The sequence below is a fragment of the Cupressus sempervirens genome, chromosome 1 (genome assembly GCF_028749045.1).
Source record: "Cupressus sempervirens isolate cs-2001-9-10 chromosome 1, ASM2874904v1, whole genome shotgun sequence".
Lineage (NCBI taxonomy): Eukaryota > Viridiplantae > Streptophyta > Pinopsida > Cupressales > Cupressaceae > Cupressus > Cupressus sempervirens.
In genome coordinates this window covers 323502033-323574121 of record NC_143118.1, presented here as the reverse complement: position 1 = coordinate 323574121, position 72089 = coordinate 323502033, and the positions used below count along the sequence as shown (strand labels likewise).

Genomic DNA, 72089 nt, shown 5'->3' with positions numbered 1-72089 from the left:
TGGATTGTTTTGCTAAACAGATTTGAACCATGATAAACTATGTATATGTCAACTATGTATAGATAAAAGCCATGATTGCCATTGATCTTCCATGTATCCATACATAGTTTATGAGTTGACTGCGTTTAATGGTATTGCATTGATCTGTACATAGTTTATGACATCATAAGTATGTTGAATGATTTTACATGGATCTATACATACTTGATATATCCATAGTTTAGTTGTTCATTTCATTGGCATGATTCACTTTGATTAATGGTATTGCATTGATCTCTCACAACACTATACTGGAAGTCATTAGTGAGCATATATTTACTATTTTGTTAAACAGATTCTAAACAAACTGTTACAGCATATATTGGACTGTTTTGCTAAATAGATTTGAACCATGATAAACTATTTATAGGTCAACTATGTATAGATAAAAGCATAATTGCCATGTTTTGCTATTATGATTGGCATTATGATATATACAAGTAATCACGTGAGCACATACTGGAATTCATTATTGAGTACATATTGACTATTTTGCTAAACATATTTGACAGAAACAGCCAGACACTGTTACAAAGTTTAATTGTTCATTTCACTGGTATTGATCTCTCATAGCACCATACTAGAATTTATTAGTGAGCACATATTGACTATTTTGCTAAATAGATTTGAAACAAATAGTTACCACATCTATTGACTATGCTAAGCAAATAGCAGATAGAAATAGAACCATGATAAACTATGTATAGGTCAGCTATTTATAGATAAAAGCTAGTAATATACTTGTAAATTTCATTATTGAGCACATATTGAGCACATATTGATTATGTCTAGATAAAAGCCATGATTGCCATTGATCTATACATAGCTTATGAATTGGCTCTATTTATATGGTATTGCATTCATCTCTCACAGCACTATACTAGAACTCATTACTGGCAAGAAACTGTTACAAAGTTTAGTTGTCCATTTCAGTGGTATTGATCTGTCACAGCACTATATTGGAATTCATTAGTGAGCACATATTGACTATTTTGCTAAACAGATTTGAAACAAACAATATGTATGTACACACATGTATGTATGTACGTACGTATGTATGTATTATGTGCATATGTATGTACACACATGTATGTACGCATGTATACATACTTGATCTATGCATTGCATTGATCTCTCACAACACTATACTGGAACTCATTACTGAGCACATTTTTACTATTTTGCTAAGCATGTATGTATGTATATGTGTATGTATGTATGTACACACATGTATGTATGTGCATATGTATGTACACACATGTATGTACGTATGTATACAAACTTGATCTATGCATAGTTTAGTCATCCATTTTATTGACATGATTGGCATTTGTCAATACGCAGGATAGTTGTTCATTTCATTGGCATTCGCACGATTGGCATGTGAAGTCATTCCAGATGGTTAATTGGCTTTGTGTAATGGTATTGCATTGATTTGTTACAACACTATATTGGAAATCATTACTGAGCACTTTTTTTCTATTTTGCTAAGCATGTATGTATGTATGTGTGTATGTATGTGCGTATGTATGTATGTAGGTGCGTATGTATGTACACATGTATGTACATGTGTATGTATGTATGTATGTGCGTATATATGTATGTCTGTGCATATGTATGTTCACGCATGTATGTACGTATGTATACATACTTGATATGTGCATAGTTTAGTCATTCATTTCATTGACATGATTGGCATTGGTCAGTACATAGTTTAGTTATTCATTTCATTGGCATTCACACGATTGGCATGTGAAATAATTCCAGAGGGTTAGTTGGCTTTGTTTAATGGTATTGCATTGATCTCTCACAACACGTAGTTTATGATCTCGTAAACGTTTGGTATAGTTGTTCATTGCATTGTTAATTAGAGTTATATTTGAACCATACATACGTGGAATACACAAGGAGTGGCAAATGATGAATGCTCAATTGTAGAACTTGAAAGCATATAGAAATGTGATTTTCTAGATGATTGTATAGTTCATGATTCTGTCCTATGTTATATCTATAGTCCTAATTTTCTTGCATATGTTTTTATTTTTTTGTCTTTTTGTCCCTATTTGATTTCCTATGTATGTTTTCGTTGACAAGATTATCAAAAGTATTGAGGATTTTTGGTAGATGATTGTACAGTCATGATTATGTCCCATGTTATATGTATATTCCTAATTTGCTTGGATATTTTTTAAATTTCTTTTTTCTTTTTCCACAGTTTGGTTTCCTATGTACGTGCTTCTTGACAAGATTGTCAATGGTATTGATAAAGTGTCTTTCTCTTGTATTTTTTTATTGCTCTTGATTTGCTAATATTGCAAGACCACACATGCTGATAAAAAATGAGCTATCGGATGATTGTTTATTGTGCTTGTAAACGATCAATATTTCTAATGCCACTCCTTGGTGTATTCCATTAAAAAAAAATCAGGTTTTAATTTTTCAAGCATGTTTAGTTCATATATGCAGGATTGACCATCTAACAACACAAATAGTAATGGGAAGATTGAGCAGCATGAGAGGGTTGCCGTCGAATGTGGGGCATAAGGGCATACATCGTGGATTTCTCAGTGTTTTCATATGTAACGGTGTGTCGTCGAATGTGGGGCATAAAGGCATACATCGTGGATTTCTCAGTGTTTTTGTGTTTAACGGTGTGTTTTCACACCACCATCAAATCATGGATATTGTTCTATCAAGTTAGCAAGTTTTCATATTGTAGTAATTATGTGAAATTCATTATTAGAATTTCATGATGTTAAAATATGATTTATATGATTAATGATTTTCATGATCTTTTTTTTAAAATTGCATGTAAAATCTATGTTGCCAAAATTCCACATTTTTTAAGAGCAATTATTAACAAAGCATCATTTTTCTTGTTAAAGTTATCATCAAATGTTTAATGTATGTGAATGTAAAATGGTATATTTTTTCCTATATAATATTTCACGTAAAATTTAGTTGCATATTTTGTTGAATAATTAACTAACTTAATAAATTTATTAAAAGGGAGAGATACATAGAGGGGCAGAGAGTGCAGGATAAGAAGGGGGGACGGAGGGACAGAGGGAGAGAGTGAGAGAGAGAGAGAGGAGCTTGTGTGTTCCTGCATCTGTAGAAAGGTGTCTGTTGATGTGTGTTTTATGACTCACCAAACAGTAGAACAAAATACTGAAATATCTTATCCTCTCTTGAATATATATCTGTCTATGACCTCATCAAGATCTTCAAATGTCTCCTCCCCAATTGAAAGTATTTTCCAAGTCGAAGATAGCTAGCAAAATCCTTTTGGTCTTTTCCTCCCTCCACAATATCCTTGTGTGCATAAACTCCATTGAAAATGTTCAGTGTTAGAATCAAGTGAGTAGGCCCTTTCAAGCATGGACGGATAATACTCTCCCCTGGCTCTTTATTTGTTAGGAACTTAATGGTTTTATTCTCTTGTTCACTTCGTGAAATGGAATCCTCTTCCGCAAAATATGGATCCTTAACCTCCTTATCCTTATCCTATGCACCCTGATAGTTATCATTCTTTAGTGAACTCTCTTTGCAAGTTAACTCAACTATGTACTTCACTTTTGTCATAGTTTTCACCCAACAGGTAAGGATGCTGCCTTCTGCAATTTTTTCTAAAGGATCTATATCTAGATCATCAAAAAGCTCCTCTTTCAATATTATTCATGTCAAGCTTGATTCCAGATCACAAATTATACGATGATTTTGGACTCTACGAGGACAATTTTTTCCATTAACAGGGTCTCTTCATTTTCTCCAGTCAGCAGATAAAATTCCTCATCCTGGGATGGCTCTTTATATGGTGATCTCAAATCCTGAAATCCATGTAACAATTCACTCTTTATGTCAGCAAGGGTTTCCTGCTTTTTATTGGATGTCCATTGCTCCACACTTCTAGCATATTCATCAATATCAAGGGCATTTAACATATCAGGATATTTTTGACATGCTCAACAACCATTTCTTGTGTTTCCTCATCCATATCATCTATATCATGTCCAGCTTCTTCACAATATATGTCCTTAGCCATTTTCTTGGCAAATTCATATGACTTTGGATGAATTCTAGTATCATCCAATGGATCCATAACATGGTTTTCGGATGCTTCTTGTCCATTCCCTCTAACCCTTAAAAAAACCAATAGCATTTATAAAGACAAGTGGCTTCATAGCCTCTACAGTTGGTTGTTGTAACTATTACCTGCTCAACAGCTTCATACTTTTCATCTGGAGTAAGGAAATGTTCTAGTGAATGAAGCTTCAATGATAATATTTCTTTGCCAAGACTATATAATGTTGCAACCATGGCCAATGGATTCTGAAGATACCGACCAAGAGCCACAACACGCCTCACAATCCCTCTCTGTGTCGGCAACTAGTCTTAAGAGATGCGAGAATTCTCATATAGTGTAGGCAATAATTCATCTGCATAAACAACATTTATTGTGTCCAATCCTTCTGCCAAATCATGTGGATGAACACAAACACAGGGAGGGATAGAGAGAGGACACAAACACACATATTTAGCGGCTAAGTCACAAGGTTCAAGTTTCAATTCAAGTTCGACAATTATGAAGTTCGGATGAACTTGACAATAAATTCAATTCGACGATAAATTTGTCTTACACAATTTTTCAAAAATATATAATATATATGATCACAATTTCCAACAATGGGACAAAAAATAACTTCGTACAAATGATTGCATGTATGATTATTTTTTACTTTTCTTTGCTAATAAATAGAATTAAAATAAAAAATAATAATCATTTTATTTATTATTGACTAACAAAATAAAACTGTGAATATTCAAGAATAATAAATAATAATAATGTAGTCTAATTATAAATAAATTAAATCATAAGTATTAATACTTTACTCATTCTAATCCTTGTGTTTCACTAATTAAATAAGATTAAAAATTTTTACATCAAATTCCAATTCCAATTAGAAAATGAACAACCAAACGCAACAAAAAGATATTCCTAGTCATATTCTGTTCCAATTCCAATTTCTAAATTGGCAACCAAATGCAGAATATGGATTTGAAAATTCATCTTCCGTGTCAACCAAACGGTCCAACTATCTTCCTAAAATACATAACCAGGTTTTCGAAAACCTGGTTATCAAATAACTTGGTTATGAGGAAAATTCATCTTCCCCAACCAAACGGGGCCTTAGTACATTATGCTGTTGCTTTTGTACATTGTGATGTTGCTTTCAATTATTTCCCTTCATTGCTATGTTAGATGGTTAGATGTAGATCCATCTAGTAGCTATTGTTTTCGAGTGCCTATGCCTCAAAATGTGGATCTGGTACTCCTTGTTGTGGAGGAAATTTATTTCCTAGCTTTTTACCTTTATATATTTTGGCTTGTTGATTTGTATCCTCGTGCAAAATTCTACTTTGTCACGCGATAATGCAAATGTTCGTGTGGTGTGTTGGGTTTCCTCACGTGGCCTGTGGTGAATCCCCGTATGAAACCCCACACCAGTTTGGGCATTTTGGCTACTAGGCCAAGCATGTCCTCATGCAAGATGGTGTTTCCTCATGTGGCTTAATGTACTTTTTCATGCGAAGAGGTACTTCCTCATGCGAGACTATCAGTTGTTATTCTCTCATATGAAAAATGGGGGGCCTCTCCGCTATTTTTTGGAGAATGTAATTTGTATTTTTGAGTACCCTTTTGGATTACTTGTGGTTCCATAATTCAACAAATTAGAGATTATGTGTTTTGATATCATCTTTGGCTTTTGTTCTTCAGTTTGGTCGTGTCAATTAGGTTGTGGCATTTGGAGATCTATTGGTTGTTGGGATTGTTGGTGAAGTCTTCCGTTGCAATCTTTGTGATCCTAGTATGATGTTTTCATGTGCATTCATACTTCTATATATATATATATATATATATATATATCTTGGCTTGTATTAAATCCTTGTTCCAAGGATTTCTCAGTGGGGCATTACAAACCATCCATAGATATTCACATAATGTCATCTTGATTTCTATTGTGTGCATGGTAATCCATAAATTGTGCCAAGATAGTGCACCCGAATAATCATTCAAGACATGGAATAATGAGAATGTATTAAAGAACCTTGTGAGGCACCTCTTTTGTTATTTGATATGACTGATATCTACTAATATGACAATTAGGGCATTCTGTTGCAAATTCATGTTTTTAATGATATAGAATGTGGTCATTGGGACATGCATGTATTGTTTGATACTTCATTCCAATTTGATTCATAATAGTAGATAATTCTCAGTATGAACGAGGCAGAATGTTTGATGGCGGCAACAAAAACTCACCTATCAACTTACAACAACAAATATGTTTTTTTTAATATAATGAATGGTAATGGTATGCTAACATTGAAGATGACAAAAATGGCATACTGTAGCATACATGAGATTGCTACATTGGATAAACCATTCATAAAATTCAAGTTAACCAACAACACTATAGTGGAGAGAAGAGTTGTTTGGGAGACTTGGTATAGGGGTTCATATGCCTTCTCAAGAATAGGCATATCAAGACTATCTTCATCATCATTATCAGATGTGCTAGATTCATCATCATGATCATCTTGATTAAATATGCCAAATACCATCTTGTTAAATCATGTCCTCTAGCACATTATCAACTATGCCAATACCATCATCTTCAGTTGTGTTATCTGTCACAAGATCATCTTCTTCCATGGAAGCGTTATCCTTGGCTTGGATATTCACACTTCCATGTTCCTCCAACTGGAAATCCACATTCATCAATCGATGAAAATTGTGCCCCCCTTCAACATGACTATGTTACCTACAATGACTTTAGGCTATTGTGATTAGAATTCTTTGATTCTTTAAGCCCTTACACTTTTCTAAGGACAATTATATTTATCAACTTTTCTTCAGAACTAAGACCACAATCTAGCAGAAGTCTCGTTATTTTGTTTCGAGTTCATATTGCCAAGTGCGATCTTTCTTCACAAGAAAATATTCAGGCTATAAATATGCAAAATGTAAACATACAAGCATTAGAAGTATCTTGTATATAATAAAAAATAATTAAATATTACAAGATTATACAAGATTTACAAATACACACACAAATCATGCTCACAAGATTAGGCCAACCAATTTGCACATTTCTTCCCAAATCATTTTTCCTAATATTTTTCCTCCACCATAATTTGGACTTAGTATTTTAATATGATTAAGGTTTTTAAGTTCATAATTGGTCAAAATGCGAAGTTGCATAAAGTTTCTCAAGCAACTTTACATTTTGCAAAAGTTACACTTGACAACTTTGACAACTTTTTGCAAAATCGAACCACCTTGCATTTTTTGGGGTTGGGTTTGAATTTGTTTTGGGTTCATCCATACAAGATTTTAAAAAAATATATATGTATATGTATATGTATGTGTATGTGTGTGTGTGTGTGTGTGTGTGTGTGTGTGTGTGTGTGTGTGTGTGTGTGTGTGTGTGTACATATATGCATCAAAAAATAATCTCATACACCACTATGTTAATATTAAGGAAACATAGTAAAATACACCACCACATCAATGTTTTAGTTCAAAAACAATAATGTCAACATTAATAATCAACAACCATTGACTATTATACTGGATGATTCAAAGAAAGGAACTTTGAATCAGACTAGATTGTCTTTGATGGAAAAAGTTCCACTGTTGGGTTTGTCTAAGGATTGTGACCAGTTTGATTTAGGATGTCAAAAGCTTTCTTTCTTGGATTTAAACACAATAAGATAGCATTGAGGAATACCATTATTACAAAGATTTAGAACATATCAGTCATAGAAATAGATTCCTTGATCTTTGAATGGGCTAGTTGGAACTACACAAGTTTCATCATCTTAGCATGAGCCAGTGCAGCCATTGATAAGCCTATTAGAAAAGGAACCACCATTTAGGCATGTCTCAAGCCAGCTTGAATATATTATTGTCTCTCAGGAGGATTTGAAAGATAGTCCTTCCTCTTCTAGAACATGCATCAATAGAAAGAAAGTCAAATGGTGAACTAGATTATCGAGTGTCTACATTTGCAGAGAATGGTAGAAATAATGGAACTATTGAGTCAAGTACAAAATTGTCACCAAAATCAAACAAAAAGAATGGGCCACCAATGTGTAGAAATCATACAGTTGTTGGGGAGGGAATCACATCTATGTTTGGGCCTGCTTCACATACAACATCATGTATTCTCTCTGGGTTTGGAGTTCTGAATCATCAAGCATACTTTCCCATATGGTACCAATACTTGATGTCAAAGTTGCAAGAGAATACTTGGTGAAAGTACCAAACCTAGCATTAGAGTTTTCTTGAGAAGATACATTAGTCAAGCTTAGTATTTTCATCTCAATTTTGCTAGTTTTCCTTTTCTAGATGCTCAATAAGTTTGAGCATCTTATTCTTTTAAATATTTTGAAATGCATCTATCAGTTATCAACTAATCTAACTTGTTTAGACTATCTTCAATGAGAAGATGTAATGAAGCATCTTATCCCTCACCTTCAGTGTCCTGATGGACATCTTGTTTCTCAAATATATAGTGAAGCACTCAATGCATTACATAGCCTTTGTAAGAAAAACAAGAGAAGACAAGAATAACAATAAGAAAATGTCATCATTCCACATTTAATGCACTTCATTATTACAGATTCTCACTTAAAGAAGACTGGTTTTCATTCACTCCATGATATGGCTTATACTTCTCAATATACCAGGGAGAAACTATGAATGCATAATGGGTTGGATGTTTATTTGAGTTTATTGGATAATGAGGTTTGGGCAATAACTATGCTAGAACCACTTGCATTTTTTTCTAGCTAATGATAATGATCATGGGAAAGTTGAGAAAGCTTTGATCAAGAAGGAAGCCATATAGAAGTTGGTCACTTTATTTAAGTGTTGTAGTGTACAATATTTTTCCCATATACTTGATCCATTCCTTAAGATAATAACAAAATCTACTTGCATAAATACAACACTTGTTGTTAATGGACTAACTCCATTACTTTTAGGCAGGTTTGATCATCAAGATTTAAGTGCTCAACTCAATCTACTCAAGTTGATAAAGGATATCTATGAGGATTATCCTAAGCCCAAGCAACATGTAGTTGATAATTCTTTGCCCATTAAGCTACAAAGCCTTATTGAAGAACATAGGGATGGAGAGTGGCCTGGTGGTCAGGTACTTGTTAAACAAATGGTAGCTTCCTTGCTAAAGGCTCTCCACATTAATGTTGTTCTGTAACAAAGTTATGGATGTCTCATATGATACTTGAGGGAAAGTTGTGTAGACTTGTATTATGTATCCTTATTTTCTTCAACTACTTTATGACTCGTTATAATGTTTTTTTTTTCTAGCTATGGAATTAGATAGGAGCTGATTCACCATCTTTGTTGTAGAAAGCCCTTATAAAATGAAATTGTCATGCATATACCTAAAAGGTATGTGTATAATTGGAAATATAGGTATATTTATTGATGTAATATAACAAGTTGTTCTCAAGTTCTTTCAGGTTGATGGAAGCTTATTACCTTTGTTAAGTGAGGCAAATAAGGGTCCTTTTTTCTAGATTTAGCCTTCCCCCACTTACTGGGTTTTTAACGAAACATCGATACTAACCTTAGAGATATGCCATCTCTGACATAAACAATAAAAAATGTCTGCTTGATCATATCAAAAACCAATGTTTACAATTTTTCTGGATTAAAAAAAAAATTGAAACTGGCGATAAAATCTTCCTTTCATTACCAAACTACTTATAGGATATCATTGTCAAACTATTTACAGGATGAACTTTACCATGTGCAAGCACTTCTTAGTCCCACCAGGCCATTTTTTGCCATTGTTACTAGTGCCAAGTATAAAATTAAGAATGGTCCATTGAACCATATATACAAGAAAGTTTATAATTTAGTGCTAGAAGGCTTATTTATAACACATATCTATGTGGAAAATATGGAGTAAAAATTGTTGGTATAGAGGTATCCCAATATCTTCAATTGCTATGAGACATGTCTCTATAGATTTGGCTTGGAGGTTTACTGACTCATATTATCTCATATCAATCTTTATTTGTAAGAGTTTGATATGAACTTACAAAAGAGCTAGTTGAATAGAATAAAAGAAAGAAAGAAATTGTTGAGGTCCAATGGCTAGTAGAAACTGATACATTGGAGGGTAGATTTAAAGGGAATTAGAGGAAAATCAATGTTAAGGTAAATAATATAATTTTTTTTAGATGGACTCCTAAGTTTGTGAGAGTTTGGAACTTAAATATTTAAGTTTCTACTATGGTATGGTCATATATACTTATCTTTTGTGATATATTGTAAGACTTTGCTCTAGGCTAGACCTACAATTATGTAGTTGGTGTTGATCCTACTTATTTTGATGAGGTTGCACAAGCAATGAACTAAGCTAAGGCAATTTTTGTAAATGATGTGATGGGACTCATGCCCCATTTATGGCATGCTACAAGCAAATGGACAAGGTCATTGATGAAAATTGGTTGGTACAAAAGTTCTATTGGTGATAGATTATGATGCATCACATAGTTGTGAATGTCACCATCTTTTTTTCATGATCAAACACAATACCCCTCAATAAAAAAAAAATGCACACCAACAAGACTACAGAGTTTGAAACAAATGTAATGCCAAGTCAGGATGGGCAATCACTCATGCTGACTGAAGAAAGATGAGAATAATAGGCTTCTATCATTCATCTAGGAACAATTCTTTTTTTGACTTCCTTGTAATTTCTCTTGCTAGATCAATCTATATTTTATCATAAATTCATAAAAGAAGATATTACACTTCTTTATCATATGTTGTATTCATTGAATAATTTCCTCCTTTTAGGTTATTTCTTTATTGGAAATAAATTTATGTATGTTGATTATTGATGTGGTATTTGTATCTTTATTTCACTATTTGATCATATTATGTTTTTCCCTTTATCACTTATGATCGAACAATGTGTATATGTCTTCCCATCCATTGTTCATATAATTTGCAGAGTATATTTTTTGTTACATTAGTCACTGCCTGATTGGGATTCTTCATTTTTGGTACTCATTTAGGAAAACCTTCGTCATTTTATGTGCTTACTTGTATCCTATTCCCCCCCATGATCCTAGACACCAATGTACATATGTTGATTTTCATGAATACATGGGTTCAACAAAACCTTCAAATACAACTTTAATTTCATTTGCATTTCCCAAGTTGTAATTGGTCATAAGACAACTCTTGTAAGAGGTTGAAAGTGCCTCTAATTTCTTGCAGCCCACATGGAATCTTCATGAAGCATCCTACATATTTGTGATTCAAATATGTTGTACATCATTTGCATTCAGACCTGTATCTATTATGCATCTAGTTATTGCTTTATAGGTTGTGTGCAACATATCTGCCAGTGCTATAATATTAATTTTGTTCGATATGTATCTATATTCAAGCATAATGGAGATGCATCTTTGTCACAAATATAATTGCCTAAATTTTTGAAGCAAAAGAAACAAAACCTCATAAAACAATCTATGAATTGAGGAGGTCAAACTATAAGTCGTGCCCTTGAAAAATACTAATAACATTAGCAGAAATATAATGGTAACAATGAATTGAGTGATTAAGTATATGAAGTAAACCCGCATACAGCGCCTATCTAAGAATTCACAATTGAAAGATATTTTAGTACCAACAAATGCACAATAGCTGCTTGAATCTGTACTTACAAACAATTGCAAATGTAGAAGGTACTCCCAATTCTTGAAATTAGAGAACCCTCTCTAGTCTGAATGAATTACCCCTTTTTAATAGCAAACAAATCAACTATATTTAAAAATAAAGAATTACAAATTAATATGAAACCATCTGATGAAAAAAAAAGAGCTATACGACATGGATACCTTGCTTTTATCGGCATGCAATCGTTGAAAACTCTATCAATAGATGGTGATCTGCCAGTGCTAGAGGACATTCATTTGGGTGAAGACAAATTCAAGAGGAATGAAATGGGAGAACATTCATTTTAGTAAACCAAGAGGGGATCTAGATGCTCATGCAAAATGCCATGGGAGGCCACTCGTAGATGACGTACCTCTTTTCCTCCTTTCCTCCTATGTTGCTTCTCGTGCTTTCCAACAATCCTCCTTTACACAATGCGTGCAAACAACCCTTCTTCTACTTGCACACACACAAAATCCGTCCAAGTGTCAAAATGAAATGAGTTTCATTTAAAAATAAATAAATTTGGCATTGGTTGAACTTTTGATGATAAACTTTAGTTTGGTCAAACTTTCGATGATAAACTTTAGTTTGGTTGAAATTTTGACCTTTTTGGGAATAAAAACAAACAAAAAATGAAATTAACAGGCAAAAATGGCCTTTGGTCAAAAAAATTAATCAAAAATAGATGTCCAATGTTCTAGTGTTGTGAGGTTCAGCTGGGGGCTAGCCGAGTGACACTATTTGAGGAGGTCTTGGATACTATCAAAGAAGGGTATCAAATGGATCCTTAGGCTGCACAACTGTTCAAGCAAGCATCAGAGGGTAGGACTCACAAGTTTAGTATCAAGGATGGGTTATTGGTCTTCAACCAAGATCAAGTCTACCTTCCTAAGTGGAAGAATGTGAAGAAGGAGGTCCTAAATGAATGTCATGATAGTCCTTGGGCAAGGCTTGCAGGGTAGAAGAGTACCCTTGCATTATTGGAAAGAGGGTTCTACTGGCAGAATATGAGGAAGGATATATATGAGTATGTTAGGAGTTGTCTCATTTGTCAACAGGACAAGGTGGTAACAAAGTCTCTAGGAGGCTTGTTGCAGCCGTTACCTATGCCAGTAAGACCATGGACAAGTGTAAGTATGGACTTTATCACTGATTTGCCTGATGTGGACAAGTATACAAGTATCATGGTTGTGGTTGATAGATTCTCCAAATATGCCACATTTGTACTATGCAAGGCACCATGCAACGCTGAGGATGTTGCTGACTACTTTTTCAAGAATGTGGTGAAGTATTGAGGTGTTCCATTGAGTATCATAAGTGACTGGGACACTTGCTTAACCAACAATTTTTGGAAAGAGTTGTTCAAACCGATTGGGACAAGGTTGCTTATGTCGACGAGTCATCACTTGGAGACAGATGGAAAGACTGAAAGGATCAATGGAATTCTAGAAGACTATTGGAGGCACCTTGTTTGGTTAGACCAATCCAAATGACCAAGGCTATTTGACTCAACCTAGTTTAGCTACAACATGCAAAAGAGTGCATCGAGTCAGTTCTCATCATTTGAGTTGGCAACATGACAACAATCACTGACTCCTCATACAATGTTGAGTGGATATATGAGAGAATGTCTGTAATGCCTACCCCTACTTGACTTTTTCTAATTGTATTGTTAGATCCTTTTAGGCCATTTTTCTAATTTGTTTTATGATTATCAGTACTTGGTTACTGGATTAGATTAAATGTATTTCATATTTAGTTGATATGTGTATTGAGTTAGTAGTTATTCTAGTGATTTCATGTTGCCTCAATAATGATATATATGTTTATGTAGTGACTTTTAGTTATCTCATGATGGTTAGATAGATGAATTATTTATATGTGTTTTCTATGGATACTTACCCCATACTTGCATGTGTATGGTGTGCGCATATGTTTTCTTTATGCTTGACATTTTTGATGTGGTTAAGGAAGTCAGTCGTAGTCACCTGCTAGTCGAGATCTACATGATGCACCACTTCCTACCATTTCTTGTTTAGTTTAGAATATTGTGTTTGTACATGTGTGGCTTTTATGTAGATTGCAGGTACCGGGTATTGACTTTCCTAAATTGCTAGGATGGGCGTACCCTATCGCAGTATTTCAATGGTATAAGTGGGGAGATAACTCTTGAGTCCAAATCTTAAACCATGAGCCAATTGTCCTAGAAAGTAGAACAAGTATCTGAGTTAGTTTACCCATCTGAATTCGTCAAGTGACGTGAATTTGTGATTTTAACGTTGGAATTTGATTTTTGTCCTATGTCTTTAGTTGAGCTGTCATTTTTAGTTTTGTGGGTATGTGGTGATTTTTTAGTTATAATCAAATCAAATTAAAAGATAATTTAATGATTTAATTTAATAGAAATTTTATAAAGAAATTTGACATTTCATTATATTTAATTAATTGAGAAATTAATTAAATAAAAGAATTAAATTTAAAGATTTTATTAAAGTTTTTTTTTTTTTGACTTATTTATGTTTATTTAATTTAATGATAATTATTTAGGAGTTTTATTTTAATAATAAACTCTAAATAATGTTATTAATTAAATTAATAAATATATTATTAAAAATGTCTTGTGAATTACTTAAATAAAAGAATAAAATTTAAAGATAAAGTTATAGTTCTCATTTTGACATATTTATAATTATTTAATTTAATAATAATTTATTTAGGAGTTTTATTTTAATTAATAAACTCTAAATAATATTATTAGTTAAATTAATAAATATGATATTAAAAATGTCTCATGATTATTAAAGTGAGAAAGAAAATTAATTTAATAAAGATATTTTAATTTAAATTGTTTAAAGTTGTTGCATGAAAATTGTATATAGAAATTTCAATATTTAATTATATTTAATTAATTGATAAATTAATAAAATAAAATAATTAAATTTACTAGATTAAATTAAAGTTCTAATTTTAGCATATTTATATTTATTTAATTTAATAGTAATTATTTAAGAGTTTTATTTTATTAATAAATTCTAAATAATAATATTAGTTGAGTAATAAATATTATTTGATTAAAAATAAAATATTAAAATATGTGAATATTTGATTAATTAAAAACTAATTAAATTTATGCTTTAAATAAAAAGTCTAAATTAGAGGTCTAAATTTAAAGGTCTAAATTTAGAAAATTGGTTAAAGAAAGATTAGAATATGATGTTATTTAATTAATTAGCTTTAGTTTAAAATATTTATTTTAAAAGTCTAATTTAAGAAGTTAGATAAAAATAGAATTAAAATATTAAAAGATTAAAGATATAATATTGGTTTATTATGATTCTTTAGTTAATAATTATTAAATTAGAGTTGCATTTAGATAATGAGCTTTAATTATTCTTATTAATTTAAATAATAAACTATGCTTACAATAATTAATAAAGTGGAGGAAAAGAAAATATAAAAGAATACTTTAATTAAAAAGTTTTTTAAATGTGCATGAAAGAATTCAATTTAAAAGATTTGATTAAAGTTCTAATTTACACATATTTATATTTATTTAATTTAATAATAATTTATTTAGGAGTTTTATTTTTAATAAATTCTAAATAATATTATTAGTTAAATTAATAAATATTATATTAAAAACATCACATGATTTAATAAGGGAGAGAAAGCTTTAATTTAATAAAGTTTATTTTAATTAAATTGCATAAAGTGTGTGCATGAAAATTAAAATATAGTAATGAAAGACAAAAGATTTTCGCATGATTGCATGATCAAAGCCTTGATTTGGGAGGAAAATTCTTTCTGAAGGAAATTAGAGCTCATTTCTAAGTACACAGGTTTGGAGGAGCCAATTTTCGAAAAGAGAGTTTTTGAAGGAAAAGGAAGATTCTTGCGTGTTTGTGCATTCATTGTTTTAGCATTGGATCTAGGTAGGATCTTGTGGGTTTGTGCAATAGTTGCTCATTCTTTGAATTCTTGTTTTCTTCGTGTTTGTTGTGTTTCTGTTTTCATAAGTTCTCTAGGTTGAAACTCTTGTTTGAGAAAATTAATTTCCATTATAGAATTGTCTATGATTTAATTTGAAAACTTTTAGTAAATATTGAACTTTAGGGTTTTCAAAACCTAATTTATTATGAAATTCACTTTTGTATGCATTTTATGTAACATGTGATTTACTAGTATTAGGGTTTTCGGGTTTGACTTAGCTTTGACCAGTCAAGATGTTTACCAGAGGCTCGAGAGTTATATTTTTTGATGTCATTTGATGTTTTGATCTCAATCTTTTATACTCAACTACGATAATGTGTCTAGTATGCTCTATGAGATGTTTTGATGCATTGATTGTTATTGCTTTCTAGTGTTCTTGTGTGAAACTGAGGTGAATGGTGTGATCTATCTAATATAACCTTTGAGTCTTCGATCAATTGTATTTGGATTGCTTTTCAGTCGCTTTTATAGGACTGAGGTGTTTGTATGATTTGTTCTTGGTGATGTCATGTTATGACATGGATTGGTTTATGTATACTTGATTTTGGGATCAGTCCTGTTAGGATGATTGTATTGGTGAAATCCGTGATTATGATCAGTGTTTCGCAATACTTGTCAGTTGCTTGTTTAAGAACTAATGTATGGTATGTGGTCTTTTGTGATCTTCTAATTTTACTGAGCTTAGGGTAGGTTATCTATATATCATGTCAGGAAGTGGCTTGCAATGGAGGTCGGGGCCCAAAGCGGCTGCCAGGGTAACCCACTGTAAGTTGTTTAATAAGTGAAAACATTACACTAAATGGGAATAAAATGAACCTAATAAGAGTTTTTGTATTTCCTTGCCCATGCCTCGAGTGCTAGTATAGACTAGGATGGGAGTAGAGAGGATGCTTGGTTGCGACCATGCATTGATAGTATGCTTTGTCAGTATGAAAGGATACTAGTGTCGCATAGAGTCACTAGGGGGTCGAGGTCAAGTTAGACTGCCAAGGTAACTCTAGCGTTGATTCGTGTGATGACACTTGCCTACTTGCATAGTAGATTTCCTACATGTTTGTGTTGCCTCTGGGATTAGTTAATACTTGTGTCTTGGTACCCTTTGAGATAGTTTTCTTTTAGGTGATTCCTTGAACCTAGATGTTGGTTTTTGACTTTTGATTTTGTTATCCTATTTGGGACTTGAGACTATCTGCTTAGCGCGGTGGGAGTGAGTCATTTAGGTTCTATGAAGTTGGGTGGTAGTGCTTTTTCTTATACCATTGAGATCCAACCGTCAAATGCCACTGCTGGATGCGTTTGTGCAAATGTTCCTTTCTATTTGTTCTTGTATTTCTATGATGGATGGTTGTACTATTGTATTGTATTTGATTTCATAAGATCTTAAGAGGTGATGTAATTTATTTCATGATGTATATTATTTCAGCCTTTCATACCTTGTGACTTGTACAGTGGATGATTGTGCATTCTGTTTATTGCCAAGTAGCATCATATATAATTGTTTATAATTTAAATGGATTCATACTAGTATATTATTATTTGATGTGGATTTATTATATATTAGATTTATTATTAATTAAACTTAAATGTGATTCAACGTCATGGGACCCTTAAGAATTGTAATTTATTTTATAGTGTGTTTATGTGAATGTTAATTGTTTTCACTATGTTATAACTGTTGTTGTTAAGTTATTATCTTTTACTTTAAATACATGTTTGACAAACTTAGTAAAACTTTAGGTTAACTTAATTTGGGTCACATGGTGGGGCGTTACAATGTCTAGATGCAAAGAAAAGGTTGTAGAAGTGGCATGACCAAGTTGATCTTGCGTGGCATAACTTGGTCAAGGTTGCAGAAATAATGAAACACAATGTAGACTCAGGGAGGAGTAGTGTGGATTTCAAACTTGGTGACAAGGTCTTTTTGAAGATGGATCTGATTTAGTTCAAACCACCCAAAGGATTGAGTACAACATTGGGCCGTCAGTTCGATGGGCCATTCTCAGTGGTTGAAAAGATTGGAAAGGTGGCATACAAGTTGAATTTGCCAACCCACATGAGAGTTCACAATGTGTTCCATCTCAGCCAGCTCCATCTGTATCATTAGGATAAGGAGGACGACAATAGGAATGTCCCAACTCACGAACCAACATTTGTCAAGGATAGACTAGGTTTGGAGGTGGAAGAGGTGATTGCTGTTAAAGATCAGGGACATGGTAACATAAAGGGGAAGGAATTCTTAGTTCATTGGCAGGGCCAGACTAGGGCAGAAGCAACTTGGGAATGAGTTGAGAACATGTGGAAATATGAAGACAAGGTCGTGGAGTTCTTGAATAGGGACTCCACCCTACCTCTTTAAACATCTAGTGTGGCACTAGGTACCTTTGTGACACTGTATGGTCATTGTTGCCGGTGTCAAAGATGTCACCTATTTTAGAGTGGAGGAGGATGTAAGGGGTGGTTGATTCACATAAGGATAAGGGCTGCTCCTGGGTATTAGAAATGGTTCTTAGGAAGTTGTCTAAAGCACAACTGATTTCTATTGCAAAGTTGGCCTCATCCTAGTAGCGAATATGGGTGAATAAGAGTAACCCAACCGTTCAAAGATGAACGTTCTACAGTGATTGCTTTCGTTCACAAGGCGAAGTGTCATGGGGGAGAAATTTGAGGAGGCACACAACAACATTCAATGAGCAAGGAGTTCAGGAGGAGTGTAGAGCAGCGTGAAGAGAGTAGTGTAGTGTTAGCATAAGTGGTGAGAGTGTAGAGTGACTCGGAGTCCTCGTTTAGGGAGGGGGCCTGGGTCTTATCCATGTAAGTTGATCAGGTTCAATATGAGCTAGGGTCGCCTCAGCGAGTTCCAATGACACAGGGTGTTGGGGTGTGGAATCTACATGAATAACTACAACCAGGGACGTGAAGTGCATGAGGTGTGTGTCCGGTGTTCATAAAGTGGATATATATCTGGTGGTGGGAACTTGTACATAGTGCTTACGAAGTACTCGGGTGGTGATCAACAACATAGTTGAGATTGATGTAGACCGAGCTAGGAGCCATTTATCGAAATTAATAAAGCTACTTGTTTGCTCCAAAATATTGTGTTCAATCATTTTGCTATGCAAGATATATATTGTGTTTGTGTTGACTAGGGTGTGTGCAGCTTGAAAACTTTGGAAATAGGCGTAGTCCGGAATTGTCCCAACTTAAGGAGATCATGGGTGTCGCATGGGGTAAAAACCTAGCCCCATGATAGTCACAAAATGTAGGACAAAACTTCTAAAAAGGGAGATTGCAGATTAACGTAGCTGCAGCATAATTAGCAAATATTATTGGTTGTAAGAAAAGATTAATAACGATTTATGTGAAACCCGTGGACAGAAGCACTCGCACAGTCTAAAAAGTTGTAAGGTCTTCTCTCACCCGTAAAAAGGTTCCAAATATGCGCTCCTCAACCCTCAACAACCTTAATCTCGACTTCTTCCCATATGTCAGCATGCAATGCAAGACTCACTCCAAACGTAATAAATAAGCTTCCTTGATCGTGACCTTTCTGTTTTTTTGGCTCCGATTGCGACTGGAAAGACTTCTTTAAGTCGAAGGCTTGACGGCCATAATGTAAAGAAAGGACAGTTATAATTAAGGAAGAAGTCTGAAGCACATATCTAGCATGTTGATTGTGTCTATCAAGAGGCTCCCAAAACGCGCATCTTGCTAATCTGCACGGAAGGCTGCAAATATGGGAGTTTGAGGTTAATTTGATTAATTTTTTTTGTGGTGTTTGGCTTGATTGTCATAGCGAGCACATCTAAAATTCGAAGTGGAGTTCAACATAGCAGACACTGTATAATTTGTGAAATGGGTCAGGCAGTTTTGGAGTTGACTGCTGGTAGCAATGACAGACACCTGACTAAGAAGGCATCCCAAATGACATGTCAATAGTAGGTAAGTGTCCTGACTGTACGCCCAATTCAGATTTCATTGCCAATTTGAAGGCATCTCCTGCATTCAGCTCTGATCGAGAAGATAAAAATGCAGAAGCAAATCTAATCTCCTGACTAAATTACCAATTCAAAATTTATTGTCAATATATCCAAACACGACCAAAATGCACAAGCAGTCAAGCCTGAATCATCGTAGGGATGAAGAAGGTCAGAGCCCTTCCAATTCAGATCCGTATTTCCCCAAGCCCCAGAAGCCCAAATCCATTGCCAGACCGGTAAACTATCTACTTAAAGAGCAACGCTTGCTGTTTGTGTTGGTGGGTATGCTGATAGCCACTACAATCTTCATGCTTCAGCCCAATCTTGCAAGGCACGGAATAAGTAATTATGTGGTGCCAACCTCTGAGAAATTCGTTTTCAATAGAAATAAAAATGCAGTGGATAATAGTGGTACCAAGACAATTACAGCCTCCAAGGTTTTGATGGGTTTGAGGAGGCAGCCTCTGAGAATTGTCGTCACAGGGGGAGCTGGATTTGTGGGCAGCCATCTGGTTGACAGGCTAATGGAGAGGGGAGATAATGTCATTGTTATTGACAATTTTTTCACAGGGAGGAAGGAGAATATTATGCATCACTTCAACAATCCTCGCTTTGAGCTGATTCGCCATGACGTTATTGAACCTATATTGTTGGAGGTGGATCAGATTTACCACCTTGCATGCCCTGCTTCTCCTGTACATTACAAGTACAATCCTGTCAAGACAATCATATCCACACTTTGTTGCCAACTATGACCTTCTTTGTTTTTGGAAGTTGCTATTATGTCTACTCATGTTTGCTTTCGTGTGTTCATGTATGTTAACTTCTCAGTTCTCGTGTTTAGGTAAATTCTGATATTTAATTTGTGCGCACAATGCGTTGCTATATTTTTCGTCTGTATTATTAAGTCAAGTCTCTCTCATTGGCCCTAAAGTACTGTAGGGTTCTTCACCGGCTTCTTATCTATAGGAAACCCTAATCTATAAGAGGATATTTCATTTCATCTTCCTTTCGGGTAAGAGAAGATATGCCTGGGGGTTTCTGTCAGTTGTGTCGGATATCCTCTTTTGTCATTTAATGAATTGCCTGGCCTCCATAGTTGACTGATGCAAAGGCACTAGCATATGTCATATCTGGAGGAGTGGGGCAGGGAGCTAACACTATTCCATGATATACCTGTAGACTAACATTGCTCTCGATATTACTGTTCAATCAATATGGGATGTGTCAATTGGATGGATGCTAACGATCATTTTTGTGATTGGTTTAAGGGGACTCGATGATTTAAGCTTTTTTAAGAGGCTTCTCGAAGTATCAGTCCCTGGGTCCTTCGGCAGACCGTGTAGATTCCTTTGGATTTTCTTTGGTTATATATTCTGAGCTAATGAGTGTCAGGACTAAACTGCTAAAACAGTTATTATGATGTAATCCCTATCGCTTATGATTACACCCTACACAGCCTAGGGATTTGTTCTGTGTGATGGGATTGGGGGAAGAGCATGTAGTATGCAGGGGCATCTAGGAAATTGTACTCTAGATGCCCCAATGGAATCATTAAGTAGCTCCCCTTGGCAGGTATGCCCTGTGCTCCATTTTGAAAGCAGTTATGAAGCCTTGATATTTTTCTGGATGGTGAGACATTCTCAAGCAAACAAAAAATGAAATACCAGAAATAAAAGAAAAAAGGGTCTTTCTCCCAAACCTTTACAGGCTAGCAGAACCTAAAATGAGGCTTATTGTGTAGCTGCTAAAACAAGCAGTCAGTTTGTCGGGCTAGGATTCTGCTTTTGGATTGGTCATTTTGTTGATATGACATTGACTAATTTTGTATTAGTATTGAATACCGAGTACTCTATTCTCTCAGTATGACTGTGCCTCTATTTTGACATTAGCAGTCTCATTAACTATGAAGCAGATTTCGTAGTTTCTGATTTCATTTGAATGTTCAATATACCTTTGTTTAATAAATTATATTTAACCGCACGAGTAATTATAATGTCTCAATGTATATACTCAGTCTCTTGGTACAATAGACTATAGCAACATTGAATTTTGATTATCAAACACCCACAAGAGTTTCACACGTATAATTTCTTTAGCCCCCCATTTCTTGCATCCAGGGAAAAAATATTCGTCATCTCAGAAACATCTCCTACCATTTCTAACTCTGTGCCCATCCTCAAAACACTGTATTACTTGGATTACATCTAATTACTTGAGGAAACACCTCAGTCTTACCAGTATCAACTCTGTGGTAGAAAGGTCTTCTTTATCTACTGGGCATTGGCTTGAGAGTTCACAGTCCGAGCAAGTAGAGATGCCTTTTGGAATGGGCAACTTAAGTTTTACTATATATCAACATTTTGAATAACATTGTTCTTTTGCATCACCTGATGATGGATCATGGAATGGGATCCAAAATGTTGATAGAAAAGTAAAATTAAAGTTCCACAGTTTCTTGCCTAAACATCTTTACTCATTGATAAGTAGGAGATAATTTCGACAGCAAGTCAAATTGTGATATTGCTATCAGGATTTAACTGTGTGATTTTGAGTCAAACTCATTGATCCATGTTTCATGCGTAGTGATTCAACATGAATCCATCTCTCATGAGAATAAATGGAACACTTAGCACTCAGTGGATCTAGGTGATGCTCACAGGGGTGAAGCACCGGGACTTCCTGGGAGGTCACCCATCCCAGTACTACTCCGGCATGAGAGATGGATTCATGTTGAATCACTACTCATGAAACATTGGTCAATGAGTTTGACTCAAAATCACACAGTTAAATCTGATAGCAATATCACAATCTTTACTCATTTTCAGACTTTGAAAACTCATTTCTTCTATAGGTGTGCATTATCTTCCAAAGTTTACTGGATTCTTGGCTGTGTACTTTTATTTACATGTTTTGTGTGAGGCACCTCAACTAAAATGGAAACCAGATGAGTGATACAAAACTCCCCAGAACTATGGCCGTGATTGAAATAGTTACATTATAATTTGATTGTCCACAGATCATTTGAAGTGGATGCCGTAATGCTGTGCTATGTTGACTATATAAACAGATCAAGCAAACTCTCATAAGTTTATGAGGCTGGTCTCAGGAGCAATAGCTGGCAAAAAGACTTACCACCGGGACAAATCTGTTTCCTAACACAAAAAAAGTTTACTTTCTTAGGCACCCTACACCTTACTGTTTGCATAGGCTTCATAGTATAAGAAACATAGCAGCATATGACCTCTATGAAAATGAAACACATTTTACTGTCCTACAAGAACACTTAAAAAATTATCTGATTTAATCAGTGGGCAATATTTTTCATCATCAATGTTTTGGATTATACTTCAGAATTTATCATCCAGATTAAATAGCTAGAGAGCAGAATGGTTTCATCATGTTTTTGTAATTTGTACAGTACATAATGATAGCAATATCACAATGTATCTAATATTTTTCATCATCAATGTTTTGGATCATACTATGTCAGTTTTAAACTTCTGGATTAAACTGTGTGTAATATTGTTAACATTTTTAATCCAGAAGTTAAAAGCTAACATTATGTACTGTGGAAATTACATGAATATAAGTTAAAGAGCAGGCAATTCTCTTTATGTAGTGTCTAGCTGCAAACATGATGGTTACCAAGTATATTGAAGCAATAAATCAAGTGGACTTGTCTCAGAACCTGCAGCAGGCAGATACCAGCACTACCTGGAACAAACCTACTCCCAAAACTAATTTTAATTCTAATCAATTTCAATCACCTCCAGACACGATACAGCATTCAAGATCTCTGGTGTTTGTACCTTATATTTAAAGAATGGTCAATCACCAAGTGTGCTACAGGACAGATCTAATTCCACAATAGATCCTCTCTTGTTTAGAGATGTCGCTTTAATACCTTGAGAGCTAAGGTCGTTATCATTGCCCTTTTGGGATGGGAGTACAATGCAACAACTTGCTGTTTGATGAATGTGAAAACTGAATGCAATTAACATTTCTAGGAGGAAATTTGCTACTTGGATTCATTTTTTCTATATTTTTGCTATTTGCTATTTGCTACTAATGTTTTGCAAAAAAATGACTAAAAAAACTGCTACTTGATTTAATTTTTTCTTGATTTTGGAGCCCCTTAATATTTGTACAAGACAAATGTGATGGGAACATTGAATATGCTTGGTCTGGCAAAACGTATTGGGGCCCGCTTCTTGCTCACCAGCACCAGTGAAGTTTATGGAGATCCTCTTCAGCATCCACAAATGGAGACATATTGGGGAAATGTCAATCCCATAGGTATGCATCACGTGCTTCCATTTGTTGCATGTATGATGTCTTTGCTGTTAGTTATGTGTATTAGTCTCTCATCAACATTGAAATATCCTAGAAGGAAATCAGTTTAAGTGTTTCTTTGCAATTTTAAGTGCTTTGGGAGTCATTACAAACATCTATCCTAATTGCCTAAACTTTCGTTTTGGGAAAAGCTACTAGAGGAGAATCCTATTTCTATTGCACTTGTCCTCAAGTCTTGGTCCCTATGGCATGAGCATCTGCATCTCTGGTTGATGCCATTCTGTGCAAGTATATATTTCTGCTTTCAAAATTTATGACGGGGATGGGAGTTTTACACAACAATTAATAATTAAGAAAAAGAGTACTGGAAAAAATCTGTTTTAGCATGTATATGTCGATGTCATGTTAGCATATATAGATCAATGTCATCTTGCAGTATGATACAAAACTTTTTACACAGTTTCTTCCAATACTTAGGTTGTTGTTTTAATTAAAAGATGTCTTTCTTAGGTGTTAGAAGCTGTTACGATGAGGGAAAGCGTACAGCTGAGACATTGACAATGGATTATCACCGAGGGGCAAACGTGGAGGTATTTTACTATTATTTTTTGTATTTTAAGTAGAATTATAGCTTATGCAGTTGATTTATTAGATGCTTGGTTGAATGTGTTTTTTTTCAAGAAATAAAAAAAAAAATTCTTATCCACTAATGAAGATGCATACATTATTATATTATTGCATACATCTTTTTTCACACTTTTCTGTGGAAGAAATTGCAATACACACACCATTTTTGCAGTTACGATTTTTTAACTACGTGGTTAAGTATCATTACAGGATTTGCGTTAAAATATTTTTCACTATCACACGAACTAAATCTAACCAAACTAGTTCTTAATCAAAGATGTGACATTTTCACATGCAAATATGATATCATATGTCTGAATACAACTTTGTAATGGCTATCCATCTTAACATTTTAAGTCTCCTTTGACATCACTCTTCTTGGAAATATTTCATCACAATTTTTTTTCTGATTGTGTTCATTGTTCAATGTTTATCAAATACCTTATGTAAAATGTCTTCAGAAAGGTGTAAAGATTTCATCTATTTAATGAAAAGGGAACTTGTAATTTGGTACAAAGTTACATTGCTATAATAATTGTAGTAAAACTCATACAATGAATATAAATTTGACCATCCACATCACCAAAAACAATCCTTAATGCCTATAACTTCCATGGTATTTCCACAGTTCATAGAAAAAAATTAAAATCTTTTTGGATGTAAATGGATCAAGATTTCTAAAAACATGGTTTTGGATCACACTCCATGAGCCATTGTTTGGAAGAGGAAGATCTAAGGATGGATTGCAGACTATGCTCCTTAAAGGAAGGAGTGCCTGGGAAAAAAGCAAGAGGATGGAGATTTAAATGACAAAAAAGTTAAAAAGACTTAGGATGGTGCTGTCAATGACAAAATGTCAAAAAACAAAAAAAATCGTTGATATCTCCATCCTTTTTTTTGTGCCAGGTTCTCCTCCCTTTTAATGACCATTTTCTGCAATCTATCTTAAGTTTTTCCTCTTCCAAGTGGTTTTTCTCTTGCTTTCATGTTTGCTCTTGGTTAGCTCTTTCTTGGTCACTGTTTGGTGCCCTTGTTTTTAGCTGTCTCCTTGGTTATATGCTTTTTAGTCCCTTAGACCCTTTTGGCAGTCTCTTGTTGGACATTAATAAATTTATTTTATCTTATATTATCTTTTTGATGATGGTTTATGGAGTATAATCTGAAATGCTGATGTTAAAAAATATTTTCCCTAATTTTGTCTTTGGCATCTCCATCTTGTTATTTTTTGTCTCAGGCTCTCCTTCCTTTTAAGGAGTACTGTTGCAACTCATCCAAATATTTTCCTCTTCTTGATGATGGATTGTAGAACGTGATCTGAAATATTGATCTTAAAATATCGATGCAGTACATCCAGAAAATATTTAAGCACTCTCAATGCTTTTTAAAATTAAGGCATGAGGTGATCAAGTGAGAGATGACCAAAGCTGGAAGATTTTATCACTTAATAATAACTGATGTGGTGGTTAAGTGTGAGAAAAGGCCAAAAATAGAAGATTAATATAAGTTAAGCTTAAATCTTAGGTGGATAACTGGGAGAAACTACTAAAGAAAAGGAATATTCCAAGTTAAATCGTGTTATTTTTTTTTGAGTTTCTTGGTTGGTGATTTGGAACATCAATCGGGATGATCAAACTTTAATTTAGCGATTGATGCTGCTGTTGAGTGCTGGAAAACTGTCTATTCTTAGTATATGAAACTGCTGTATATGTGCAAATAATGTCTGGGCATTATTTTTAGAAGTCAAAGCTCCTGACCTTAGGTGCTAACACTAGTTTCTTTTAGGTGTATTTTTGGGTTAAATTTTAGGCATTGCTTTTAGTTATTTTATTTTGGATGACGCGCTTATTTTTAGACATGTTTGTGCCTCATTCTGATTTGGAGTGCTAAGTTCATGGGTTATTGTTAACTTTGTGGCATTTGTCTTTTTTGTATTCAGTATTTTTCCAGCAACTGTATTTTTTTTTTTTTTTTTTAATATTAAGAAAACAGGTGTTGAAGGCCCCCTGAAACCTTGTACATGGAAACCTTAAAGATTAAACATTTAGCCCATCAGGCAAACTAGGATAAAAAAGGACAGTGCCAACAGACAATCAAAAGCCAGCAACGAAAGGACAGCAAACCAACTAAGTCATAGAAAACACAAAAGACACAGGAAGCACTAGGACACAAAGGAACTTAGCCCATATTCTTTAAAAGCTCGACAGCCTGCATCTTGAATTGGTCCACTTTTTCAGCTGCTTCCTTAATTTGACTAACATCAGTAGAGACAACTGCAGCCATCTTCCTATTACTGGCTCTGGTCCTCTTACCCAGCCCATCCTTGCTATCAGTAGCTCCACCTGGATCTGCAGGAACAACAACAATGGCTTTCTTCCCTGCAAAATTCTCCAACTTACTGATGAGAATCTTGATATGCTTGTTGGAGGCTCTGAGAATTTTATAACTCTGATCAGCAAAACTTCTCAGAGTACTCTCAATGCCATTAACCTTGTTATCCAGCTCCAACACCGTGGCCCCTAGTCTGTAAAAGGCCGCCATATCATTCAAAGATCCCATCATAGGGCTCTCCTTATCAGCAATGTCTGGAATCCTATGGCTGTCCATCCTTCCCTCCAGGAGACCCATCTTGTCCTTTAAATCCACAACCTGATGGAACAACCACTTGATGGACCTGAAATTATCCAACAGGCTATTTCTCAGATTGTTCAACACATCCATGTTCTCCTCATTATAGTCACTAAGGATAATCATTGAAGGGTCAATAAGTTCTTCGATTCCAACTTTGCCTGGCTCCACCTCAGCAACCAAGAGATCAATTTTCTCTCTGGCAATGCCGAGCCTCACCAAATTCATGCTCATATTCTTCTAGACCATTCTCCTACCCTTGGAAGGAGCAGAGGAGACTTCGGACTTCAATAGGATTCTTGACCTGGGTAGTCTAGGTGGCTTGAATTTCCTATTCAGCCTCTTCGACAGGAGAGTCCTCCCCATATTGGTCATTAATAAGATTCGGAGGGGAGTCCGTGCCCTTGCTGGCACCATCATCACCTTTCTTCTGTTTTTTCCTTAAAGGCTTCACACTTCTCCTCCTCTTCAATCTCTATTTCCATGTCATCACCCTCCTCATCATAATCATCAGAAGATTCCAACAACTTCGGCCTGTTTCATGACTGGGCTATCCTTCATCTACTTTTTTTATAACCCCTTCCCCTGCTTCTTTCTACTATAATCCACCTCCTCGACATCTGTTTCCATGTCTTCATCCTCTACTAGGTAATCATTGTCAAATTCCACAACCTTCTTACCTCGAGAAACATTCAGTTTCTTCTTAGGCAACTTCACAGGGGCTTTAGAAATAGACCCCTTGCCTTTGACCTTACCTTTTGGAGCCACATCATCATCCTCCAAATGTAGACCCTCACTGTCTTCAGTATCAGAGAGACCCCGAGAATCCTTCGATTCCTCTTCATCCTCTGCCATGCCCTTCACCTCAATAAATTTCCCCACATAATGAATTTTAATGTGCTTGTAGATAAGCAACATTAAACCATCATGAAGGGGAGAATTGGTGAGAATTTTCACTCTCAAACCATTAATACTGGCATTTATCAAGGAATAAAGATAAAATAGAATGGATATCTTAATGCCATGCCTAAAATGGTTTAGAATGGAAAAATGGTGCGAGAAAACCCTAGAAACAATAGCACGCAAAACAAATCCCTGGAGCTTCTTGATACACTTGGGCTGGAAGTAGGTTTTACCTTCATGCTTGATCAGTGCCTCACTCTCACCCAGCTCCTTGGGCAACTCTTCAATAGCACCCTCCGAGAACTTACGGTCCCTATAGAATTTTTTGCCCGCAATTGGGATGCTCGTCACCTTGGAAATAAGCTCCCCTATGATGGTAATATTCCGACCACCCACATTCAACGTGCCCTCATTCCACTTTCTCAAGAACAACTGAGTGACTTGAGGATTCCCACCATGGAGTCTTTCCATGGAGGTGGTTAGACCTTCTCTCTCAAGAATCTCCCAAACTTTGGTGTGCTGTCTCCACTTCTCACAGTTAAGGGGTTCTCATCTCTTGCACTGGCCACCCATTTTCTCACTTTGATTCTTGCTAACTAGAAGGCTATTACAGAGAGTATTAGCATAAATAAGCAGAGAATAAAGGCAATAAAAGTCAATGTCTGAAAAACACCAAAAAAGCATGCGAGAGAACGAAGATATAATTACAACTGTCGTCCTTTCTTCCCTTCTAGTGTCTCGTAAGCAACAATCCATTACTTCTAAGTACTTCCATTCCCATTAATAATTGTCCCTTCCTTTCCGTTAATAATGTCAAAATCAATGCTTGACATGACATTCAAAGGCAAATTTGTATTACCTTGCCATATCATCTTTTGGTCACACCTCACTGCCACATTGACAATTGCATCAGCAATCTTATTTGACTCTCAATAAACATGAGTTATATGGTATTTATCCATAGAATTAAGAATATCAATAGTTTCCCTAATGATATTATCAATTGTCCACGAAGGACTAGAGGAACCATTTAGGCACTTAACTATATTCATTGAATCAGCCTCCAACCAAAGCTTAGAGACCCCATTATCCTGGGTCAATTTGGTAATTTGAAGGTTGGTCATTGCTTCAGCAAAGTGGTTAGATTGAGTTCCCAAGGGAAGTGCCACCGCAGCCATACAATGACCAAAATGATTCCTTATCACTCCCCCACACCCACCCTGCCTAGGGTTACCTTTGGCTGCCCCATGAAAATTAGCCTTACACCAATCTTTTAGAGGGAAGGACCATCTACTCTCCAATCTCCTCTTCTCAGAAAGATTCCCTGAATGTGTATTCTCAATAACTGTCTTCAAAATGAGACCACCAACACCTTTGGCATTAAGATTTTCCACAATGGCATTTTCAATTTTGGAGTACACCACCTTAGGAGGGGAAGCTTTGTCCCTAAAATTTCTATTCTTCCTCTCTTTCCAAATACCCAAAAGCATATGAGGGAGAGAGAGACCACGAATTGCTTGCAAGATTTAATAGGGGAAGACTATTGAGAAAAACAATATGTGATACTGGCTGGAAAAATCCAAGAAAGATTGATCTTGCCTAGAAAAAGAGACCAAATTTCTCTAGAAAAGGAACAATGAATAAAGAGTTGATCCACAGATTTTACCTTCAAATAATAGAGGATACACATATTGGGTAAGCAAAAACCACGTTTACGCAAATTGTCAATAGTAAGAATTCTATTTTGAAGAAGAATCCAGAAAAAATGTTCACTTTGGGAATAAGGGCCGAATTCCAAACCTTTGCCCAACAAGGAGGATCACCCTGGTCACCGGAAATCACCTGATAAGCTGAAGCCACAGAGAAATCACTAGAGGTTGTAACTTCCCAAATTAGAGAGTCCTGCTTATTATTAAGGACAATAGAGGAGAACTGAGTCATGAGAGGCCGAAGATTAGGAGAAAATTCACCTAGATTAATCCATCCACCCTCCACCCAATAATTTCCCACTGTAGTCCCATATCTAGTCACACACTGATCCTTCTAAATTCTGAAAGACTCATTGTTCTCCAGGACTTTAGTTGGCAGCCAATTATCTTCTCAAAAAAGAAAGTCTCCATTGCCCGACTTCCATTTAACTTTCAGTGAGGCCAAGTGTCTAGCCTTAGGAATGTCTTCAGCCATCAAAAACTCCTCGAAGGCAGGGCTGTTGTAAAGATATTTAGAGTTTAAGATTCTTCTCTAAGCCCCATAACTTTGGAAAATTCTCCAAACTTGTTTAGCCAGCAAAGCCTGGTTAAACAACCTGATCTTTCTTAGCCCCAAACCTCTCATCCTTTTAGGGAGGCATACTTTATCCCAAGAAATAAGGGGAAATCTTCTGTGATCCTCAGCTCCCAACCATAAGAATCTTTTTTGAAACCTCTATGGCTTCAGCGAATTTGGAAGGAATATGAAAAAGGCTGAGAGCATAAGTAGGATGATTTTGAAGAGTAGATTTGAGCAGCTGGACCTTATTCGCTTGATTGAGAATAACTCCTTTCCAACCATCCAACTTCCTATTGAATTTGTCCACAAGACTATCCCAAAAGAAGTCGGGAGGTTTAAGCCCAAGAGGAAGGCCCAAATAAATAGAAAGAAACTCAACAATATTACAGCCCAAAATGCCAGTGATCCTTCTCTGTCACTCCACAGGAGTATTTACAAACTCCACATTAGTATTGACAAAAAATAGGGAACTTTTGCTCCAATTAATAAGTTGCCCTGTCGCCTGACTGTAACAAATAAGATACTCCTTCATGTTTATCGCCTCGTTAATGGTAGCAGCTCCCCCAAGGATGGTATCATCCACAAATTGTTGCGGCGAAAAAATGTTGTTATCTGATAACAACCTAATACCCTCCAGGCTATTTGAGGTAATACCAGCCAAAATCATTCTGCCTAAACACTCGACAGCTATAACAAACATGATAGGATAGAGAGGATCTCTCTGTCTTAATCCTCTAGAAGGTCTAAAAAAAGCAGAAGGTGCACCATTAACCATAACAACCATAGAGGCAGTGGAGACCAATTGAGATATCATCCTGCAGACCTTCCTATCAAAACCAAAAGCAGAAAGAATCTTCAGTAGAAGGTCGTAATCCACCTTTATCATAGGCTTTAGAAAGGTCAAGCTTGAGAAGGAACCCTTGCTTCCAAGCTGCATCAAGTGAATGAATAACTTCATGCATCAGGATAATTGAATAAAGGATCTGCGTAGTCAGAGTGAGCCCCTATTGTTGAGGAGAGATAATCATTGGAAGAATCTCCAATAGACTCAAAGTGAGGACTTTCGAGATGATTTTATAAAATGACTTATAGAGACTAATAGGGCGGGCTTTATCCATAGAGTCAACACCAGCCACCTTTGGGATCAGAACCAAGAAAGTAACATTGACTTCCTTCAGAAGATTCTTAGAGCCAAAGAATTCTTGGACAACTTTCACATCATTCTTGAGAATCCTCCAGAAGTGCTGAAAAAAAAACATGGGAAACCCATCTGGTTGCAGAGTCTTGTCACCTTCAAAGAAAAAGAGAGCACTCTCCACCTCATCCCCCGAAGGAATAGCACTAAGCTTCTTATTCTGATCAGCCCCAACGATTGAAGGAATGTGACTCAGGAGAATATCCTGTTTGTCACTAGATAGGTTTATAGAATCCACAAATAATAAGTCTACAAAAAAATTTCTTAGCTTCCAAAATGATACTTTCTTCTTCCCGAATAATCCTATCATTTTTTAACAAGTTTGGAGATTTTGTTCGCTGCTCAATGCTTGAGGGCGGCAAGGTGAAAAATATGGTATTTTTGTCACCCTCAAACAACCATATTGACCTAGATCTCTTCCGTTAATAGACCTTCTCTTTAGCTATGATATCTAGATATTAAAGAGAGAGCAAAGCTTTTTCTTTAATCATTCTATATTGGTCATATCCCCAATTTTGAATAGATTCCTGTAACTGGCTAATTTCCAAGAGAACCCCAACTTTCGACTCAAAAATATTCCCAACTTTGTTCCAAATCTTGATTTTTTCTTTAACATTCCTCAGCTTTTTGGCGACCCTAAACGTGGCAGTACCATCAATGTTTATTGACCACCACTCTTGTATTTTATCCCGAATGCTTGGATGACCTATCCAAATTTTCTCAAACTTGAAAGGAAAGCTTCTTTTCTTGCCAAGAGAATCCAGCATCAAAGAAATTGGAGAGTGAAATCTGACACAATTCTGACTAAAGCCAAAAGAGAACAGGAGAAGGAAGAAAGCCAATCCATAGTAATTAAGGCCCTATCCAATCCAACTTGAATACAGTGCTCCCCAAGTCTTCTATTAGTCCAAGTGAACGAAACTCCTTGAAGGTCAACATCAATAAGAGCTAGATCATTGATAAGGTTCATAAGATCCATCCTACTATCCAAATCAATCTCCGATCCCCCCTTCTTTTCATGACTCTTTAGAGGAGTATTGAAATCTCCCATGGTGATCCATCTACCACTTAAAATCCTACTAGTAAGATTTCTGATTCTATCCTAGTATCTAGACTGACCCCTTTTAGAATTAGCAACATATACATTCAAAATATTCCAACTGTAGACTTCTCTTGAATTGGCAAACTTAACTAACAAGATGTTATCTCCTTCAAACATAACCTCACCTTTTAGTTTATAAGAATTCCATAGAACAACAAGTCCACCTGAAGCACCTTCAGAACTAGAGCCAACCACAACAAAATTCTTACAAAATTTCAAGGATTCCACTCTTTCCTTAACCATCTTGGTCTCTTGAATCAGAACAATATCAGGTTTATGATCTCGAATAAGATTTCTTAAAACATCTTGTTTGTGTGGTCCATTCAAACCACAAATGTTCCACTAAAAGAATTTCATTTCTTCTTTTGAGAGCAGGCCTCCTGGATGGTAAGCTGAGTTCTATCCGCTATGTTCTTACATGCTAATTCCTCTCTAACCATACTCGCCCTTTTTCTTTTTGGAGTCTTTTGCTAAGCTCCAACATTTGGTTATTTTTGCTTCTAGTCGTTGCTAGTGAGGCTAGAGATGGATCCCTATTGCTTTTCTTCTTTGATTTCCTTTTGGAAACCATTTCCCATTCCTCATTAGACGTTTGTCCTCCTTCACATTGAGCAAATAGGGGCTCCATATTCTTTATCAGGGGGTTCTTATATCCAATATCTAAGGACTGTCACCTAGACTCTCCCATCACATTACATGGCTGAGCCTCCTGATAAGGATTCTTAGTCATAAAACTTTCCATAGACTTCCGTTTGTCCTGAATCTCTCCTTCTTCTAGAGATTGCACCCCAACAGAATCGGGAACAACAAAAATATTCTCAAGATCATCTTGAGGGGAGTTGGAAGAGCACCCTTCTTTCAAGCTTCTCAAACTTTCCTCCTCATGTTTAACCTCCTAAGGGTGGTTGTTTGTGCGAAGGTTAGCATCCTCTTTAGTGTTCTCCTCTTGTAAATGAACAACAGGCTCCTTTGACTCCCGACCGCCCTTATTGGGAGTATCGCATTTCTTCTCTTCATTTTCTAAAGCCTTTTTTTCTTTCTCCATCCCTTTTTTTGGGCTTTTTTGGCTTTTTCTTCAGCAATGAAAGAGGGACACAACTTTGCAATATGTCTAGCCTTCTTACAACGAAAACAAGCAAATGAAACACTTTCAAAATCAAGCTTTTGAATCCACTTACCGAGCTTAGAATGGATTTGTAACATACTATTTTACCTAGGTTGAAAAATAGAAAACATATTCTAAGATTATAATTGGCTTTCATAACAGAATGACATAAAGGTACTTATATTAGTTATTTCATTTAGAAAGGAAACCAACAAACAGATTCATTATATAAGAATAAGTAACAGAAGTAAAGTAGCAACCTTTATCTAGTTAACTTGAAAGGAAACTATTATGACTTCCATAACTAACATCTACCAATATATTGATAAGACATCATGCATAATGCATTTATATATACATCTCAAGAAATAACATTAAATTAAGGAAAGAAACGTACAAAGGATCAAAAGTACATGTATCAAATAACTGTCAAGGTGTTGTACAAGTCTCGGCATTTGGTGAAGAGGAGAAGCATTGACATAGGTTTAACCCCCCAACTGCAGACCTTAATTTATCCCACACACAATCTCATACGAGAATGACCCTCTCTACCTCGGGATTAGGCTTGGGGCACCATGGTCCTGCCACCCGAGCATCCTGGTGTTAGAGTGTCATGTAAGCAATAGGAAAGGCAGTGGATATCCTCTATCAACCTCCCCTCTGTTAGCTAGTACTTTGACCTCTAGTGATCAATTGCGGCAAGCATGCCACTAACCTACCTTGGCCAAGGATTTAGATGGGCATTATGAAAGCTCGATCACCCACTGCTTGACTTGACGACCGAAATATATTTTGGACAACCATGAGTTGACTCAATATGTGCAGTTTTAATTATTCATTTACACTTGTTATTGACATTCACTTGTTACTGCAGGAGTGTTTCTCCTCCCCACCCATTCATGCTTGACCCTCTTGGTCTTGGGTGTATCTTGGGAGATTTGTGTGTATATAAAACATTTGTACTTATCAATCATAATTATTTTTTCAAATCTGAGCCTTATCTCAATGGCATATGGTCAGTACCATTGTACAGGTCAGATTGATGCCTTTGGGAAAATATATCAAAGCTAGCTCCATAAACAATGCATACAATATGTATTTGCAAAAAATCACAATGGTGTCAAACAAATCATGGTTGAGCGGGTCTGTAAGATTTCTAGCACCCGAAACGCATGGAAATAAGTGAGATGAACTAGTTCTTATAGTTTCTGATTCAACATAGGAAGCTTGTGGTCATGACAAGTATTATTTTATCCATGATTGAGGATGCATATTAACATCATAGACATTCAATACATCATAGACAAACATCTTGAAACCACCAGAAAAGACAAATATCATATGAACATAACTTGAGTATATGGTTGCATGACCTCAGAGTGGTAATTTCGTTCGGAATCACGGCTCGTAATCATGAGCTTCAACACAAGAATGAGTTTTGTTTTGATAGTTATGGCGTGGCCTTTCCTACAGCTTGAAGTGTCATGATGTGTAACAAAAAGATATATCCCGAAGGTAATAACAATCAGAGGATGAAATACCTTACTCAATAAAACGTAGAGCCATCAACGATAGAGAGACAAGAGAAGAGAGTCGTTCTTCGATAGCGGGGAGCATAAAAAAATAGACCACCCGCACACTCTTCAGTTACAAGAAAAAAAGTGACAGTGTATAGGCAACCATCGGTCACTCGTAACTCCTACACACTTTTAAAATTTAAAAAGGAATAATGTCGATATGATGTTGGCAACGCTCATTGATATGGAGTCAAAATAAAGACATGAAGATTATACTTTCTCAAAGTTATATCAAGTATATATTGACATCATGCTATTGGTGTCGCCTATAATTGTACGTACACCTATATATATTATATATATACACGTGCGTGTGTAATTTGAATCATGAGATTCTTTTTATCAATATATTAATTTGTGCACACACACACACACACACACACACACACATATATATATATATATATACATGTAGGTGCAATTATAGGTGTTAAAATACTATGGTGACAATATATGTAGATTTACATTCCAATGATTACTCCGTGGTCGCCAAATAGAAAGAAGGTAACATTTTTTTATGTTAATAAAAGTCTAATGTTTTTCTTGTATTAAGAACCGACCAGGTAGCTCATGATTGTCCAAGGTATACTCCGTGTTGCCTAGCCATTAAATCCTTCACCAAGATGGTTAGAGCCCATACGTGATAACTTGTCAATGGACCTTTTTGGTGCCCCAATCCTTAATTCTTGTAAAACAATTCTCCTCCCCTCTTTGTCTCCTTCTGCATCCAGGAAAAAAACACTTCCACAATAATAACATATTCTTCAAATTTAAATCAAGATAACTATAAACAAAAGCATTTCATACTTGTCACAATGGCTAACCACCATACCACTAGCAATTATCTTTATAATTTCTTGAAATGTAAATATCCATTTTAATTGAGTTGTAATGAGAAATCAACAAGTAGTTTTCACATGAATCAAAATGGTTAACCTTAATTTCCATTTCACAAGATCATAACATTCAACTGTCTAACTGTCATTCATATGAAATATATAATGGCTATATGATTAACAGGATTTCAATAACCTCCCGCATGTCCTTATCCTGTTCCACCCAAACACAAATTCTGGCGTTTGTTAGCCTTCTACGCGACATTGTAACTGGGTCAATAGACAACAACTCTCCAAAGGAGCCAACAATGCCTTTGAATATATCCTCATACCGAAATTCTAGCGGGAGTTCTAGAAGCCTAACCCAAACTGGGGCTTGAACAAAAAAGGAGTCATTAAGATCCAGGTTTGGAGACCATTTCTGAAGAGCTAGAGCAGCCTCACCAATCACCCAAGGACACCCATAGAAAATCCTTGTAAAGTCCTCTTGGCAGGAAGAGGAAAAAGATAAAAAACCTTTCGCCATCGCCGAGATTTCCACACTGCCCTTTAAATCCCATTTCTTTTTGGCAAACACTCTAACAACATCAATATTTGGTTGAGGACCAACAAACTTACCCACCAGAGTAGTTGTCATCAGCCCTATGTCATGATCAATCAGCTCATTTGGGACAACAATCGCAAATATCCCCTTCTCCTTATCTGAGATATCTTGGATGTTTGGGAAACTAGATTTACTTGTTGGTTTGACCCCAAAAAGAGTCAACAAAGGCTTTGAGGAAACTCTATGATCTTGAGAGTGTAGAGGATCACGGGAAACCTTTCTGATAGCTTCCCTCGCCTTTCGGCGAATCTTCGGTCCAACATCTTTCCTCTAAAACTCCTTCCCCGGTCATTTTGGACACCCCGTGGGTCCCCATCCGCCTGGCTTGCTACCTCCTTGCCTGAATCACCGTCTTCATGAGATCCAGTAGCACTTGATGCATCAACAACCTTCCTTGCAAAATTCTTGCCCAATCTCGAGTTCAAATTCCCTTCTCCCTTGCAAGCTACCATTGGATTGCAATTGTAAACTTTTGTTTTCTATTTCATTGTTTTGTACTTTCAAAAGTTTGTATATGTAGGTTGATGTACTTTGAATTGTATGATGCTTTGACCACTCCTTATTAATTTGTGAACATCTTTTGTAAGACATTGATGGAGGAAAAACTCAATGTACATGCATGAGTGACACAAACACGGTAACCATCTTCTTCACGAGGATCATAGGACTTCATGATTTGCTTACAATAATTGAGGTGAGTGGGAGAATGAAGAGTTGGTATTCAAACCCGGATGGGTTCTCTCCATTTTGGGGAACCATTTTGTTAAGGTGTTTGTGCTTGTTAGAAGCTTCCCACCTTTGAGAAGCTATGGGATGATGAAGAAAAATGGCAAGAAAGGATCTTGGAGGGGTCATTAAGAAATGAATGATATATATTCTTTTCAATGAGGTAAGAAAGATTTAGGCCATATCAAGTGAGATTTGAGCCATATTAAGTGTTTCAATTGCCGAAAGGTTGACTTATATGATTCTCAATGTCTTGAAAAAACGGGGAAGGGAAAGCAATAGAAGTAGTTTGCAAGTAGTGCAGAAGCTTTGATAATGGATGAGAATTCATAGAAGATTTACCTTTTCCATGATTTCATTCATATCTTGTTACTGGGACAATAACAATTTCTTTCTGCTGATATATTTGATCTAGATGGTCTTTTTTGTTTTCTTGGATTAGAAAATAATTGACATTTAGATTAGCCTTGTTAGATTTGAAGGGTTTGGATATAATAATTGTAGAGATCTATTTTCAACCATCATCTAGAACCTTGTTGCATCATATTCTATAACTCTTCCTATTCACTAGCACCCTTCCAAATTTCCCTTTTATTCGACAAGTATCCATAAATAATGGTGAATCTTCCAATGTTCTCCAAACTAGTGAAATACCTAAGGTGACCCCTAATATGTTTGAGGAATCTCGTTCATCTCCAAAGATGAAGAATATTCAAGAAATTTATCAAAAGGATCAACAAGTCAATTATGCTGTAATGACCATCATAATGAAAACTAATGACCCTCAAACATATGATGAGGCTAAAGGGAAGCATGAGTCGAAACAAGCTATGGAAAGTGAATATGATTCTTTACTAAAGAATAACACATGGGAATTACTGGATTTTCCCAAAGGAAAGAATGTGGTCCACAATAAGTGGGTATATAAGACTAAGTTCAAGTTAGATGGGAGCATTGAGAAATACAAAGCTAGACTAGCGGCAAAAGGGTACTCTCAAAAGGAGGAAATTGATTACATAGAAACCTTTGCCCTAGTAGCAAAGATAAGTACTATCAGAATTATTATAGCATTGACAATTCATTTCAAGTGGCCTCTTCACCAAATGGATGTTAAGAATGCATTCTTGAATGATGAAGAGATGCATATGACACTGTTGATAACAATTATTCAATTGTATATTGTCATTGATGTTACACAAATGTTATACTCTAATCGAGAACGACCAGTTGGAATTGAGCTTAGAAGACTCCTGTATCAGCCGAGCATAGTTTAGTGATCAGTTGTAACCAAGTTAGGTCGGTTACGAAAGAAGTTCAGTTGTAATTGAGTTAGGTCGGTTACGAAAGAAGTTCAGTATAAACCGAGATAGGTCGGTTACCAAGGAACTCAGTGGTAACCGAGTGACTCAATTTCAGTTCAAGCCGACCTGCATTAGAATAACTTTATTTGTTTATTTTGTTTATGCAAGCTGACTTAATGGATGTTAATTGTTTATTTGTAAGGGTATTCAAGCCGACTTGACATTGTATTTCATATATATGAAAGGTCAAGTTGTGGGTTGAAATATAGAAGTTTTGGAAGAAGATAAGATACAAATTAGGAAAGATATTTGATTAAAGGGCAGAACATCCAAAGAGCTGCAAAGAATATTTTGATTAGGAAGGATCCAGAGGATAAACCAAAATGGTGATCTGAATCCGCAATTCAGTTGCTTCGTCAATTAGGTCAATCATTGTTACTCTCTAACAATTGTAGCAGTGAAGAAATCTCTTAACAGAGTTGACTTAACAATCATTTTGAAAATTCTCTAACAAGGTGGCATTTCTAGATTGAAGTGTCTCAAGACCTCGAACAAGGGCACTCCTAACAAGGTGATTTAAATCCTTTCACAGGGTCACACCTAACATTGTGTTTTGTAACCTTTAGCAGGGTTGGCTCCTAACAGGGCTCACTTCAGAAGAGTAAAAAGTTGTAATTAGTTGCATTGATGGTTTTCCCAAATTGAGTTTCCACGTTAAATCTTGGTGTCTCTTGTGTTCATGTTATTTGCTTACTACTTTATCTTTCTGCAACTAAGTTACTAAAGGTTAATGCACATTAACATTTCAAGATTACTTTGTTAACTGAGTTACAGTGAATTTCTAGTTCTAATTGAGCTATGAGTTATAAGAGAGTTTGCATTGACATCTAAGGGATTTGGAATTGTTTTAGTGGTAACTAATTCACCCCTTCCCTCTTAGTTACTCTTATATTTTCAACAATTGGTATCAAAGCATTTAGTGCTTGCAAAAAAGGTTTCAAGGACCTATGCTAAAGATCAAGATGTCTTATAGAAGAGAGATTCCTAAGTTGAATAGAGGTAACTTCAAAGCATGGAAGGAACTCATGAAGCTGCATTTGGCAACTATTGGAGACACAAGCCTAAAATTTCTAGAGAACAAGTATGTGGCACCTTCTGATCCTTTGATTGTGGATCAAATGGTACAAAAGAAGAATTACAACACAATGATGATTGACACTGCTTCTGCTCTCAATTATTTTGAATTTGATGAAATCAAAGATTAACCTACTTCTCATGAAATGTGGAACAAGTTGCAAAAGATCTATGGAGGAGATGACAATGTGAGAAGAGCCAAAATAGAAAGTCTAAGAGGCCAATTTGATTAGATGAAGATGAGAGAAGATGAAAATTTTGCAAATTATAGTGAAAGAATCAAAGCAAGCGTAAGTGCAATCAGAGCCTCAGGAGGAACAATCGATGATGTGACAGTATTTGGCAAGGTATTAAGAACTCTTCTTCCTATTATGCAATTAGAGTTTCAGCTATTCAAGAGATGAGATGTGATCTCAAAAATGATATAACTTTGGATGCACTAGTGGGAAGGTTAACAACTTTTGAGTTGGATAACTTTGATATAATAGAATCAACTTTCAAAGCCAAACTAACTCTTGTTAGAAAGGGAGGAAACTCAAAAGGAAAACAGTTTGACAACGAAGAAGAAGAAGAATCAGATGACGACCTTGAAGCTATTGAAGCTCTGCTTGCAAGGAGGTTACCAAAAGGCAAAATTCCATTGATTTGTTTCTTTTGTGAAGAAGTTGGTCACATTGCTGCAAGGTGTCCAAACAAGGAAAGCAAGGATGACAAAAAATTCAGCAAGTTCAAAGGCAAGAAAGATTTCAAAAGTTACAAAGACAAAGGTAAGAAATCTTGTTACATTGCTAAAGATTCTGACAGTGATGATGAAGATGAAATGGTGTATATTGCTATTAAAGATGAATTTGATGATGAGGATAATGAAAAGATAGCACTCATTTCTCATGTCAGCAAGAATGACACATGGATAATAGACAGTGGCTGTTCTCATTACATGACTAGTGATAAAACTAAGTTTGAACACTTGGAGCACTATGATGGTGGAAGTGTTAAATTTGGAAACAATGAACTATGTTATGTGAAGGGAAAAGGTTTTGGTGCATTAACTGATGAACTCAAATGTGACAATGTTTACTGGGTTGAAGGACTGAGACACAATCTTCTAAGTGTAGCACAACTAAATAACATTGGATACAAGGTAGAATTCATGAATGGGAAGGCCAAGCTACTGGATGGTAAAGGATACCTAGTTGGGACTGGAAATCAGACAAGGTAATTTGCTTTACTTAGATGTCACTGAAACTATATGTTTGTTGTCTCAGATAGAGGAAACCGAGCCCACAATACAACTTGAGTTGCAACCAGTACAACCTGAGTTGGAAACAATTCTAACTGATTCTCAGACAAAGGAACTCGAGTCACAGACTGTGGGAACTGAGTGTCAGACAGAGAAAGCCGAGTTGCAGTCAGATAAAATATTTAAGACTTCGATTCCAAACCAGTTAGAACACCTATGTCTACTAGACATAAACTATCGAAGAATGATGATTCAAAGGAGGTAAATTAGACAACCTACAGATCTATGATTGGGAAACTTCAGTATGTTGTTCACACAAAACCTGATATTGCATTAGCAGTTGGTATAGTTGCAATATTTTCTGCAAATCCTAGAGAAAATCATATGATGGCAATCAAAAGAATCATGAGATACCTAAAAGGCACTCAAGACTATGGTCTACGGTACAAGAGGGGAGGAAACTTTGAATTGAAATCCTCTATTGATGCTAGTTAGGCTGGAAGCATTGATGACAGGAAGAGCACAAGTGGAGGAGCATTCTTTCTTCAAAAGAAGTTAGTATCATGGACAAGCAAAAAGCAGAATTGCATCTCTCAGTCTATAGCAAACGCTGAATATTTTGCAACAACAGTTAATTGTTCCAACATAATGTGGTTCAAGCAACTGTTGTCAGGAATGAAGGAAGAAATCAAGGATCTAGTGGTTACCTATTGTGATAACACAAGTGCAATCAACATATCCAAAAATCCAGTGATACACACCAAGACAAAACATATTGCAATCAAGTATCATTTTTTGAGAGAATTAGTTCAAGATAAAGAGGTAAGATTGAAATATGTGAACACAGAAGTGTAGGTTGCTGACATATTTACCAAACCATTACCTAAGGATGCATTTTTGTATTTAAGAGGAAAGCTAGGGGTCATTCCCCTATTTGATGCTCACTAGAGTACAGATTAGTGATGCATCAACCAAACTATATTGAAGGTCTATCAAGTTGATGCAAATTAGTTAGAGTTCATTGCATATGAATCAGTACATTAGGTACATTATAAAAACATTGTATCAAGTCTTTGGCATGTGATGTCAAAGAGGGAGAGGTTGAATCATGTCATATACTCATTTAAGGGAGAGATTGATGTATTCAGGGAAGAATCAGAGGAAGTGATCTAAATATTTGAAAGAGGGAGAACTTGATCTGATGGAGTCTAAAGATAAGAGGGCAGAGGGAGAATCTCAAAGGGAGTTTTCATGGTTAAAGAATCAGAATCAAACTAAGGATGTTTGCTCCAAAGTTTTCTTTGCTTATGACATGTTATGTTGCCATCAATGCCAAAGAGGGAGATTGTTGATAACAATTATTCAATTGTATATTGTCATTGATGTTACCCAAATGTTATACTCTAACCAAAGCACTTCCAGTTGGAACCGAGCTTAGAAGACTCCTGTATCAGCCGAGCATAGTTCAGTGATCAGTTGTAACCGAGTTAGGTCGGTTACCAAAGAAGTTCATTTGTAACCAAGTTAGGTTGGTTACCAAAGAAGTTCAATGTAAATTGAGTCAGGTTGGTTACCAAGGAACTCAGTGGTAACCGAGTGACTTAGTTTCAGTTCAAGCCGACCTGCATTAGAATAACTTTATTTATTTATTTTGTTTATGCAAGCCGACTTGAGATTGCATTTCATATATATGAAAGGTCAAGTTGTGGGTTGAAATATAGAAGTTGTGGAAGAAGATAAGATGCGAATTAAGAAGGATATTTGATTAAAGGGAAGAACATCCAAGGAGTTGCAAATAATATTTTGATTAGGAAGGATCCAGAGGATAAACCAAAACAGTGATTTGAATCTGCAATTCAATTGCTTCATCAATCAGGTCAATCATTGTTACTCTAACAATTGTAGCAGTGAAGAAATCTCTTAACAGAGTTGACTTAACAGTCATTTTGAAAATCCTCTAACAAGGTGGCATTTCTAGATTGAAGTGTCTCAAGACCTCTAACAAGGCCACTCCTAATAGGGTGATTTAAATCCTTTAACATGGTCACACCTAACAGTGTGTTTTGTAACCTTTAATAGGGTTGGCTCCTAACAAGGCTCATTTTAGAAGAGTGAAAAGTTGTAACTAGTTGCATTGGTGGTTTTCCCAAATTCGGTTTCCACGTTAAATCTTGGTGTCTCTTGTGTTCATGTTATATTCTTATTGTGTTATCCTTTTGCAACTAAGTTACTAAAGGTTAATGCACATTAACATTTCAAGATTTCTTTGTTAACAGAGTTACAGTGGATTTCTAGTTCTAACTGAGTTGTGAGTTATAAGAGAGTTTGTATTGACATTTAAGGGATTTCAAATTGTTTCAGTGGTAATTGATTCACCCCTCCCCTCTCAGTTACTCTTATATTTCCAATGGACACAATCCAAAGGATTTGAAAGCCCAGGACAAGAACACAGGGTTTGCAGAGTTCGGAAGTCTTTATATGGTTTGAAGCAAGTTCCAAGGGCTTGGTATGCTAAAATTGATGAATATTCCCAAACTCAAGGATTCCATAATAACCCTCATGATCCAAATTTATATGTGAAAGAGTATGATGAAGGTGGCATAATAATAATTGTATTGTATGTTGATGACAGGACACAACATAAACAAAATTAGTGACATAAAATCAAACCCTTCCAATTTTCCCTTTTATTTTTCCATCATTAGTGAAAAAATAATTTCCATTATCCCCTTTTCGATAAAATACATGTAATATTCATTATCCATTTATCCATATCCTAATAATATCTATTATCAATTTCCCATAACTCATAAATGTCGAGACAAGATTCCTTTGTAACCCCCCTCATTATGTCATCTCTATTTTTAGGACATACACATCTATTCATCCAAAATGAATAAATAATTGAAGATAATTATCCACCCATTTTTAGCCCTCACTACTATTCTAAGCTAGTCAAGATTTGCCACTTTCTCATTCAATCTCAATCATTCATTGAGATTGAACTTCCAATTTTCATGTTCCCTTTTTCACCTCTATAAAGCAATTGAGTTATTATTCATTTTAGGGCTTTTCAAATGATCATTTGCAAGTGCATACTGCTGATTCGGTCAAACTACATTCTATCAAATAGTAGATCTATGATATTGTTGGTAAATGGCTTGTCACTTTGAATTTCAGATATTACAGTGACCCAGTAAGCGCATAAAAACATCAAAACATTCACAACAAACAAAGGTGATGTCCAATTACACCAAACCCATCTCTGAATTTCAGAGGTACAACTCTTTCTATAAGTTATGCAATGAATGAATGCTGATATGGTTTTAACCAGAAAGAAGGAAAGAAACTAACATCTACACATAGCTATGTAAATAGATATAAACATTGACTATTGAATGCACAAATGAAACAAAGTTCATCTATATAGAACTTAACGTAATGCAGAATAGGGAAGGTCATTCTTGAAGCACCCACACATTGTTATTTAAAGATAACAAGATTCATAACTTTGTTAATCATCTTAAAGGGGAAATAATTCACACAAAACAATGAAATAGAGGCCCAAAGAATGACAATACACCGATATTTGTATTCATGTGAAAACCCAAAAAGATCAAAGTCTTTACATTATAGACAAAGCTAAAATTATGCCATTTCTTTTTGTTTCTTCCCCCTCTGTATCTATAAGGAACATGCTTTTATAGTACCAATAACTATCTACTACACCGACAATTACAAAAAGAACGGAATTGGTTCCATTTCTGTTATCAAGGAAGTTGACTCTTTAGATTCCATTTCGGTCTACTTCTGCATTTTCTTCTTACGCTTCCTCTTCATCATCCATGTTTGTTTGTATCAGGTTAAGGAGGTTCACCATAAAGTCCAGAGCCCTTTCTTCTTCCACTTTGGCCAATATAAAACTAAATTTGGCACGGTCTCTCTCTCTCTCTTTCCAGTTTGAAAATATTGCTCTCATAACGGGTGTGTTTGGTTCTTAAATCCCAAGTGGTAGTGATCACTGTAGATAATGTCAAATTGTTCCATCTTTGCTTCTATGAGACCAGGTTGGAGCAGAGGTTTGGGATCTTCATTTTTGTATCCCTTTGTGAGAGGAATTCCCATCTCGACAGAATTGAATTGCAGCTAACGCAACTTGCAAGATGATTGTTAGAGAATAACAAAGGAATGAATTTGTACTCTATTTATAATCACTTCATTTAGCTATTAAATTTGGTGGCGCTTGAGAAATTGAAAATCATGTACTTTGCCACCTTGTGACAAGATACACCTTACGCCAAGTTCAATAACATGTCCCATGTAATGTTCCTATTATAAAATAAATCATTAATCAAATTATTGTTATTGAGCCGACTGATTTAATATATTTCGGACCCATTTTTGTTTTGTTTCCATAGTTTGTGTTGCCATCGGCTATCTTTGTACACCCTCGAAAAGTTTTCTCCGACGAGTATTTAAGCATGGCTTGTAGGTAGTCATTAGGCATGTGATTTAGATTATTTCTTGTATTGCGAATTCCAGTTGGGATTCTCTATTGTTTGCCATTTCAAAAGTGAAAGATCTTCCCTACTTGGCGCTTCCAGTTTCGGTGGGACTCAATCCTCACCTTATTTTGTCGCTTGTAATACTTTGCGTGGCTCTAGCAAATCAGAGCACCATCTTTTGGCAAATGTTAATTGAAGAATTACTTGTATACGATCTCCATTATTGTCTGGATTTTATTTGACGAATTGGGAACTATTATGCTTGAAAGACTGGAAACACCTTCTGTGCAATAGCAACATGCAACCTTTCCCATACCGTACTGCTACAAATCTCCTTCGTACGGCCATTGGGCTTCTCCTCTGTATGACCATTGTCTGTCCACCGTACGAACCCCACCTGTCTACCGTACAACTCCTTCACACCGTATGACCTTCACATCATTGGTGTACGGCCCCATTTGTCATCTCCATCCCCTCATGTTGTACGACCACCTAGACATTGCACGACCTTTCCCTTGTGTCACTGTACGACACATCTTCTATCACACTGTACAACCTGTACCATATGGCCTCCACATTGTCCGTACCGTTGCATTTGGCATCCGTAGACCAACTCCACCTAACCATACTGCCATTCAGAATCGTGTACAAGTTTCCATCTGATCACCATATTGGGAGAAAGATTGTTGAGACTAGTTGCGTGGGTTGGATCATTACAGTGGTATCAAAGCTTCGATCCTGCCAGCATGTGGACAGTTTATGAGAGTTTATAGCTAAAAGAGAAGAACTCATTCTGTTGATACAATGGCTGTGGAACCAGAACCCACATCTGCTGAACTCGTGTCACTATTGAGAGAGCTTGTGAGGAATAGGCACAGATCAATGATACTCAACGACTCATGGAAGAGACTCTCAAGAAGTTGGCAAACAATAAAATATTTAGAGAACAAAATAGTCATAGCGCGGACTCGGTGTTGGGTAAAGCAAACCCTCATGCAGCACGCTCTCGACCTTCCATGCCGTCTTTTCCCACATGAATGGAGGCACCACCCGGAGGGAAGTAGTTGACCTTTGAAGAAATGCAAGAACAACTGAGAGAAGAGTGGAAGAATGCGAATTTGGAGGAAGATATATCCTACAAAGATTATGCAGATCTGAGAATGAGGTATTTGGGAGGCGGAAACAGAGGATATTTTAATGATGATCTTAGGAGGAAGTTGAGTAAAGTAAATTTGTCATAATTTGCAAGATCTGGATCCATATCTGTGTAAGCGTGGGTAATGAAGGTAGATACTTCTAGCTTAATCCGATGCCAGAAAAAGAAGCAGTTAAAAAATGTAGCCTTACACTTGGAGGGAGTTGCGCATGAATGGTGGCATCATGGCACTATCACATTAGGGCATTATCAAATAAATACCTATGCGGAATTCACTAAGAGATTGATAGATCAATTTGATGGTAAAGATCTGGAACTCAATTTTAAAGATTTGGCACAATTGAGGCAAATTGGATCGGTTGACTAGTATATTGCGGAATTTTAGAAACTTTCTGTTTTTGTCATGGACATTTCTGAAAGGAGACAAATAGTGCTTTTCATGGATGGACTGATAGAACTATTGAGGGGTTGGGTAAAAGGGTTCAATCCTGCCACTCTATCGAAGGCCATTAAGAAGGCAAGGAGTATGGCATCATCAACGATGTCATCCTCACGAAGTTATTCACATTCCAAACCATCGGTGTTTTTGAGGGACAAAGATAACAAACCTCCACCAAGAAAGCCATCGTTGGACAAACCTACTCGACAGGAGCTCCGAAGGAAGAAACTATGTTTCAATTGCAAAGGACCATGGGAACTTGGGCATAGATGCCTCGGGAAAGGAAAAATCCACTACATTGAGGTCATGTCTGATGATGAGGACGAATAGAAAGATATACCGTCTGAAGACAACCAACCCCATGAGGACACCAAAATGGTTGGTTTGAATCATACGGAAAGAATTGTAGCATTGGTATAGCGCAGAGGAACTATTGCCCTAGTCTGTAGCCCAAGGTGCATGGTTTTTCGTGTAAGGGGAACCCTTCAAGGACAAAGGGTTATGGTGATGCTCAATAGCAAAGCCACTCTAAACTTCATAAACTCATCTCTGGTGAAGCGATCTACCTACGGAGACACATGCAGGATTCTAGGTCAAGGTTGCCAAAGGGACTCTTCTGCGTTGCACAGAACTTCCTCAACTAAGCATCACAATCGCAAATTATACGTTGATCGAGGATTTCTTCATAGTGGACCTTGATGACATGGAGGTTATTCTGGGCATATAGTTGATGGAGACACTTGATGAATACACTTAGAGCTTAAAACGGATGGACTTCACTTTTGTTATCAATGGAAAGAAGGTTGTTCTTCGCAGAATGGCAAATGAGGGTCTGAAGGAAGTTTTTGCACATCGGATGGAGGCAATTTTCCGGCATGATGACGTTGCTTGGGCTGCACATTATTGTGTCTCGGCAGAACCTATAAAAGGGCAACGAACACCTCCCCAGGATGATGATCTTGAGAATATTTTGAGTGATTATGACAGAGTTTTTATATACATTCCTCTTGGCATGCTGCCTCATCGAGGGTTTGAACACACTATCGAGTTGGAAGCAAGAGCCAAGTCGATTATAACCACACCCTACCGCCATCCCAAGAAATTTAAAGATGAGATAGAAAGAACGATTCAGGAACTACTGGAGAAAGGATGGATCCGTCCTAGTTCTAGCCTTTTTACGTCATTAGTGGTATTGGTCAAAAAGGATGGGACGATGCGCATGTGTGTGGACTATCGTGCATTGAACAAAATAAAAATAAAAATAGATATCCCACTCCAAGAATAGATGAGTTGTTGGACGAATGACATGGCGCAGTCTATTTTTCAAAAATAGATCTCCGTTCCGGATACCACCAGATCCGCATGAGGGAAGAAGATATGGAAAAGATGACCTTTCGTTGCCACTATTGGCATTATGAGTTCCTGGTCATGCCGTTTGGATTAACGAATGCACCTGCTACATCCCAATCATGCATGAATCACATTTATAACTAATAATTGCATAAGTACTTATTGATTTTTTTGATGATATTTATAGCAGGACATGGGAAGAACACCTAAAGCATCTAGATGAAGTCCTAAGGATCATGAAGGATAAGTCCTTGTTTGCCAAATGATCCAAGTGTGAATTTAGTATGACAGAAATATTGTACTTGAGACATGTTTGTAAATATGGAGTTCAAGTTCATCAGGAGAAGATTCAAGCTATCCTTGATTGGCCTCCCCAAAAATCACTCGAAATTGCAAGGATTTTTCGGACTGTGCAGTTATTACCGGAGGTTTTTAAAGGATTGTCTTAGCTTAGCACACCTTTAACAGATTTGACAAGGGTTTTTCCCAGTGGAATGGAAAGGTGCTACTCACTTTTGATAAGTTGAAAGAGGCAATGAGCACTTGTCCCATACTTGCGTTACCTGATTTCAGTCGACCATTCATTTTGGAGTGCGACGCATCCGAAGAAGGCATTGGCGTGGTACTGATGCAAGTTAGATATCCCATAGCCTATGAAAGCAGAAAGCTTACGCCAACAGAACGCTTATATTCCATTTATAACAAAGAGATGTTGGCCATCGTACATGCACTAACCAAGTTTCGGCAGTATCTGGTGGGTGCCAAGTTTGTCGTTCGTATGGATCACAATAGTTTGAGATATTTTTTGGAGCAACGAGACTTGAATGAGAGGCAATAAAAATGGGTAAGCAAGGTTCAGGCTTTTGATTTTGACATTGAATATGTGAAAGGAAAGAATAATGTGGTTGTAGATGCTTTGTCCAGGAAACTCGCCATCTGCTTACTAACCCAAATTTCCGCTGACTGGAAAGCACATTTATTGGTAGAATACTCCAAAAACACATTTGCTTGTGAGCTAATGAATAGTAACACCCAGGATGATCAGTACAAAGTGGTGGATGACATCATCGATTCTTAGTGTCAGAATCCAAATTGAAGCATAAAATCTTGAAGGAGGTACACGACTCACCCTTGGTAGGACACCCGGGCTTCCTCAAAACTTACAGATGTCTGAGGGAGAGGTTTTCATGGAAAGGTCTTAAAGGAGACGTATTGCAGTATGTAAGAGTGTGCGGTCTGCCAGCAGAACAAATCTGAACATAGTCTACTCGCAATGTTGCTGCAACCTCTGCCAATCCCAGAACAGAAGTGGGGAAGCATCTAAATGGATTTCATTACTGGACTTCCCAAGGTGAACGGAAAAGATTGTATTTTCATGGTGGTTGACAGACTGATGAAGTACGCACATTTTTTTGCCATTCCCTCAGACTTTCAGGCTGCACAGGTAGCTGATCTTTTTTTTGGAGAAGTTTTTCGTCTACCTTGAAACATTGTCAGTGGTTGGGATGGACGCTTTATCAATATCTTCTGGGCAGAATTGTTTCCACTGGCAGGGATAGAATTGTCACAAAGTACTAGTTATCACCCTCAGAGAGATGGACAAATGGAGATTGTGAATAAGTGGCTCGAAGGTTATCTTCGGAACTATGGTTTGGCACAACAACGGTCGTGGGTCAAATGGATACACCTAGGGGAATATTGTTACAATACCATGTATCACATGTCCATCGGGATGACACCATTTAAAGCTCTATACGAGTATGAACCCCTTTCCTTCATTGACATAGTTTTGGATGACAATCGCACACTGAGGGCGAGGGACTGGCTTCAAGAGGAACAAGACATCCTAAGATGCCTGAAGGAAGACTTACAATGGGCACAAAATCAACATAAGATGTACGCCAATAGACACCGAATAGAGAGGAGTTTGAAAGTAGTAGACTTGGCCTATCTCAGGCTCCAGCCATATCGACAATCCTCATTGAAGGAAAAGGGAAAAGAAAAACTGAAGCCAGGATTTTATGGCCCCAATCGTGTAGTTTGTTGCATCAGTGAAGTCGCCTACGAGCTGAAACTTCCAAAGGGGAGCCGTATTCATAACGTCTTTCATGTTTCATGCTTGAAGGAAGCCATGGAACAGAACATCACGGTAGCCACAGACGTTCCGTTGCCCAATGAAGAAGGAAACCTCATATTGGAACCAGTCGATATCATCGAAGTACGTAAGAAGACCCTGTGGAATTGCATGGTAAAGGAATATTTGGTACATTGGAAACACTTGCCGTTGGATGACGCGACGTGGGAGGGCGAGCACATTCTTTAGCATCTGACATTGCAATTGCTTGAGGACAAGCAAAATTTGGGACTGGAGGACTATAATGTTTCCATTACAAAATAAATCATTAATCAAACTATTGTTATTGGGCCAATTGATTTGATATATTCGGACTCATTTTTGTTTTGTTTTCGTAGTTTGTGTTGCCGTTGGCTATCTTTGTACAACCTCGGAAAGTTTTACTCGATGGATATTCAAGCATAGCTTGTAGATAGTCATTAGGCACGTGATTTAGATTGTTTCTTGTACTGCGAATTCCAATTGGGATTCTCTGTTCGCCATTTCAAAAGTGAAAGATTCTCCCTACTTGGCTCGTCTGATTTCGGTGGGACTCAACCCTCACCCTATTCTGTCGCCTGTAATATTTTGCTCAGATTTGACAAATCAGAGCACCATCTTTTGGCAAATATTAATTGAAGAAATATTTGTGTACGATCTCCATTGTTGTTTGGATTTTATCTAAGGAATTGGAAACTATAAGTTTATGCTTGAAAGACTGGAAACACCTTCCATGCAATAGCAACACGCAACCTTTCCCATACTGTATTGCTATGAATCTCCTCCGTACAGCCATTGGGCTTCTCCCCTGTACGACCATTGTCTATCCACCATACAGACCCAACCTATCCACCGTACAACTCCTTCACACCGTACAGTCTTTACATCATTGGTGTATGCCTCCATTTGTCATCTCCATCCCCTCATACCGTACAACCACCCAGACATTGTACGACCTTTCCCTTGTGTCACCATATGACACATCTTCTATCACACCATATGGCCTGTACCGTACAACCTCCACATTGTCTACACCGTTGCATTTGGCATCCGTACACCAACTCCACCTAATCGTACTGCCCTCCAAAATCGTGTACGATTTTCCATTTGATCACCATATTGGGAGAAAGATTGTTGAGAGTAGTTGCGTGCTTCGGATCATTACATCCCATTACAAGATTACGTTAGGATTGCTTCATTAAATACAAGGTAACTTCATGATGACTGTACTTTGAAAAACCCATTGTCGGAAGCTGGTGGGTTCACTTAGTTTCGAAGCTTTAGTTGAAAGTTCTAACTTCTAGAAAAGGGTGACTGAGCAATTATATTGCAGGGTCTTTTGAATATGGAAACATTGCAGATGCTATCGTCGCTTGTGGGTTTCGTAAAACTTTTGACAATGCAATAGGGTGGGTTGTAGTCTTAGCAAATGTAGTGACTGAGCGACATGGAGAATGTTTCTTTCGAATTATTCAGTGGATCAGGTGAAACACGAATCAGTTGACTCAAACTGTTTTGAAAGAGGGAAAAAAATCTTCAATTATCTCGAAGCTGATCGAACCATAGCTAACGAACATCAAGACTCTATCGATTGCACCATTCTCTTTGAAAATACCAACAATATGAGGGTAAAAGCCGAACAAGTTGTAGAGTGGGGAGTTTTGAAATGGGTATATGCAATTCGTTGCTAATAGGTATCACAATGGAGGTTTACATATTGATTTTGTTTTTGTTTTGCTTCTATTTTACTCCCTTTGAGTTTCTAAGTTCTTTTCTAAGTCAACTCAGTTTTTGTAACTTGGATTGAGGGTATAGACTTTGCAATGATCAATAATTTATGATCAATTATTGTAGTCAAGATCTTGATCAAGTACTTGTGATAGGGATTCATGAAGGAGGTCTTAACAAGTTGATTGCTGATTTGATCAAGTAAACATCCTTCATACATGTCAATGAAAAATTGTGTGATATTTGACACATAAGTTTGGCCACATGCATTGTGGAGCTCATCCTCTTTTGAAGGAAATGGTGCTTGGATTACCTAATTGAAAGATATAAAAAATAATTATGTTCAAGGGATGTGCTCTTGAAAAATCAGTTAGGTCTTCTTTTCCAAGCAATAGACATTAAAACGAATTCTAGCTTTCATGCATTCAAATGCTTGTAGACCTATGTCTTCAATTTTATTGATTGGAAGTATTTATTGTGTTTCTTTCATTAATGATTTTTTTGAGAAAACTTTGAATGTATTTCATGAAGATCAAAGATGAGTTTATTGGGATATTTCACGAAGACCAAAGCTGATGTTATTAATGATTAAGTTGTTGAGATCTAATAATGGAGTTGAGTATAAATCCTAGGACTTTGAAGCTTATTAAAAGATGTAGAACACTTTACATATGGGACCACAGAAAGGTAGAACAAGTACATCATAGAGATCAGGTCTATGATTCATGTCTTAGATTTGTCTATGTTTTATTGGGTTGAAGTACGTGACTATGCACTACACATATTAAATAGGCGTCTCCACAAAGCATCGAAGGACAATATTCTAGGAGGCTTCACTTGAGAGGACCACAATGTTTCTCATTTTTGAGTGTTTAGAAGTCTTATTTACATTATGTATTGAAATGGAAAAGAGCCAAGTTTGAAGCCTCCAGCTTGAAGGACATGTTTGTGGGATACAATATCTTCCAAGGTTTACTTTCATTATAAAGAATGAAAGGAGAGACTAAAGATGATAATTTTGACAAGGATGCTTAGTCCTTTGAGCATTATGAGCTTCCCATGGAGATTTTGAACAACGAACAACATGCTATTTTAAGTTTATCAACAAATGTAACGTGCCCTTTATGAAATAGGATTTAGTGATACAGTTATAATATAAAAGATCAAAAATAAAATTTAAGTTTAAAATAAAAAACAATAAAATTTAAATATAACATAAATGAAAATTTGTGACTTCCTCAAATGCGAGATTTAAAAGGGAGAAGAGAACTTCAGTTGAAAAGGGATAGGGGGGAAGAGAGAATGGAGCATATGAATTAAGGAAGGATTGATGGAGGCAAAAAGGAATGAGGAAGAAAATAAGGAAGTGACTCTTTCAAAGGCAGAAAGCATGAAAAATCGACCCTCTTAAATGGTTGTTATGGGCAGCAATGGTCAAGGTTTGTGACTTTCAAAGGGTGGTAATTATGAAGGCTATGACTCTCTCAAAGGGCATAAATGCTGAAGGGTGGTAATTGTGAAAGGTCATGACCATTATAGAGGCAAACATGGTAAAGAGGCATGACTCTCCCTCACATTAGAAGATATAAATGGGAGAAGGTCTCATTTTGAGGACATCCAAGGGATCTCATTTTGGGGAATAATATATTATTTCCGAAGGTAACAATGTAAAGTTGTCTTGCCCCCTTTTTGCTTTGTCCTAATTTTTGCCCTAGAATCACAAATTCCATTAAAATAAGAATTGTGAGATGGTTAGAGATATAACGTTACCAATTAAATGTCTTCTTACAAGATAATTCTTGATTTAGGCCTTGTCACACCAAAAAGGAAAACAAGAGCACAAATATGCATGCAAAGATTAACTATGTGGTTAACATGTTATAATCCATCTTATACATTTATAATTTGACATAGAGAGTTCCGATCCATAACAAAACGTATGTTTAGTACTTTTTTTTTCTTAAATATAGATGGAAATATTACAAGAAGGCGCCCTAGCCCAAGCATGGATACCTAGTGGACCTCACAGTTTTCCCTTATTGTAACTCGCTCTACCAAATGTGGATTATCCCTTGCAAGATATTGCCTTTCTATGATATCAAGTGCCTTTGTATAATGTAGCCCATGCCCATTTTGCTGTAGGCCTTAATTGGTGCCTTTGTATGATGTAGCACAATCCATTCCACTGTGGGTCTTACCTTATCTTGTGAGGTAATAATTTTAATGCAATTAAAATGTAGACACACACAGTACTAAATCTATTTATATACTTAATTGAGGTAGGCTGATGAATATGCCTTACAACATACAAATGTATATTGCAATTGAAATACATAGAGCCTAATAAAGATAACAGTTCTTAACTTGCATTACTATGATTACAGTTATGTTAAATGCATTACTGTCAATCATAGAAATAGCACGAAGTCAATATGATCAATGAAACATGTCTTTCCAAACACATGTATATTACAAGTTCCATTATATTTATATCAAATAATATGAAGTAATTATATACAACTTATTCTCTAGTGCGCAGTCATATTCAGCATGAGTGATTATATAAATATGTATGGCATACTTAGCATATGAATGATTATAAAGACGGATGTATAAAATGATCAGTGATTTATTATTAAGTGGTACACATCTGATTTTAGTATTTAGTAGGCAAGGATAAGTCAGTGTTCTGTATATATATATATATATATAAGACACACGTACACATGGAGTTGCTCATACTAGATATCCCTGAGCACTTATACAAATTTCTAGTTGTACAAATATGCTGTTGGAGGTTTTTGTTCTGTTGAAGTTTGTCAAACCTCAATATCTTCTTTGAGTGTAGGAAGTCCCACCCTTTTGGTTATGAAAAGATACATATGTTTGGTAAGAACTGTTGCCCTTTCACTCCTTATTTAACCTTTGCCTATTTGTCAATTATCAAGTCTGTCTTTACTACTTTTCAAATCTACACATATGTTAATTAACATCTGCATATCCTTTTTTTTTTTCTTTCCATCTCAATTCTTATTTCAGATCCCTCGTTATACTTCTCTAGATCTCGTCTACTTCTTTCTTCCCCCATTCCATTTGATCCTTCTTCTCCTTTATATCTTCTCATGGGAGGGAGAGGTCACACCGCTTCATCATGTGTGCCTTTTGGCAAGGGTCATGACCCTTCATAATCGTCACTCTTTCAAAGAGTCACAATCCCTTATAATTACAACATGTTCAAAGAGTCACCACCCTTAATAGTCGTAACCCCTTTGAAGAGTCACAACCCTTCACAGTCATGGCCCTTCCAAAGAGTCAAACCCTTCACTTTTTTAAAAGTGACGTCCTTATTCTCTTTCTCTTCCTTCCTCTTAATATCTGCTTAGTTCTTATGCTCCACTCTTTCTTCCCCCTTCCTCTTTTTTCCAAATGAAGTTTCCATCTCCTCCTTTTATACCTCTCATTTGAAGGAGACACAACCTTTCCATTCATGCCTTTTGCCCTTTTGTTTAACTTAATTAATATTATATTATGTCAATATTATTCTTTTATATTTTTACTTTAATTAATGTTGTTTATTATTTAATCCTATTTCAAGAAGAGGACAAGACAGTCTGCCCTTCCCAAGATTGTTTGCCCTCAAGCAATCATAAATTAGGATGGTCTTTTAGAGAAATACATTAGTTATGAACCAAACATGGAGCATACACATGAAAACATGAAACACATATGGATATATGCAAACACGAAGCATATACACAATAGACGCGTGAATAAATCTAGGTTCAAGGAATATTAATGAAAACACAAAGCATAAATATGAATATATGTGGACATAGTTCACTTGCCCCACAAGAGGTAGGAACGTCCACTCAGAGGACCAGATTCATCTCATGGGTCAATTAATTCATCATAATGTATCTTAGGTTTGCAGAAACATGCTTTGATACCACTTGTAATGCCCCCTTTATGCAGCTGCCCTAATTGTAGCCCTAGAATCACAAATTCCATTAAAATAATAATTGTAAGATGGTTAGAGATACTGCACGATCAATTAAAATGTCTTCTTGCAAGATTACTCTTGTTTCAGATCTTACAACACCAAAAAGGAAACAAGAGCACACATACTTTCATAGACTAAATATATTGCTAGCATGATATAATCTATCTTATGCATTTATGATTTAATAAAGAGAGTTCCAATCCATAACATGTAATGTGTAGTATTTTCCTTTCCTAAGGGCAGATGGAAAAATTACAAAAGGATGCCCTAGCCCAACCTTAGGCCCAAGGGTAGAACCCTCCCCCCCTTCGCCCCACGCCTTGTAAGGTTGGTGTACCTAGCGAATCTCACCATTCCCACTTATTGTAACTCCCTCTACTAAATGTGGATTATATCTTGGAAGATAGTGCCTTTGTAGGATGTAACCTATGCCCATTCCACCACATGCGTTATCTAGTTGCCTTTGTATGATTCATAGTTGAAAAACTCAGATTTGCCAATAACTCGGCGGAACCCAAAATTTTGAAAAACTCGGATTCGGTAATAACTCGACAAAAAACTCAGCATTTTTATCGAACATTTGAATATATTTAAAAAAAATAAATTTTTTTAGTCAGGATAATATTCATTGATATTTAGTCCATGTAAAAAACTCCATATTCAAATTTTGTATATATATAGAGCTTGAAGGCATGTGCACATATGAACCTCTAAACCTAAAATCTAAATAAAGTTTGACAAGGAAATACTTGGAAAAAAGTTAACCAAAATAAGCTTGATAATTTTTTATAAATGTAATGTTTTGAATAGAAAATTAAAAAAGAAATAGGAAGGCTTGTCTTCCTCGGCCACCATTGCAAAATGTAATGGCACCCATTGCAAAACCTAACTCACTGAAATGCTGAGAATCAGTATTTTACTCCACTCATGTCAAATTTACTCCCTTGCAACCCATTGCTTTGTGATGTCCACTGATGTGGGGAAGCTAGAAGATGAATGACGATACCCAAAACTACATAGCAAAAACGCTTTCTTGTGCCTACCGCGGAAATGGTCTTTTGGTGAACAGGGATGCCACAGACAAAACGTGGAGATTTTAAATCCATATCCTCACGCGATTTCACGATTTTTTGAGGAAAACACCGCACTGCGAAAATCATTATATCGTTGCTGATTTTTTCGGTGATAAAATTGCCCAGCGATTTGGCTCGCGAGATCTGTTTTTAAACTATGGTATGATGTAGCCTGTGCCCATTCAAGTGCAGGCCTTACCTACTGCCTTTGTATAATATAACATAGTCCATTCCATCTTAGGCCTTACCTTATCTTGTAAGGTAATAATCTTAATGCAATTATAGTGTAGATACACAATTTTTTTATCTATGTCACTCAAGTCTTATGAAAGGTGGCAACCTTTTCAGCACTAAAGGCTAATTCATTCCAAGCATTGAATGATCACTTATCAGTCATCCCTATCAATCCATCTGAAAAATCCCTGATAGGAATTCTTGTTTTCTGATTTTTGGAATTTTTATGATAATTAGGAAATACAGAATGCGCCAAATGAAAGAGAAGCTGGTATAAACAACTACAAATGAATTATGCACTGCAAAATGAGACAAGACTGATTTTCATTTCAACCAATGAAACACTATCAAAACTGTACCTGACCTGTATGGACTGTAGCAGACTTATCAGCAAGAAAATTGATTGTAAATGAATTCCTCCATGTTGTCGGTAAATTCTATAATGTAGCCGACGGGTAGAATAGTATCCAAAAGGGCATGTGACGGTTGAGTCACCCCTTCAGGAAAGTATATGTACACTGTCCAGAAGGGACTTTGGATCATCATTGTATTGAGCATAATCATATTGTAAGCATTGAAGTGCATATTGCATATATGAATAAAGTATCTGTTCTGTGTAATATCTTATTGTACTACATGTGATAAGTATCCTTTTATCCTATATGGTAAACACTCCACACCTGATTTACTTCTGCAGGTTGTCTCCTTGAATTCTGATCCGCTCTGAAATGGACTTTCTAACCCTGATATTAGCATTGGAGCGAATCAATCATGAAAGAGGCAAAGGTGGTACAACCATCCTTATTGGGCCTAAGTGGGCTGACAAGATTCTTGCTAATGGAGTTTCTCTGTGTCAAAGGGCCTTATGGGTAAAATTCCAAAATAATGACAAGTTCTTTTGAATTTGTAATGTTTATGCTGCTAATGATTACAGAGATAGTTTCTCTGTGGCAAAGAGTTAGGGCCAAGATGAACTGGTTGTGTGAGGGTGATAGGGGGTCCAAGGACTTCTTTAATTTGATGAGGGTTAAGAATAAAAGGGAACTTATTGAGGAATTCATATTGACTCTGGTCCCACTAATGATCCTACAGCCATTCAAGTAGCCTTTTACAATTTCTATTGCAATTTATTCTCTTCAGAGCGTGGTCAAGAAAATCAAGAGGCTCTAAGCAAATTTTTTAAGTTAATTCCAAAGAACCTATCCTCTGCTGAGGTTTCTACTTTGGTTAAATGCATCACTCTTGATGAAATTGAAGGTGCCATTTGTTCGTTGGCCAATGACAAGTCCCCAGGACTTGATGGGCTGCTTGCTGAGTTTTACAAGAAGAATTTAGACTGGATTGGCATGGAGTATTGTCCCTTTATGCAGATGTGTTTGAGTAAGGCTCTCTTGGTGTAAATATTAACAGAGGTATTATCAAGTTGCTACCTAAATGTGGGGATAGGCCTCAACTCGAGAACTGGAGGCCTATTACCCTTTTGAATTTATCGTATAAGATCATTGCAAAAATTATGGTTAGGGGGAATCCCAATATGTTGAAGAATTTGATCTCAGTGACACAAATATGATTTATTAAAGGCCGATATATATTGGAGAATTTGATTACTAGTTGGGAGGCGATGCACTGGGCCAAGGCAGATGCTCAAGATGTTGCTATGATTCTTCTATATTTGGAATGAGTGGCCGTTCATCATTGGTAGAATATCCTCTTTAAGGACTCGTCCACTGTCATTGAGATCAATGGTGAACTTTCTGAACCTGTTCGTCTTAGAATACTATCCAGCAAGGCTGTCCAATTGCTCCAGGTTTGTCTGTCATAGCTGAAGATGTCTTGTTTTACATTCATAGGACATCTGAACTGGCCCTCGTGTTAGAGGTATTTCCCTTCCTAATAAGGAAGTTTGATTAATGCTCAGTTTGCCGATGATACAACCTTTTTTCTAGTTCTGAATGAGGATAATTTTGGGAACTCCTTGAACAGATTGCAGTTAATCTGCCTTGCATCTGGTGCTAGATTGCTCCACACAAATCTACTATTCTTGGATGGAATAACAAAGCCCCTAGTTGGGTGTTGTCTAGACTCTAATGGTTCGCAATAGGCTGGACCTAATACTATTGTCAGATATCTTGGGATCCCATTTGCTATTGAACCTTCTACTAAGGATATGTGGCTCTGGATATATGGTACGATTGAAAAGAAACATTTAAAGTGGCGAAATCATCTTTTGTCACCAGCAGGTAGAACTCAAATTGTTTAGAAGGTCTTAGCTTCTCACCATATTTACTTCTCCCCTGCTTGTCTATTCCCTAATTACCAGATGAACATGATTGTCAAGATAACAAGAGACTTCCTCTGGTATGATGGTCTAGGAAACAAGAAGCAACATTGTGTTAACTGGGATTGGTGTTGTAGGCCTAAAGAGATGGGAGGTTTGGGGTCGAGGGATATTAGATCTCATGGTATTTCCTTAGCCTCCAAAAGGATCTTTAAGTCACTTTGGGGCAATGAGCATTGGAATGTCCTAATTGGAAACAATATTGAAAGATCTGTCATTAAGAAGGGAAGGCAGTGGAAGAACACACCTTTGTGTGATATCATCATGGGTGATTTCAATATGAAGATATATGGTTATAGTGTTTTTCCTTCATTAGGCTTGGTCCCTAGTAAGAAAACTACTCTCAGCCAGAGGTGCTATAGTTGGCCCTCCTTCCTATGCTGTGGTGGATAGGTCAATTTGGTGGGGTATGCATTTGAATAAAAAGCCTCATGCTTTGGCCCAAAGTTGTTCTGCTAAAATTTGAAATTGCAAAGACATTGCTTTTTGTTAGGGATCTCTTGATTGATAACTGACTGGGATCTTGGGAAGAGATTAGCATTAAATTCGGGATTCTCCCTTCTCAAAAGAAGACATATAGTCATATACCTTAATTTCAAAGGCTATTGGAGGTTCTTCTTTGGGTAGGATGTTGATACTGGCACTTTTTGAAACAGGAGAAGTGGGCTGATGGATCTTTGCTCATGTAGGCTTCTGCTAAACAAATATATAATATGTTGAAGGATGGCTTTTTGATCCTCAATTGGGTTAACTAGTGTTGGGGTTTTGACTATTCCTTTTCTGATTGGCACTTTTTTTCCGGCAAGTTCCCTCTGAGCCTAAAAAGCTATGTTTTAAATGGTTGCTCCTTCTTAAGAAGTTGGCTGTGGGTTCTGGCCTTTCCTCTATGTGTCTTGAGTCTGTCAAATGTGGTCTCTGCTTGCTTAGTGGAAATGTTGAGCACCTATTCTTCGAATATGGTTTTGCCCATGCGGTCTGGTCTATTTTTCTTCGTTCTCCCATTTGTCTGAAACTCTTGGTCTGGCATCTCATGGAGTGAAATTCTTTCTGGTTAAGTGGATTATTTTGATTTAAAGCTTAACAAGTTGTGGTCTGTACTGTCCTGTGAAATTTTGTGATTCCTCTTGAAGGAAAGAAATGGAGAGGTTTTTCAAAACAGGAGGAGACTTACATGGGTTTAATCTTAAACTCGTACATTTTTCTATCACGTCTCAGGTGTCTTTGGTGATGGAGATATTGAAAAGTAAGTTCATGCTTCTTGTCCGTGAAGGCTTTCTTCTGATCTTCAAGGATGAGGTCAGGTCTGATCAGTATCTTAATACTTATAAAAGCATGTTGGACCCAAAAGAACTTGATAATCTGAACCAGCTTATGAAGGACTTCAAGATTGGTGAGGAGCAGGAGAATGTTAATGCTGAACCTTGTGGAGCCTTTTGCTCTGGCTTGGGAGGGTAACTTCAACCCTACCCAAACTGATGATTCCCTGATTAGTGTTGCTGATGGTGGTCACCTGGGGCATGGTGTGATCCGTGCTGACTGCTGATCCTGGGGGCCATTGAGTTGATTAGCCTGAATTTTCTTTTTTGATGATATCTCTGCGGTAACCATACACAGTATAAAATGTAAATGTTTTAACAGCTTGTAGCATGGCATGTAAATGATTTATGTAAAGTAAAAACGGTTTGCTGTCATGGCCCCCATTTTGTGATTGTATATAAAGGTGGGGCATGACTGTGGTTGTTTAGGACATCAAGGTGGTACTGTTCTTCCTGGTTGCTCTATTTTGAGTTTGATATCAGACTCTGAAGTTATATGGCTGTACCTGATCTGTTAACTATCTTACTATAAAAAAAAGATATATGATGAATTTTAAGTTCATATCTTTTCTATTTGATTGCAAGTTGTAGTGTGAGGATAGTTTGAACTGGATTAAGTAGTTAGTTCAATTGTGAATATTCGTTTGGACTGCGTCAGTATGTGGCATTTGGATGAATGCTGACAATGTGAAAATCCTTTGTTACCTTCGGAGAGTGCATCATCTTTGTGTACTTATTTCATCTGTTAAAGCAATGCATGTTTATAGGAATTCACTCATCTAAGCATCATCCATTGATATTATTGTCCTTGCGAATTGCTTAGACTTCTCCGAACCCTTCATCTCCTCCCATTTATTTGAAGTCAAGTTAATGTTTCAACTTTCAAGTTCTAGTTACATTAAGGAACATAATTTGATTAAATCTAGGAAGAATAGTGTAACTCACTGAGTGATTACTAACATATCACATCATTAAACTGAGTAATATACAACATATTTCACACTTATGCATTGTAAACCTTGGGTTGCTTCATTTGTTCACACATTTGTCACATTGTTTAGCTTTTGGAGTTTCCTTGTTCAAGAGAGGGTGTAATACTTAGTATTTTGTTTTGAGGTCAAATAAAATAAGGGCACTTGCATCGTGTAAGGAGGCTGGGAAAAGTGCTTACGCCATATAATTAGGCCAAGAAGGCACTTGCATCATGTAAGGAGGCAGGGAGAAGCACTTACATCATTTAAGAAGGCCAAGAGAGGACTGACAGACGATCAAGAAACCTCCTTACAACCTCAACCCAAATTCTGCCAGGTGGCATTTGTCTATTAGGAGGACGAGACATTGATGGGGAAAACAGATACAAGTAAGTCATTAAGAAAGCAAGAGGAGGGCATTGATATACATCCACTCTTGTGTTTTGTATGGAAAATGGCTTTGGGCTTACCTTGCTTGTCTGTCCTCCAACTTTTATATGCTAACATAATTTTATTGATGGTTTATGATTATGATGTGATCTAACCTAATCTTTTAATGAATATATAGATGCATATTTGTATATGTTTATATTATGATTGCATGATTCAAATCCAAGATCACAATATTTTAAAGAAATATCTACTTGGTAAGATGTAACCCTGGCCCTAAATTGTGCGATTGTGATATTAGGGCAAATTATAGGAAAAATTAGGAAAATCACAATAGAGTCCCCATAAATCTGTTGTTTCCTACATTGGGAGGGTGAAACTGAAAGCTTCATTCATGTCAAACAACATTCCTTCCCATAGGCAGTATTAAATCCATAGGAGCCTGTAGAAGGTCTTCCCAATCCAAGGAGGAGAGTGGGGGAAGGAGACACATCATGTACTTCTGTAAAATTTATGCAATGGTCATTAATGCATGTGGTGATTGGTGCCAATGTCAGATCAAGAGTCTTTGGCCTGATTAAAGAGGATGACCACTTAGCAACATGTGTAAAGTGATGTACAACATGTGCCAAATAAGTGTATGGATGTGGAATCTCAATGCAGGCCTTGTAGCTACCTTGTTCATCATGCAAGATGTTTTTCTATGAAGAGTCATCAGACCCCTCTTTGAAGCTTTTAAAATTCGTAGAAGGAACAAACAAAAGGTGGAACTGTATGAAATGTCACGTGACTACATTACTCAATCCACATGATTTCCCATTCTGAAGAATCCCTGAAAGCCTTTGACAAAGCAATTTTTAGTGTCACCAGGAAGAGGTGGAATCACAATGCATGGCATGTGACTTCATTCCTTCCATATTAGTGTGAATGAGTAGAAAAGTTGAAGGAGGTGTTGATCTAGCGGCTAGGCAATAATCAAAGAATAGTTGGTGAGATGTTTGTACTGCTATTGCCATGTTTTGTGCAGTGGACACTTTAACATAATCTACTAGCTAGTTTCAAGCATTGGGCAAGGCTTGTCAACCCTGTTGGGACATGTTATCCCTACTATATTGTATACCCCATGGGGTCAGCCTAGTAATTTTAATTTTTTTTTTTTTAAAACAAAAGAATACAAAGCAAAAGCACAGAATAAATAATGCATGATACCAAAAATTCAAATGTATATGTCTGCACAAGCTCTGTGCAAGTGACGATAAGAACTGTATAGCATTATCTTGTGTGCGTGAGACTAATTTTTGTGCTTTTTGCAAATTGCTTTAAGTTAAACAAAATTAACGTTGCCTCATAAGTGTTGATGCTTTTTCAGATGTTGTGGTGCGGTCTGTTTTGGGTTGAAGTGCTCCAAAAATTGAGCTCCCGACAAAATACAAATTCAAATTTGACAAGTAAATATATGCAAGATTGGCTCAATGGTGATTAACAAAGGCATGACAAAAGCGTATTCTAGTTAATTTAAGTCTTTTGAATGCAGTGGGACAGACTATTTCTTGTTGGGAGGCCTCCTGCAATGAGTGATATGAAAAACACCCCTTATTCAAGAGTCTTAACCTTTAGGTGAAAGAAGCTAAATTATATCTTATTTTGAATTAATCTGCACCTGGAATGCCTTGCTTTGAGTTGTTGATCAAACATCAACTTAAATAAGGAAAGAAATTACTGTACCCTCAATATTCATCTATTTTCTATGTCATCACTGCTTTATTTAAAAGATTGTTGCTTTCAATCTTGTATGTGTTTGTATTGGCTTTCCCCATTTTGAGGCATTTTCTTTATATTATAGTTCCTTAGCCATTCTATACTGTTTGTGTTTCGTCCTGTTTTGAAATAGTTTGAGGCAATAAGATGGCTGAGTTTCTGTAGAGAGTGAGATAGGAGAAAGAAAAAGAGTGTAGTTATAAACATACTTTATTTGTAACTTCTGATAAAACGTGATTAAATGTTGAATATGGGCTCTGTAGGTGCGTATTGCACGTATATTTAACACATATGGACCCAGAATGTGCATTGATGATGGTCGTGTTGTCAGCAATTTTGTTGCTCAGGTTTGTATCTCAGGAAAAATATTTTAAATAGGATCCTAAATTTAAGTTTTTGCAAGCATCGACAGCATTCTTATGATACAGATAGACTGGCAATCCTATTTGTTGATGAAATATGTATGATGCCATTTTTCCTTTGCTGCACAGGCACTGCGCAAGGAGCCTTTGAGTGTTTATGGTGATGGTAAACAAACACGGAGCTTTCAGTATGTTTCTGATTTGGTATGTTCCAGTGCAATTGTATTTTCTATATAAATCTGTAAGTTTTCTAGATGTTTTATTATTTATATCTTGTACAGCTTAAATCCTGGCGCTATAACATGTTTTTGATTAATGTTAGGGACCTAACCTATACACCCTTGTATTTCAAAAAGAATCTGGGTAATTGACACATTAAAACTGAGGTCATTTGTTTGGGATAAATGCCAGTTCACCATTGTACCTGAAGGTCATAATTTTTTCAGTTAAATTTTCTGTTTGCAGTAGGCGGGCATAGTTATATGACAATTAGATGGCCACAGTCTGATAAAGTATAAACCTGTCCATTTCCTTAATATATAAGCATGTGGAACATTAAAAAATGTTACTTACCTTGCAGTTTGATTTTGGAGTATATAGACAGATGTTTTAAATATGCTATTCATATTCCGTTCCATATCATATGTTGGTAAAAATGATATTATAACTAGTCTGGAGTTGTACGGCTTTCACACTTGACTTTCTTCATAACATGTTCTTTATGTGTAGGTTGAAGGTTTGATACGATTAATGGAGAGCAACCATGTTGGACCATTCAATCTTGGCAATCCTGGAGAATTCACTATGTTGGAGCTTGCTGAGGTTTGTGCAAGTAACTTACGTTTGGTGTCACATATGACTAACCATTTTCAGATTTAATTTTTTTCTTCGATCTGACTGATGTTTTACATTTGGCAGGTTGTAAAAGAAACAATAAATCCTAGTGCACAGATTGAGTTTAAAGAAAACACAGCTGATGATCCACATAAAAGAAAGCCAGACATTACAAAAGCAAAGGATCTCTTGAAGTGGGAACCAAAAGTTTCTCTGAGGGAAGGGCTACCCTTTATGGTTGAAGATTTCAGAAAACGAATTTTTGATGACCAAAAAAGATAGATTAGAAAATAGTACCTTTTAAATTTTAGACATCCATATTTTTATGCATTCAGTGATACAAGAGTATTGTAAAAGTTGCACATAGAGGGCCAATCATGAGGCATGATGGAATTTTTTTCTATTAGTTCCGAATACTGCTTCGATGTCTCTCTTAAAAGGATCTGATTTTCCACTGAAAATAGGTCCTCAAATGGCACGTGTAGGAACAGAAATGTCTGAGCACATGTAATATAGAGTCCAAGCAACGATTGATGTAGATTTCTACACTATATATATATTTATTATAGTTGAGAGTCGAGTTTGTACGAGACTTTTCTGGAAATAAGCTTCTTTCCAGAGATGACATTATATGCAAGATTTTGCTCAGTTCCCAATGGCATTTTATTCATTTAACAAGTTTATATTTATAATGAATCTCTGATACAATTAGGACAAAGTCATTGTCAGATTATCTTGCTAGATGCAAGAATTATTTTCTTGTGTACATTTGATGGCATTTATCACAATTATGTGTTGATTCATTGCAAACCCTGATGCAACCTGAAGAATAATCTGGGTTCCAGAAACATTTGAAACCGTTATAATTATGATTTTTTTCCCTGAAGAAAACTGAAGAGGGTAGTCTGCAAAGTTGTGCAAAGCTTATGAAAGCTTGTAGCCCAAAATGTCATTTGCCTGACAAATTGATCTACTGGACTGCATGCAAATAAATTGGATTGGCTGCTTTATACGAAGGTTGTTTTTTGTTCAACTTATTCCTAATTGAAATGGAATTTATTCACCTTGCTTTTATATGCTTTCTTCTTATGTTATCCATAAGGTTTTTTGCTTTTCTTTGGTGTACAAGAAAGGGATGGACGATGCAAAGCAGAGCTATGAAAGTGATTCTGTGATGAAATTACTCAAGTGCACGGAGGGTGGTGTCTTATGATGAAGTAAACCACCTCCCAACACACAGTATGCGAACAACCACCACTACACATAGAGAAGCATTAGGCTATTTCACTAATACAGTTTAGACTATCGAGATTTTGAAAATATTTTACAAAGCCTTGCTTATAAAGGCAAAGAGAGGTTAGATAACTGACAACAAATAATAGCTAAGTAAATCTAAGCATGAGTAAATAGAATCTACTGAAATGATGAACTTGCACTGTAAATTGGATCCTTCATTCTTCATACTGAAATTAGTAAATAGATAATATACCTGCCCTCTGAGAATAAATATACCTGTTTACTGACAAGAATGTGTATCAATGCTAAACATGTTATTTTCATGTTCTTACTGTATCAACAAGTGACCAAAGACTCTAAGTAGATTGTTAGCTCTTGGGATACTAGAAGGGTGACCATGAGAGGAATTTATTTTAAAGTCAATGAGGATGTGATAGCTCAGGCCACAGGCCTCTCCACAGAGTGTCAAAAAAAATAAAATCCTATAAGGTACCAAATACTTGAAGCCTCAATCAATTCTTCTCAGTGGGCAAACAACTTGTGAAATTAGCGGGGGTTTTGATCGCGAGAAGATTCTTGAGCCTTGGGACCAAGTCTGCCTAGTTGTTATGAGGCACTTAATGCTCGAAGGTCACTTTGGTGTGCATTACTACTACCATCTTCCTTAGAATAATTTTCAGAAACAACATTGCTATATCTATTCACCTTTATCTTTTTCACTCATTGGAAAACATAGTTAAATATGTGACTGAGGCCATGGGTCGTGGAAATGTTTTAAGTATCCTTCATCAGGGGTTGATGTTCCACCTATATCACTTCCACCTTTCCCTCTTCCCCCTCACCAAATTATTGTCGAGGAGGATGTTGAGCCTCCTAAGCCACTCTTAGCTAGCTCTGTGGATGCTGTTGGCCCCAGCTGCAAGAAGGAAAAAAACTTCTATGAAAAAAGCGTTGGATATCTCCTCTATTCCTCCCAAAAGAAAATGCAGGATAGTTTCCCTGGTTCTTCCCATGCGAAACTTGGAAAGAGATAAAAAAACCCACCTCATTAAAACCAAGCCCTTATCCACCGTGAAAGTTGGATTGCAGGTTGAGTTGGATATGGAAATTATTTAAGAGGCTATCACCCCTTTAGGTCCAACCGACTCAAAGGCAAACCCGAGAAGGAATTTGTGAAGGAAATGTTTGAATTAGATAATGAAGAGTCTTGAGATATTGACGGGAAGGAGGGTTATGATATGATATGATAGATTTTAATGACGTCCACGAGACTAAAGTAGTCTATGGGACCCATGCAATCGCCCTCCCGAGTCAGGAGCCAAACTAGTCAGTTGCAAAGTTTTGGTTAACTTGTCTCTTCTTCTCTGAATTTTGATAATCAACTCCGCTGTTCTCTTCACTTGATCTTCCTCAAATAAATAGTTGAAGTCCTTGTTCTGCAAATTTTTTGTATAATCAGCTCTGATGTCGTTGTAAGCCAAGCATTCCATGACAAAGTGTTGCTCTATCTCCACTGTTCCCATATTGCAAAATAAACATGTTCTGTCTGCCCACTCTTCCTTTGGAACTTGCCATCTACCAGTTTCACATCGCAGCTAATGTGAACTAGTTCTAATTTGTGCCATCAACATTTTTGCTTTCCAGTTAATAGGTGCCCTTATATAGGCCTTTTCATCATGACTAGAAGTGGGATTAAATTCTTTAATGTAATAAGATTTTTTCCTCCCTATGTGTCTTGTCCACAGAATATTGCGAAATTTTTCATTGACAAACTTTTTTATTTCTTTAATGTTATCCGGGCAAGCTTGGATGTTGATATCCCATTTTTGCATCCATTTGTCATTTTGTTTCATCCATGTGCTTTTCCGCCTTACAAGTTTTTCCTCTATTATCAACTTGGGCCAACGATGTGTTTCTAGACCTTGGGTTTTCTTTAAATAGCTTAGCATTTGGATCAATGCGACAGCTTCTAATGGAAAGGAACCCACCTCCGCCAAAAGGATTTCATACGGAACTGTGGTCTTGACTTTAAGATTGCATGTGATAAAGTGTTTTTGAATTCTTTCTACTTGCCGCCATTTCTGTTTGGACATACTACCGCCCCACACTTCACATCCGTATAGAATAACCGGAGTGACCAGCAAACCAAACAGAGTTTTCATGGTCGTCCAATCCCATAATTTTGTGTTCCTGCACTTGTTTTGTAAAGAGTATAACGCCTTCCAGCCCCCTTGGATTCTTTTCGATCTACAAGTATCCCAGTTGAGTTTGTTATGAAAATCGATGCCCAAGTATTTGTACTCTTCCACAATCTCAAGGGGGCTATTTTCAAACAGAAACTTGTCTTGTATGCCCCTATTCTTCTTTAGTGAGAAGATCATAATTTTGGTTTTGCTAGTGTTAACTTGCATTCCTACATCATGGCAAAAAAATTCTAGTGCTTTCAAGTGCTCTTTCAAACCTTTAGCTGTTCTAGCAAGAATTATGAGATCATCTGCATATAAGAGCAATCTTATCACGAAGTGGGCCAGCTGCACCCCCTCACCATTGGTCTTGTTTATCCACTCTTCTAACTTGTCAATATAAAGCCCGAATAGTGTGGGAGAAAGCGGACACCCTTGCTTAACCTCGATGTTGCTATCAAAATCTTCTGATATCCCTTCTGTCGTTCTGATTTTAGCTTTGACCTGCTCATATAATCTGTAAACCGCTGACCTAAGTTCTTTAGGGACATCCAGCTCTACCATTCTATCCCATAATTTATTACGTGGCACTATGTCGAAAGCTTTTTTAAAGTCCACGAAACAACAAAAAGCCTCGTTCCCTGGAGTGTCCCAAACTTTCTCTATCAAATGCCTGAGAGTGATGCCGTGATCTATAGTAGAGTGTTTTGGTCTAAAGCCTGCTTGCCCTTTTGCACGTTTGCCTTCTGTTTCAGCCCAGTTGTTGATTTTTTGTTCTACCAAACTACCAAATAACTTGCCAAATAGTGGATTGATCATGATGGTTCGGTAATTAGAAGGATTGTTTATATCTCCACTTTTGTGGAGTGGGATCACCACACTTGTAGTCCATTTTACAGGGAAACCCTCTCTATTGACACTGTTGAAAATCTTAGTGATGTGTGGTGTGAGGATTTCAGCACCCCATTTTAAGTATTCCGCTTGTAGCCCATCTATATCTTGCACTTTACCAACAACTAACCTTCTGATGCCTTGAATAATATCATTTTCACTGAATAACTCCCCTGTAGTCTTTGTTTCCATGATACTATGCTCTCTTAGATCACATTCGTAGAGAGTCTTGGCATATTCCAGCCATTTGGTTCCTGTTATGTTATTCACTATCTGAGTTTTTCTCTGCTGAAGCTCTTTCCAAAATTTCCTGGGGTTGTTTTTACCAAGATTAATCAACTCTATTCTTCTCTTGTTCACATACTCTTCTTTCTTCTTTTTAATCAGTTGATTATACTCTTTTCTACTTTCTTTGTTCATGTTCTTTTTCCAATTCCTTTTTGCCATTTTGCACTCCTCATCAAACCAAGGATTGGCCGGAAAAGTGTTCTTGGCTTCTTTTGTGGCCCTAGATCTTTTACACTCCTCCAATGCTTTAATGATAGTAAGAAAAAGATTATCCTTGTCCATGAAATGTTGTTTTTCAGACTTTAGATGGTTTCCCGGAACCCTAGACAGCCGCAAAAGAGAGTCTTGAAAAGTATCATGGTTTTCTTGTGTCATTAAAACTTTGCCAGTCGGAATCATCTTCCTCTTCTGTAAAAGTTTTGGGACAATATGTTGATCTTTGAAGTGAGTAGTCACCCTTATCAAGATGGGGTTATGATCAGATTTTAACTCCATGGGGCAATCTTCTATGTCAAAGTTAATTATCTTTGCGACATAGTCTTGCGAGCATATAACATAATCAACAACACTTTGTCCATTGTGTCTTTTGCATGTGATGCCTCCTGATTTAGGCCACTTTTCCATACCATTGCATATAACCATGTTGTATAGGCAGCATAAGCCTAGTAATTCAGCACCAAAATGATTAATCTTTCCCATGCTATCCTGTGAAGATCTTTCCCATTTTTGTGTCCCTTCTTCTTTGAGCCAAACTGAATCTCTGCTTTCATTGTAACTCTCCTTAAGATTGAGAGTTTGGTTGTTTGCTGTTCTAGCATTGAAATCCCCTATTAACATTATTTCCCCTAAAGAGCTAAAGGCTGTTATGTCTTTTTTTAGCGCAACAAACGGATCTTCTCGATCCAACCTATGTTTTATATATATTTTTGAGCCTTTTGGAGCGAAGTAACATATAGCCACCCTTGTAGAAATCTGATTCTCTGTTATTTTTATCCAAATATACTGCTTGTTTACATCTTCTTTCTCTAAGTTTACAAATCTGCTCCAAGTTTCTTTTATTAGAACGGTGATGCCTCCATGCCCCTTACCATTATCTATCTTTTCATTCCACAGTGATACCTTCTTATACCCTTCAAAATCTGGAACTCTACATCCATCATGCTCATGAGTCTCGGTAAGCATAATGATGTCATTATCTTTAGCTATCGGCCCTAACCCAGGTCCTCTTCTCCAAGGATAACCTCTACAGTTCCAGCTAACTATAGTTAAATGTTCCTGGGTGGGTCCGAGTTCTTATTTATTGCGTGTGATTTTGTCGCTGATTTGGGCTTTGCCATCTTGTAGCCACGCCCACTTGCCTTTTCCTCTTGCTGTTTTCACTTTTTCCAATTCCTTCCTCCTTTCTTCTTGCTGAGTTACGGTGAGGTCATCATCAAGATATATGCGTATGCCTCTAAGAAACTTCCTCTTGCTGAAAATGTTATTTTTATCTCCTATATTCTTCATTGTCACTCTAACATGTCTATCTTTGCCTCCTCTAATCCATTTTCCGATTCTTTGAGCTTATATGGTTGTTCTGTGCCAATCTAATTGGTCTTTAAAGAAG

The 72089-nt window shown here is 36.5% G+C and overlaps 1 protein-coding gene across 1 annotated transcript; it reads left to right on the top strand.

Annotated features, from left to right (window-relative positions):
• Positions 1-19313: 19313 nt before the first annotated feature.
• LOC149577461 (UDP-glucuronic acid decarboxylase 4-like) lies at positions 19314-66603 on the top strand. Its single transcript, XM_089823917.1, has 7 exons — positions 19314-20507; positions 23931-24078; positions 24586-24665; positions 64953-65036; positions 65181-65255; positions 65781-65873; positions 65970-66603. Exons 1-7 carry the CDS (start codon positions 19905-19907, stop codon positions 66165-66167), a joined length of 1281 nt encoding a protein of 426 aa, XP_089680043.1. The 5' UTR covers positions 19314-19904; the 3' UTR covers positions 66168-66603.
• Positions 66604-72089: the final 5486 nt, after the last annotated feature.

What these genes read in the sequence shown, in the direction of transcription:
- LOC149577461 (XM_089823917.1), top strand. Translation starts at nt 19,905, where the DNA reads ATGCACAAGCAGTCAAGCCTGAATCATCGTAGGGATGAAGAAGGTCAG. An exon ending in ACAATCCTGTCAAGACAATC is followed by an intron (nt 20,508 to 23,930) that starts ATATCCACACTT and finishes TAATATTTGTAC; the next exon opens with AAGACAAATGTGATGGGAAC. An exon ending in ACCGAGGGGCAAACGTGGAG is followed by an intron (nt 24,666 to 64,952) that starts GTATTTTACTAT and finishes TGGGCTCTGTAG; the next exon opens with GTGCGTATTGCACGTATATT.